The 53136-nt window shown below is 46.8% G+C and overlaps 2 protein-coding genes across 2 annotated transcripts, besides 67 other annotated features; both read right to left on the bottom strand.

The window, feature by feature from the left end:
* Positions 1-151: part of a mobile genetic element that runs on past the window's edge.
* A 120-nt stretch (positions 152-271) lies between these two features.
* Positions 272-438: a dispersed repeat.
* Positions 439-738: 300 nt separating this feature from the next.
* Positions 739-1155: a dispersed repeat.
* Positions 984-1013: a tandem repeat.
* A 45-nt stretch (positions 1156-1200) lies between the features above and the next one.
* Positions 1201-1284: a dispersed repeat.
* A 47-nt stretch (positions 1285-1331) lies between these two features.
* Positions 1332-2108: a dispersed repeat.
* Positions 1797-2122: a dispersed repeat.
* Positions 2123-2157: a tandem repeat.
* Positions 2158-2184: a dispersed repeat.
* A 13-nt stretch (positions 2185-2197) lies between these two features.
* Positions 2198-2227: a tandem repeat.
* Positions 2228-2282: 55 nt separating this feature from the next.
* Positions 2283-3160: a mobile genetic element.
* Positions 3148-3172: a tandem repeat.
* Positions 3152-3310: a mobile genetic element.
* Positions 3311-3345: 35 nt separating this feature from the next.
* Positions 3346-3437: a dispersed repeat.
* Positions 3394-3437: a tandem repeat.
* Positions 3438-3529: a tandem repeat.
* Positions 3530-3551: a tandem repeat.
* Positions 3530-4112: a dispersed repeat.
* A 4-nt stretch (positions 4113-4116) lies between these two features.
* Positions 4117-5100: a mobile genetic element.
* Positions 5101-5829: a dispersed repeat.
* Positions 5725-5937: a dispersed repeat.
* Positions 5932-6312: a mobile genetic element.
* Positions 6287-6312: a tandem repeat.
* Positions 6305-6604: a dispersed repeat.
* Positions 6577-7192: a mobile genetic element.
* Positions 7107-7138: a tandem repeat.
* Positions 7193-7194: 2 nt separating the features above from the next.
* Positions 7195-8536: a mobile genetic element.
* A 5-nt stretch (positions 8537-8541) lies between these two features.
* Positions 8542-11817: a mobile genetic element.
* Positions 9025-9063: a tandem repeat.
* Positions 11811-12209: a mobile genetic element.
* A 421-nt stretch (positions 12210-12630) lies between these two features.
* Positions 12631-14300: a mobile genetic element.
* Positions 13142-13176: a tandem repeat.
* Positions 13953-16632: a mobile genetic element.
* Positions 15860-15933: a tandem repeat.
* Positions 16633-16992: 360 nt separating the features above from the next.
* Positions 16993-17258: a mobile genetic element.
* A 476-nt stretch (positions 17259-17734) lies between these two features.
* Positions 17735-18388: a mobile genetic element.
* A 575-nt stretch (positions 18389-18963) lies between these two features.
* Positions 18964-18999: a tandem repeat.
* Positions 19000-19069: 70 nt separating this feature from the next.
* Positions 19070-19105: a tandem repeat.
* Positions 19106-19429: 324 nt separating this feature from the next.
* Positions 19430-19790: a dispersed repeat.
* Positions 19791-19794: 4 nt separating this feature from the next.
* Positions 19795-19890: a dispersed repeat.
* Positions 19815-20287: a mobile genetic element.
* Positions 20226-20303: a dispersed repeat.
* Positions 20304-20679: a mobile genetic element.
* Positions 20680-20824: a dispersed repeat.
* Positions 20825-21014: 190 nt separating this feature from the next.
* Positions 21015-21132: a mobile genetic element.
* Positions 21133-21191: 59 nt separating this feature from the next.
* Positions 21192-21706: a mobile genetic element.
* Positions 21707-24852: 3146 nt separating this feature from the next.
* Positions 24853-24948: a mobile genetic element.
* Positions 24949-25682: 734 nt separating this feature from the next.
* Positions 25683-25768: a tandem repeat.
* Positions 25769-26504: 736 nt separating this feature from the next.
* Positions 26505-26562: a tandem repeat.
* A 486-nt stretch (positions 26563-27048) lies between these two features.
* Positions 27049-27072: a tandem repeat.
* A 44-nt stretch (positions 27073-27116) lies between these two features.
* Positions 27117-28708: a mobile genetic element.
* Positions 28709-28743: a tandem repeat.
* Positions 28744-32424: a mobile genetic element.
* Positions 28746-28810: a tandem repeat.
* Positions 31617-31698: a tandem repeat.
* A 2889-nt stretch (positions 32425-35313) lies between the features above and the next one.
* Positions 35314-35453: a mobile genetic element.
* Positions 35454-36475: 1022 nt separating this feature from the next.
* Positions 36476-36742: a mobile genetic element.
* A 111-nt stretch (positions 36743-36853) lies between these two features.
* Positions 36854-36923: a tandem repeat.
* Positions 36924-37235: 312 nt separating this feature from the next.
* Positions 37236-37928: a mobile genetic element.
* A 1579-nt stretch (positions 37929-39507) lies between these two features.
* Positions 39508-39637: a mobile genetic element.
* A 589-nt stretch (positions 39638-40226) lies between these two features.
* Positions 40227-40410: a dispersed repeat.
* Positions 40411-40678: a mobile genetic element.
* Positions 40679-40682: 4 nt separating this feature from the next.
* Positions 40683-47859: a mobile genetic element.
* Positions 40997-41419, bottom strand: EKO05_0001782 (uncharacterized protein; the record flags this gene model as incomplete). The annotated part of the gene is made up of 1 exon (XM_038942231.2): positions 40997-41419. One exon carries the CDS (start codon positions 41417-41419, stop codon positions 40997-40999), a length of 423 nt encoding a protein of 140 aa, XP_038795242.2.
* Positions 41624-42721, bottom strand: EKO05_0001781 (uncharacterized protein; the record flags this gene model as incomplete). Its single annotated transcript, XM_059635753.1, has 2 exons — positions 41624-42662; positions 42714-42721. The coding sequence occupies 2 exons, from the start codon at positions 42719-42721 to the stop codon at positions 41624-41626; spliced, it is 1047 nt and encodes a 348-aa protein (XP_059491736.1).
* A 189-nt stretch (positions 47860-48048) lies between the features above and the next one.
* Positions 48049-53022: a dispersed repeat.
* Positions 51146-51192: a tandem repeat.
* Positions 52233-52409: a tandem repeat.
* Positions 53023-53024: 2 nt separating the features above from the next.
* Positions 53025-53136: a telomeric repeat.

Here is a 53136-nt window from a genome sequence, read left to right as displayed (position 1 = left end):
GGACTTACTCTTTAGCTAGCTACTATAGCTAATATAGCTAATTCTTTGCGTACTAAGTATAATATAGGCTATGTTAGTATAAATTAGCCTAATATGTTTATTAAGCGCTATTATAACCTTAACAAAAAGTTTAATTGTAAGTATAACTATAGCTAGCTAAGATTAAATATCTATTAGAAGATAGAGATTCTATATAAGTAACTTTTTAGCCGACACTTTAGGTTATTACTTACCACATCTCTTACACAAACACTTTTATATTAACTCTACTCTATACTTGCCTTTACTTTTACTTACAGAGAGCACAGACCTTACTACTATAAGTAGGCCTCTCTTTCCGCCCTCTTATAGCTCGCTGTCTGCTATTTAGTGCACTCCTCTTTTAAATCTATAAGATTACCAGATCGCTACATTTATACTTGTAACGTCTGCCTTATATTGTGCTTGTTTTTGCAATTAGCATGCGCTGTAACACACGCCTTAGCATAATAATATTACTTTTTTATTGTTTAATACATGTAAACGCTAAGATGTCTATAAATAAAACAAATTGCAGAGGGATACATTACTTGTTATTACAATTGTTTTTAGTATAGTAGACTAGATAAAAAAGCACAGAGTATCTAACTACTTTGTTAACATGTTTTTGTCTCTAATGCTATGCAGCTCGTTCCTAGCAACAGAAAACTCTTAAGAGGGTTTGTCTTAGTTTAACAATCTTCCTCTTCTATTTAATTTTACCTTAACTCTACTCTAATTGCTATAAGGTTGTTATAGGCAACTTCTAAATCTTCTTTTTCTTTGTTTTTCTTTTACTCTTACCTGTTAGTATTAGGCTATTATAGCTACCTGTACACGGACTTTAGCTTAAGGGACTTGGCTATTTATAAGGAGGGGCACGTGTTAGGACTTCTGCTAAGGTAAGATGGTAACCTACTAGTATGTGTTACAACTTACTAGTAGATTCTATCAACCTTAGTAGAACCTTCCTTTACTTGCCTTTACTTTTACTTACAGAGAGTAGAGGCCTTACTACTAAAAGTAGGTCTCTCTCTTCGCCCTCTTGTAGCTCGCGGTCTGCTATTTTGTTCACTCTTTTTTCGATTCTATCAGTTCACCAGATCGCTACTTTTATGCTTGTGAAGTCTTCCTTACTATTACAGCTACGCTGGCAAAAGGGTAGGGGGTACCCTAGGGTTAGGTAGGGGTTAGGTACGGTCCGCACGGACGTTAGGTAGGGGTAGGGTAGGGGTAGGGTCTACATAGGGTAGGGGTAGGGTAGGGTCTACACGGACGTTAGGTAGAGGTAGGGTAGGGGTACCTCTAGCTTAGGGTAGGGGTATGGTACAGTCTGCACGGACCAGGGGTAGGGGTAGGGTAGGGTAGGGTTTGGGGTAGGGTCTGTAGGGAAGAGGTAGGCCTAAGTAGGGCCCGTAGGTGTCAGCGTGTAACTCTTTAACTAAAGCAGTTATTGCAAAACTTTGTACTGTAGAAATATAAAACAAAACAAGCGCTTTTACATAGTCTATATACTGTAAGATTTAGATTAAACCTAGTAGAGTTACAGCAATTGTTGTGTAAATCCTAGGTTGTTACAATGTAGGCCTACGTAACAACTACTCTAGCTCTACCAGTTTCCTATAGAATCTTAAAGAATATAGACTGTTTAAAAGCGGTTTCCTTGTTCTATATTTTACTAGTACAAAATTTCTTAATAGCTGCATTACTGTAAGAGTTACAGGTAGGGGTGGAGGTAGGGAAGAGGTAGGCCTAAGTAGGGCCCGTAGGTGTCGGCGTGTACCTCTTTAACTAAAGCAGTTATTACAAAACCTTGTGCTGCAAAAATGTAGAGCAAAAGAAACGCTTTTGAACGGTCCATATACTGTGAGATTCCAAGCACAACTAGTAGAGCTAGAGCAGTTGTTACGTAGGCCTATATTGTAACAACCTAGGATTTACACAACAACTGCTGTAACTCTACTAGGTTTAATCTGAATCTTACTGTATATGGACTGTTTAAAAGCGCTTGTTTTGTTCTATATTTCTGCAGTATAAAGTTTTGCAATAACTGCTTTAGTTAAAGAGTTACACGCCGACACCTACCCTACCCAACCTCTACCTAACCCCTACCCCCTACCCTACCCCTACCCCTACCCCATGTGGACCCTACCCTACCCCTACCCTCTTGGCATAGAATTAGCGTGGGTAGGGGTAGGGTAGGGTAGGGGTACATCACGTGATGTACCCTACCCCTATTTAACCCCTACCCTTTTACCACTATATACAGAACTAACAAGTTCTTAACACATTTAGTAGTAGGCTTTTTTATTATCCTGTTTCTGGCGTTGTTAGGCTATACGTTCTTGCTTGCGGGTTACTTTTACACTAATTTAGCTAAATAATTGTCCTAATATGTCTAGTAGGTTATCTATCTTTTACTAATTATCTACTGTTTTCTTATAGGCGATAATGTTGTAATAGTAAAGGTATTCTTATTCCTTACCTGTCTAGGCGTTCTAGTAAGGTGTTGCTATACGAATTGGAGGTATAATACAGTTATTATTATCCTCTAGACTAGACTCTAGGTCTTCTAGCAGTTGTCTAATGTTATTGGTAAGAATTTCCTATTTACTAGCATCTTTGTTATTGTAATTACTAGTAAGTACATTTAACTAACAGTAAACCTTGTTTATCTAGCAGTCCCTAGCAAAGTAGCCTAGTTTACTAAAGTTATAGCAGTCCTTGCTGCCTTTGTGTTAGTTACCTCCTCTTAGCTTCCTGTTCTATCGCTTAGGTAGTCCCTTGTTAAGGTTTAAGAGGTCTATTGCTTTAGGTCTGTAGTATCTACTCTAAGTGTTGCTGTAGATGCAATAACTAGTATTTATCTAATTACAGCCTCCTTGTTGTCCTTAGTTTAGGTTGTTACGCTACTAGTTCCTAGGTAGCAGCGTGTTAGTAGCAATAACAGTAGTACGTGCTCTAGGATTGTTTTAAAGTTCTTACTAAAGTTTGTAGAGTTATATGTTAATGTTAATAGCAGTATTAATAAGCTTGTTAAGGGTTTGTGTGCTTGCGCTGGTGCGCATAAGTTCTTCCTTAACCTAAGGCTTTAATCTCTAATAGAACATAGTAATTAGAGCAGTGTTGTTGATTAATTAATTAATTAATTAATAAGTTTAACGTCCTGTGTGAGTCTAAGACTATATAAGACGAGAGCAGTTAAGCTGCTCTAGTAATTTAAGGAGTGTGTTTGTTTAAAGGGATAGTAAATGTGTGTTTGTAGTCTAATAGTAAGGACCTGTACCCTAGGTTGTTCAGAAGAGCTGTTGCCCTGTCGAATTAGGGTTGTGTAGAACTATCCTACAAGTAGGTAGTTCTAGCGTTTGTTGTTTGTTGTCTATTGCTAGCTATTGCTATTGCAGTAGACAGTCTTTATATTGTTGTTGTTATTGTTGTTGTTGTTGTTATTGTTGTTGTTGTTGTTATTGTTGTTGTTATTGTTGTTGTTGTTGTTGTTGTTGTTGTTGTTTGTTTGACTATTACTATTGCTAGTAGTAGACTGCTGGGGGTGTTTAAGCTGTTGCTTAGTCGATTTTGTAGGATATAGCTAGGGATATAGACCTACTACTTCACTAAGGCAGTAGGTATCTATAGGCCTAAGGAGAGAGCCGTTACTTTGTCGATATAGTGTTCGTATTAGGGGTAGGTTTAAGCTGTTGCTTAGTCGATTTTGTAGGGGTAGGTTAAGCCGTTGCTTAGTTAACTTTGTCTAGGTATAGGAGGTCGGTATAGCTAGTTATAATAGGGGGTATTTGTAATATAGTAATAGCTGTGTAGCAATTACTAGGCAGGTAATAGCTATAGCTAGGAGTTCTCTGTTTGTTGTGCCTTCGACCGGTTTAAATCTTTAAGCGCACAGGCCATTACAGAGATTTCATCTCAACTAAGACTAGATAACCACTCTGTTCAGCTTATAATAGCCAGCGCGCCTGTTCCAGCGCCTGCACTACAAAACAGACGCTAGAAATAGATGTTAGGAAGGTATGTTTGTAATATTGGGATAAAAAATCGATAGAAATCAACCTTTCTCTAACTATGAAAAGTTGGTGTTCGGTGTAGAGCAGTGTTGTCTTAGTTAGTGTTAGCAGCAGGCTGCTGAAACTCTACGGCGTAGTTAGCAGCTAACTTATCCTGCTTAATCTTCTAAATGTTATAGTAGATAATGTGTAGCTTGTTAGAGACGCTAAAGATTAGTTTAATCTTCTTTTTAAACAGATTAAACTCTCTTATCTATACATCTACGTTGTCTAGGGCTTTACTAGCTTAGTACTACTATATAAAGGGTTTAATCTAGGTATATACTTTACTACGCATGTAGCTAGCTATAAGGACTACTTGTTTAATCTTAGGAATTTTCTTACCTTAGAAGGTAAAGAAGAGGTTATACTATATAAGCTAGTTATTAAGCTTACTACAATCTCTATAGTAATAGTTAGGTTTATTAACATTTATGCCTATAGTGTAGACTAGTGTGTCCACGTTACCGTCTATGTTAGAGCTGCTAGGGGTAGCACAGGATCCTGTAGAGGTACTTATCTTAGAGGTGTTTAAAATGTTAAAGTTGTACTTTAGTTAAAGACTGTAAGCACTAATTCTATTAGTTCTTAGGGATAAGCACGGTTACTAGATTAGTAAGGATTATTAACTAAGTAAAGCTTGTAAAGATAGGGTGTAATAAGTAGTATAGAGTAGACTGTCTAGCTTAAGAGCAGGTTAAGAATCTAAAGACAAACTTAATTAATAAGGTTAAACACAAACTATAAGGGTTGTGTTCCTACGAACTATATACTAAGGAGATACAGGGCTTATTAATAAGTAACTAGAGTTAGTCTAATAGAATTAAAGAGGGTGCTAGTAGACGGGCATATCGTACCATGCTTGTTAATAAGCAGTTACGTGTGTTATGCTTGTTAACAAGCGGTTACATAACAACCCTTTCTGTTCTGTCTTTCTCTACTGTTCGTTCCTTTAGGGCGGAGTTAGGGGTCTTGGTTGGCTAGTACTTATGTTTGTGCCGTGCCCTAGCACAGGATCGTAACACTCCCCTATAGCTGCTGTGCTTAGATATATTATTCTAAAGGTATCCTTAAGTTAGTAAAAGTTGTTTGCTATTATGTTAGGAAGAGTAAAATTACCGAGTAAAAGGCGGTAGGTTGCTAGACAAAGTCAAACACATACCAATTAGCAGTCCTCTAGGCTTAAGAATTTTAGTTTCTTAAAAGTGGTCTAATAGGCTATTAGGTTGTCTTTCTCTAACAACATAGGCAAATAAACAAATTAGCTAGAGATTTACAGGATAAACAAACAGCAGGCACCTAGGCTTACCTTAGCTGCTAAAGCAAACAGATTTAGATCACACATAAGGTTTAGGATCTAGTTTCTTAGTCCTAGACTAATAGAGCTTTAGAGATTAGCTATAGTAGGCTTAGATGCCTAGGGCTAGATTAAACGCGGTTAGGTGAAGGCAGATCATTAAGCAACAGCCTAATAAGCGGCTAGGTAGCTCTAGGAGATTGCTTAAAGTAAAGAGGTTTGGGGGCAAACAATAGCAGGGGCTCCTGTTGGAACTGACGATGAAGCTGCGGAAAACAGAGGAATAGATAGAGGCCAGACGTGAGCTTAATAGGGCCAAGCTCTTAGGGTGGGGGAGATGTGTGGTAGAGCAAAGTATAAGGTTAAGTAACAAGGGCTTAGAGGGCTATTGGGGGTTAGGTGCACGTGATTATTAGGGGAGTTAAGTAGTAAGGGCTTAGAGAGCTATTAGGGATTAGAGACATGTGATTATCAGGAGGGTATATTAGATGATCTTAGCGAGCTATTAGGGCTCGGTATCTTATATAACCACGTTCTTGCATTAAGCAATACTCTTACCTACAATAAACATTACAACACCTTCTACTTACCTGTAAAGAATACAGAGAAGTAAGGAAAATAATATAAGACAGCCTACAAGGACAAATGCTAACAATAACCCTACTACTACACACAAACTAAGGAATTATAGCTACCCTAGCTTTTATTTTAGAAACTAAAGTAGGCACACGTAAGTAGTACCTACAATAAACAACAGACACCTAAATTTCTCTGTTTACTTCTAAGAGCATAGGCTCTTACTATAGGACTGTGAACACATATTTACTATCCCTTTACACAAACACACTCCCTAAATTACTAGAGTAGCTTAACTGCTCTCGTCTTATACAGTTTTAACTTACACAGAAAGCTAAACTAATTAATTAAATATTTAATTAAAGGCGGAAGCCTAAGTGAAAGCTAAATTTCTAGCTGTTAGGTCTGCTATTATATAAGGTAGACTTTATAAGCATAAAGGTAGCCATCTAGAAACTAATAGATTTAAAAGTAGAATGAACAAAACAGCAGACCGCGAGCTATAAGAGGGCGGAGAGGGAGACCTACATATAGTAGTAAGGCCTATGCTCTCTGTAAGTAAAAGTAAAGGTAAGTAAAGGAAGGTTCTACTAAGGTTGATGGGATCTGCTAGTAGGTTGTAGCACATACTAGTAGGTTACAATCTTACTGTTAGATTAGATGGTAATAGTAATGAGTTGATAATGATGTATTAATGTTCTGTTGTTGTTCTATATAAAGGTAATTTTCGTCTTATCTAGGTTCTAGTAGGGGCCCCTGTACAGTTTCTTAGTAGGTATATTACCTAACCTATTTCTCTAATACCTTTTATTTAACACACCCCCTTAGCTTAGATTCCTATTGCAAGCTGCGCAAACTAGTTAATTAACTCTTTAACGTAAGGTCTTCTAGTTACTCTTGCATCTTCTTAAGCAGGATATCCCTTAATGTACCCTTCTAGCCCTTAACAAGTCCTAACTAATTAAGAAAGCTAGCCTATTTGCTAATTAGTAATAACTTTGTAAATCTATCTGCAATTATGTTATTAGATAGGACATGTTCTACTTTAATTATTTTATAGTTAACTTCTTATTATAACTAGTAGTTGTGTATATTAATATGCTAAAGTTTAGTTTATATCTTAGTAATATCTATAGTACCTAGACGTATTGTCTGCATATTGTTACATTTAATTATTATTATTATATTACTTGGGGTTACCTAAAGCTCTTTTAATAGTTAAGAAGTAAATATTGCTTCCTTACAGTCGCGCGTTAAAAGTTAGTTCCGCGCTAGCGTCCCTCCAACGCATTAAGCCAGCTACCTATACTTTTTGACCACCTACAACTTCACCACTACCACTCCGTTTCCCTTACTTTCTTAACTATTAGATGCAGAAACGCCGTCGCTTGAATTCTGTAGAGCAGGATTAGGTAATTAGGTGGCTACACGCAGGTGCAGGTACCTATAAAGTTGCTAGTTACTTTAGCTGTTGCAAGCGTACTATCTAAAATCTTTACAAACGTTTTAACACTACAAGAACTACACGCAATAGACCTTGCTTAGGCAGACCTAAGATACTATCTAATACGCAGAAGAAGCTCCTACACCGCACAACGCAAAAGAATCCCTAGATTACCTACTCTAAGCTGGCTGAAGTCGCCCAGATTATCCTACCTAACAACACTACTACCTACAAGCTAAGTAAGTTAACTATCTATTGCGCACTTAAGTAATACTATATAACCTGTTAGAGGAGTTAAAAGAGGCCTAAACTTACTTATAGACATGCTCTCTAGCGTCTTTAGTTTGCTTAAAAGCATTAGACGTTTAATTAGCGTTAGCACACAGTTAAGTTTAGTAATAAGTGCTCTGTTTAGAAGGGCTCTGGCTATAAACAGCAGTAGGTGTTTTGCTACAACAATAAGAGATAGAAGCTAAGGATAATTACTAAGATCTCTACTAGTTGTCTACCTGCTTAGATGGTGTAGGGAGCTATATAGCTAGATGCACAGGGTAGACTACAGCGGAGTCTACTCATTATTATAGAGAGGGATCCTAATGCTCCACGTGGTAGCTATAGCAGCCAAAGTTACATTAAAACACTTAAGCAAGGTCTCTTACCTTACTATTATAAGTCTTAGTTTTTTATGCAGGATAACGCGCGTATACACACCTCCTACGCTGTATAGATATTTATAGCAGATTACAACATTACAACTCTCCTATAGCTAGCTTACTTACCTAATCTTAACCTAATTAAACACCTCTAGTGGCGCCTTAAACAGATAATGCATAAGCTCTACCTACAGTTTAACAACTATAGCAGGGCAGAAGAGCATTAGGATAAGTTTTGTAAGGCGTTAAAGGAGTGCTGGCGTTGTATCCTAAACTTACTTATTAAGAAACTTATTAGTAGTATGCCAGCACGCCTAAGTGCCTGTAGGAAGGTAAAAGGCTAGCAAATAAAATACTAGTATAGAACAGTACAACCTTAAAATTAAGAGCGTTTTGACTATGTGTAGCTATCTCAATTGCCTTACAAAGTGGGGTGGTAGGCGTGGTGATGATGCGGGGATTTGCTTAGTGGAACTAACTTTTAACGTAGTACTGTAGCTACTTAAGACAGTGCTAGGAGCTTAGCCTTAGTAGTTAACGTTGTAACAGTATCTTGTTTATTTGCTCTCTAGGCAATAAGTCCTCTAAATAGCTTAATATTGTATCCTTAGGAACTTTTTTAGTTTATAGTGTTGTTAGCAAGTATAAATAACTTACAACTTTAAGTCCTTTACCCTATCTAAAGTTAAGTAAAGGATTTCGTATCTTCTGTAGGTACAGGAGCACTTAGTTAGCAGCGTCTTAGTGTTTATTACTTAGGTTAACTAGAAAGCGTACAAGTTGCAACGTAGCAAACGCTATATTAGGTTAAGTAGTTACTGCTGCAAATAATAGGGATCTAATCTTTTACTAATATTAATTAACCTCTAGTAGTTTAGCTAGACTGTTTCTAGGCTTAAGTTTAATTCTAGATATTAGCGTATTATGCCTTACGTCCTATCTAGTTACTAATTAACTAATCTTATTAACGTATGCAGCTTATAATAATTAGATTATCTATTACTATCTATTATATTAGACTTCTATACTAAGGAACTATTAAAGGATATCTCCTCTAGTGTACAGGTATTGCTCCTGTATCTATTTAATAGCATTATCTGCCCCTTGTTTATGCTTAAGGTAGTACGCTATTATAATATTATCTATATAGAAGAAGATAATTATTCTATTCTTAATAATATAGTATAGCTCTTATAGTAATTATATAAATTAAATTCTAGCTAATATTGCTATAAATTCCTTCTACTACAGTAGAGGGGAGATGAAGAGTCTGTACAGGGCTTTCTGTACCTTAAGTAAGGTAGCTATCTTCTAGTATCCTCTTAGCATCCTTATATATATTTTAAATTTAATAGCTATATAGATAAACGCATTTATAACATTCTATTATTTTAGTTAAAGATTATATTTTGCAGTAATTACTATTAGTATTCTAAGTAATTAGCCTGTAAGTGTTACTGTATATATATCTTATAACATAATATTATATTCTTAGTCTTCTCTAACTATAAGCCTTACTTTACACTTATTAAGGTAGTAGTATTTATTAAACTTATATGTATAGACCTACATACAGTTAAGTATTTATTATCTAGACTTCTAAACTAAAGCTACTAGAACTTTAGTCTATAACTCTATTTATTTATAGCTTTATAGGTGTTTGTTTTCTGCTTATTTAAATATCTTATAGAGAGGGTGCTTTTCTAGCTTTAAGTATACTGTAGGTAATAGCAGAAGTTTGTTCTAATGCAGTTTAAATCCCTTTGCTATAATCCTCTTTAATTAAGCTTTGTTAGAAGGTTTTTCTTAATATTAACTAAGGTGTTCTGCCTTAGCGCCTACTATAAATATATCTGCCTACAGCATTATTACAGATGTTTCTTAGTCTTGTTTAAGTTAGTCTGTTGTCTTATTGTAGATTATCTATTTAGTTAGGAATACTGCTAGTAGAGGAGTTAGTAGACGCGTTGGGTATGCCTCTACAATCTTCCTGCCTTAGTAATATTAGGGTTGTTTAGCACGCAGAGTATCCTCCTGCGTTATCTTATTCTTATAGAATGTTTTAGTTTTAGGTATATAGCTCTATATAGCTAAGAGTTTAACTATACTAATCTAATTTATAATCTCCTTTAATATATTATGTGTAAGGTTATTTATAATATCCTCTATTTTACTGTTAAATATTGTTTCTTTATTAAACACTATATTACAGGTACTAATTACTTTAGCTATTAATAGGACCTAGATTTAGTATATGTTAGTAGACTGGTATCCTACTAAGTATCTAATCTATGCCTTTAGGTCTAGTCTTTATAGTCTTAATTTTCTTTAATAGGTGTTATTAGTTATAGTAAATACTTTACATCTATATACTCTTAGGTAAGCCTAGTTTAGTTTTTAAGGTCTAGTAGTAATGCTATTTATAGCAGCTATATGCGTAAAGAATAATTTGTATAGTAATCTCTACTTATTTAGATAATTTAGCGTCTAATTGTATAGGTATACTGCTGCTCTAGTAATTTCTAGCTAGAGTTTTTATAGCAGATTTACGTCTAGTTAAATTGTGTATACCTTCTCTTTTATTACACCTCCTAAGCGTTTAGCTCCTCTATTTTAAGCTTATATTTCTATAGCAGAAGTCTTAAGTCTTATTAAGAGGGACGTGTACTATCTCTTAACCTCTTATTTAACTATAACAATTTTATTATCTATCTTAATTACCTTACCTATAATGTTAAACTGTTTCTTTAAGAACTAGACAAAGATTATAAGTAGGCAGATAATAGATCTTACAGGCCTATTATCCTTAAAGTAGAAGTCCTACACATACTAAGAGTGTAAGCAGGTAATAAGCATTTAACTCTTTTTCTTATTAAAGCTTCCTGCTTTATATTTATAGAAGTCTACAGCTATTTATTCGCCTAGGCCTTTATTATTTAATTATAGGGTTCTTTATATTTAGTGCTTTAATTTTAATTATCTATATATGTTACATTACACTATTATAATGCCTTTAATCTTTACCCCCTTAGATTAATACATAAGGTACTTAATTACACATAGTTCTAGATATCTAAGCCTCTTATACCACATTATAGCTATTACTTTCTATAGTAATCTTCTATTATAATTTATAGGTATATAGAGTGCTACTATAGCTATATTTAGTTGTTTAATAACTTACTATTTAAAGCTTTCTGTTAGGATAGCTATAATGTTACTGTTTCTTTAACATAGCATTGTTAGATCTTCTTAGTTATTCTATTATTTTCCTTGTCTTTACAGTAGCCTAAATAATACTAGGTTGCAGAGGAAATCTAGGCACTACGCAATATTGTCTAAGCGTAGTACTTATTTGCCTTAAGATTCCTCTACTAATATATTAACAGTAATATGTTCTTATATCTAGACTGTAGAGTTCCTAGTCTAGATATAATCTCCTATTGCTAGCTGGCCTATGTCTCTAAGCCTTAAGAGGTTATTACAGAAATGCGTAGTTAAGCTAGAATCTAGAAGAAATGCCTCCTTTAATAGATATCCTTAATTACTTACGCTATATACTGCTTTTATACTACCTTTATTAACCTAAGCAATTTCTTAGCTATCTAGTTACTTAATAATCTTGTCTAGTGTTTAAGACGTCTTAATATGTAGAATAATTAATTAAGAGTTTATTATTGCTAGGCAGGGTTGCTTCAAAATAGCATTTAGTTTGTTTACTGTTCCTTTATAAGTCTAGCTTATATTAACGTTTATACTATACTAGCTTTAAATGGACCCCTAGCTACTAAAACATTGCAGGAAATAAGAAAGCAGACCTTCTAGCAAAAGAAGCAACAAAAAAGAGGCCTACCTCTAACGCCACAAGCATTGCTATAACTGGAATTCGAGTAAAGGCTATTACAACAGACAAATAGGATTACAAACTAGTTACCTACACAGCTAAAGCAATCCTAAGGAAAGTAGACACCTACGCAGTAAAATACTGGCTAGGACTAATAAACAGGATAAAACTACCTAAAAACACCAAACAAGAGGTAGCAAGTGCCTACTACTAACTAAAACTAGAATAGAGATATAATAAAGCATACCTCTATAACATATAGAAGGTAGATAGCAACAGATGTATCTGTAGCTACACACAAACAACACAACACCTTCTAACTTTAAGAGGGTGAACAGTAATGGTCTTGCGGATTTCCTAGAGGTCCAAGCGTTCTGAACAACAGGGGCATTACTGATTTTAAAACCTTAAAGAAATCAGTTAAGGTTACAGTAAGCGGCAACTTGACGCATAAAGCTGCCAGAGCCTAAACTGTGCCTGCAGATTTGATTAACATACTTAGATTTAGGGTGCTATGTTGCGTTTATATAGAAATACTATGCAACGTTGTTTATGTAGTTTTAGTAAGGCAGAGGTTTAACTGTTATTGCACTAAACTAACGTGAAACTGGAATACCTGTAACACGCAACACTACTATAAAAATATAATACCTACAGCAAGAATTTTTAATTACAAGAAGCCTACTAACACTACATGTCTACACAGTAGGTACCCTATGCTGGAGGAACATTATACTTCGTCTATAGGGTAGAACAACTCTAGCAGCGTTATCTAGCGCAGCGGCGCATCTGCAATAGAGCTCACTGGGCTTGCGTGTGCCTGCGACAGCTTAACAACGCTGTTGTTGTCCTCTTTGCTGTTAAGAATCTCCTTAATTGCACAGCTTGCTGTCAGCGCGTCTGCCTTAATGCCCAGCATCTCTTTTTCGCTAATAGGACATCCAGCAATGCCTTCTAGCCCTAGCCAGTTCTTAAGCGCCTTGCTCGCAGCGCAGACATCTAGGCGAATCTTCTTTACCAGCTCAATCTAGGCATCTAGGCCCCAGGCGCAGACTGTGGACTTAATCTAGGAGCTTGCAATCTTGTCGTGCGGCATAAGCATGAGCGTGCCCTAGCCTAATCCCTCAGCGACCCTGTACCAGCGCGTGGCTACTGTTAGGCGTTTGCAGAAGGCCTCCCTATCCTTAGGGGTAGGGTGTAGGTTAACAAGCGCCAGCAGGGCTGCGATGGCCTCAGTGCGGACCTGCCCTTTGCCGTTGCGGCTGCGCGATCTGCTGCTGCTGCTGGCTTGGTCGCCCTTCTGGATCTAAAGGATCTTGTCGGCGTACGCCTTGCCTAGCAGCGCCTCAGCCTACCTGTACTCAATGTTCACAGCAGCCAGCACGCCCACGTAGCGCCTGCACCTGTCCTAAGCCAGGCAGAACTCTCCGTCTGTGGTCCTGGGGTAGGCAGACTGCACTGGGGGCACATCGCGCCCTTGCTGCGAGTAGCAAAGCACGTTGTGCCGCACAGCGACTCCACCACTAAAGGGCGAACCGCGCTCCCGCCAGGTCTGCAGGAACTGGGCAGCGTGGTGGCGAGAAGATAGGTTGCCTAGCACGCGCGCCTTCTCTAGAAGCTCGCAAGCCTTGGTATAGGGCGCCTGGGCAGTGCTGTAGAAGTCAGCGTGCTCTGCGACAGGCTGTTTAATGATCTACGCGACAAGAGCCTTGTCTTGTCGCAAGATGGAAGCATACGCCGCGCGCTCTGCAGAGGACGCCTTGCTGCCCGGCTCTCTTAAGCTAAGACTAAGCCGGTTCTTGCAGCGTGTATTGTCTAGTTTCCTTATACGTGCTTGCTTAGCGCAGCAGTTGTTGTTAGTAATGCTGGTAGTGCGCTGTGCAAATTGTTCACCATGCTCTGACTGCTAAGGGCTGCTTAGAGGCGTCTCTGCGGGTTCCGTGCGTGCGCGCTTTGGCGACAACACGCACAAAGAAGGGGTTGGCCGCTTTCTGCGATCAGCAGAAGAGGCAGACGGCTTTTGCGCGGATGGCGGTGCTTCCCCCGTGCCTTCTGCAAGCGACTAGGCTGCGCAGACGAGGCGATTCCAGGCCTCGTCAGACAGAGCCCCCTCTGGCAGCGATTCGTGCAGCAACCAGATAGCGGAAAGGAGAGAGTAGGCAACAAAGACCGGCTTGCACACGCTGTTGGTGTCCTCAGTTAGGACTAGCCAGCCTGCGCTGTGAGGTCTGTGGTGGCTGCTGCGGCGCTTCAAGCTTGGAACTGTTGCCTGGCAGGAGAAGAGCTTCGCGTAGTCTTTATTTGGCGGATTGTACCTATATTTGTCTACAATGCTAAGCTCGCTCGCGAAAGGAAAGCTGCGCGCGCCCCTGTTAAACTGCTCAGCAGCCTCGCATAACGTAGTTAACCAACCTATAAGGTAGGTAATAATTTAGAAGGCAGGTAACTAATTTAGGAGGTAGGTAACTAACTAAGAAGGTAGATAACTAATATAAGAGGTAATTAATTAATATATAGGGTAGTAGCCGGTATAGTGGTAGAACAGTTAAGGGTAGTAGCTGCTGAACTTTCGTACAAAATGCCGCCGAAAGTCGGTCCGCGCCCAGCGCATCACCACACCACACCACACCAACCAGCCACCTAACTTTAAGAGGGTGAACAGTAATAATCTTTTTTAGGTAAGATTTTAGAAATTTAGATATAGTGTTTTAAGTTGTACTTGCACAGAAACACTGTGCAACGTTGTCCGCGTAGTTTTGGTGAGGCAGAACCGTGCAGAGGTTTGATCGTCATTGCGCAGACTACATAGCATCTACCTATCTAATTAAAGAACATAGGGATATCAGCTAAATATAGAACGGTGATACAACAGAGGGATATGAAATTAAAGAGGTTAGTAAGGAGAGGGGAAGACACAAGTTTAGATAGTAAATAGAGCCTAACTAGAAATCAGAAGATGCACTTGCAACCGCAAAGCACAATGGATCAATTCAACACCATATTCGTGCATATCCCCAGCTGCTACATCGTTGTTTGCAAAGAATGCGGCATAGGCGTTGTTAAGGCCTATGTAGCTACCTACTTGAACAGCAAGCATGCGTATGTAACCGTAAGCACACAAACAGACATTGCCTAGGCTGTGTGGGCAATAAACGACTTGGCAGAAAACAAGGACGAAGTTGTGTATCCAGAGCCAGGATCTAATCCTATTCCCCATTTAAGGATATGGCAAGACAGTTTCAAGTGCAAAGCAAAGGAGAACAATACAACAGTATGCGGCTACATCTGCCAGACTATGCAAGACATGCAGCTACATTGCCGTAACAAACACAGCTGGACGAACCTACAGAAGAGAGGGCGGACGTCCAAAGGGTTGCGCAGAGAGACTAACCATATGTGGGTAGAGGGCGTATATTGCCAAAAGTTTACACACATAGAACAGTTAGGGCGTTTGTTTGAAGTTAGACGCCAGGACAGAGAGGACACAGGAGGGGAAAGCGTGATCATCCAGCGGCAGTTGGAGGCAGTGTTCCAAGAGACCACTGCCGTGCTAGACAAGGTCAACAAGAACACCAACGCCCGGATCGACCTAGACCACAACCGGCATGTCACACACGCATGGCTGAACCAGACCAGTTAGGCCCGTCATTTAGGCAGCTTAGACTGCGAATGGTTGCTAGCGTTAACCTAAAAACCTAAGAGGAACAAGAAGGCGTTAAGCAAAGTTTGTTAGGCAGTAAAGATGGTGATTTGGAAGGCCTAGCAGGCGTTACGTCTGAGCATTGTTGGTTTCCCAGCAATGAACTATGTCAACTGCCGCGAGATAGGAAGCAAGACCAACAAGAAGCCGTTCAATGCACGCCAGACAGGCAAAACAATAACCAAGTATGCCAGTTGGTGGTTGTCCTTTATCTGTTACATTTGGCAGACCTATAAGTTAGAGACTGTTAAAGCACAGGAAACAGAGGCGGATGAGGAAGAGGATAGGGGTGAGGGAGAGAATAGGGGTAAGGGAGAGAACAGGGAGGGTAAATTGAAGGGAGTTTAGGGACAGAGGCCGCCGTATCAATTGACAGCGAGCCAGATCTTGTAGCTGTGGAAGATCAAGCAAGTCGTAGGTAAGGACGAGGAAGAAGCGGAAGCTGAAGCCGAAAGCGAGCGCCAACCAATTAAAGGCGGAGACAACAACTTAGAGAGTGAAGAGGAAATGGACAAAGAGGAGGAGGCATTGTTAGAGGGTTATGTGTTAGGGCTTTTGCTGTTGTTGTTAGACTATTATTTAAAGGACAACGAGTACAAGAGTGCGTTTGTTAGCGCTACAGCAGTCATAGGGATAGACAGCAATTGTGGGTGGAAGGACGCGTTAGCATACACGCCCATAATTTCTGCTGTTGTTACTATTGTAAGGATATTGGTGTTGTACATGGCGGTGAAGACGCGTCAAGACTATGTGGCCGAGCTGATGGAGAAGGAGGGATTCGCCCAGCAGGACGCCGAAGAGTTGGCTGTAAGCCATTTTGATTTGGTTTAGGAGAGCGCTAATTGTTTCATAACGCTGACTAGCTACGGCGGCACACCCAGCCTGATGGATTGGCTGTTGTGATTAAGGACGTATGGCATAAAGATTCGGTTTAACACCAACGTGGACGGCGTGATTAAGTAGGTTAGGGACACATTATTGTACGGCCACATTTGGTTTATAATGCCTAGTTTGTAGTTAATAATCTACAGGTTAGTAGAGACGACACAGTTTGAATTGTAAAAGCAGTTAATGTTGCTAGACATTAACGAGGATGGTCGGTTAGCAGAAGGGGCCACGCTGTTGCCAGCCATTGATTGGGACAGCATCGTTAACAACCCAGCCAAGATAAAGGTTGGGTGGAATTTTTTCCAGGACAAGCGTAACACGTTTAGAGGCGTTAACAGGAAGAATTAGTTGGCTTATTGCGTAATCTACAAGAAGAGGTTACAAGAAGCATTTGTAGACGTTTAAGCCACCAATCCGTCTGTACCTGAAGGACGCAGGGTAGTGTAGAGAGCGCAGGCAGTAAGAAAATACAAGAAGGCCATACAAGCGTTCTAAGAGTATTTGTTAGTCTTAGTGCACATGACCAGGGGGCAGCCAGCACGCGGAACAGAAGTGGTAACAGTCTAGCACATGAATAGTCCGAATGGCGAGAGCTGTAGTGTGTTTATTAAGGACGGGTTGATAGTATATGTGACTATGTACCACAAAGGCATCAGGGCCAGCGCAAAGGCCAAGATTATCTACTGTTATTTACCGCGTAAGGTAGGCAAATTGTTGTTTTATTATTTGTAGATGGTTATGCCGTTTTGGAGGAAGCTAGAGGGTGCTGTTGGGAGAGGGGTAGCTAAGGAAGCCAGCCCATTTATATGGGAGCCAAGGAAGGATAAGCCATAGGCACGGCCGCAACGTGGAAAAAGAGCACGGGAGAGCGACGAGGGTGAGGGTAGGAGGGATGGTTGGCGACAGGGCGCGGACGAAGACGACGAAGAAGAGGAGGGACTGTCGTTGCGTGGACCCGAGCAATAGGATACCAACCGGGTTTAGCGGGCGATCTAGCGCGTATTAATATAGTGGTTAGGCGTAAAATTAAACATTATGTTGTAGAGACACAGCACTAAGGCAATATATTAAAGATACATTAACAACAAAGTAGTAATTAAGGCGGTTGTGGAGGGTGATGAAGATAAGGACAAAGAGGACAAGGCGTTCGACATACAGACAGGGCACAGCTCTAAGATTGGCGGCACAGTTTACGGGAGACCCATCACCAAGTCGCCGTTCAGTACTAAGGCCTAGCAAGTGGCATTGCAGCAAGTAAGCATGGAATGGCATCAGTTTTTGTTATTTAAGTTGGCGTTAGAGAAGCAGCCTAAGAAAGGAACGCGAGCGGCGGAGGTCAGGAAAGAGGCAATTAAGGAAGAATTTTGGCGTTGGAGGAAGATGCGTACGGTAGACATCTAGTGTCAGTTGGAAGATTTGGTGCAGAAGGGGGCCAGGTTCAGGAGCGTGCAACGGCCGGCCATCGAAGCTATTATGCACCAGAAGAGTCCAATCGTTATAGTTATAGGCACAGGAGCAGGCAAGAGCATGGCGTTTATGTTGCTAGCGTCGTGTTCCACCAGCGTTACAGTTGTTGTTGTGCCACTGGTTTCGTTGCGCGGCAACTTAAAAGACAGGTGCGTTTAAGCCGGAATTGAGTGTGTAGAGTGGGACAGTCAGAAACCGCAGGAATAGGCGTCAGTAGTGTTGGTCACGCCCGAATCGGCGGTTAGCAAGAGTTTTAGGGGTTTTATTAACCAGCAACAAGCTATAGGGCAGTTAGACCAAATTGTTGTTAATAAATGTTACGTTGTGTTAGATTTAATAAGTGGATAGAGGACGTAGATGTTGGTGTTGCGGGACTTAGTAAAGGCAGAGACACAGCTGGTGTACTTAACAGCAACCATGCAGCTGAGAGACAAGGGCGAGTTTATTGCATTGATAGGGTTGCCAGCCAAGGAGCAATGCCAGTGGTTCTGCGGTCCAACGACCCAGAAGAACGTTAAGTACCAGATACAGCGGTACAATCAGAAGGAGGAAGACAAAGACGAGGTGTTGGTACAGTTAGTAGAGGAGAAGAAGCGGCAGTACCTGATGCCTAGCCAGATCATTGTGTACTGCGACACGGTGGCTAAGACGGTTCAATTGGCCAGGTTGCTGGGTTGTGTTTGTTACCACCGGCAGGTAGGGAGCAGAGGCGAGAAGGCAGAGTTGGTGCGCCAGTTGACAGAGGGACAACAGCAAGTTTTCACAGCAACCAATGCGTTAGGTTTAGGGGTAGATGCGCCCACCATCTGAGTAGTAATCTACATTAGGATTGTTAGAAAGTTGCGGGATTATGCGCAAGAAAGCGGGCGAGCAGGACAAGATAGGCAGAAGAGTAAAGCGATTATCGTAAGAGGGGAGAGGTACCGTTGAGATGGCAGCATGCAAGAAGGAAGTTAGGGTAGGGTAGATAAAGAGATGCAGGAGTTTATTACGACCAACAGATGTATAAGAGTTGTGTTAGATAGGGAGATAGATAGGAGAATAGACAGAGTAGGTTGCGAAGTTGACGAAGAGAAATGTAGCGGGTGTGTTGGGTGTAAGACTGGGAGAGAGGCAGAGCGTGCAAGAGAAGACGAAAACAGGAGAGAAGACGAAGACGACGGGCAAGAGGCAGGAGGGATTAGGGATGAGGAAGAAAGGCTAGCGTTCGATCAGGAGGGAAGAGCACGAAGGTTGGCGGCGCAAAGAGAGATGGAGTTACAGACTAAGGGTTTGGCAGAGATCTAAGGATTAGAAGAGGTGTTGGACGAGTGGAAGGAGGGATGCCAGCGATGCAGGGCGTGGGGAGAAGGGTGTGAAGGTTATAGGATGGCGGATTGCACAGCAACAGACGCAGAGGAGATTCGCAAAGGAGTAACAATTATTATAAGTTCTATTTAGTAGGAGAGGTTTTTATGTTATTTTAAGTGTAGTATTCTATAGGCGATATGCGAAAGGTATAAGAGCTAAGCAGATGGCGGATAGATAAGGAAAGTCGGCGGAAGTTGTCAGTACTATGGCGTGTTAATCGCGTCGATTGCGTCGATTTGGGCCAGGTAGTCAGATAGTTTCACGGAATGGGCGCAAGAGCAGATGGTGGAGGAGGGAGTACAATGGCAGGAGCAGGAAGAGCAGGGGGAGGCATTCAAGCGGATTGTTAAGTGGTTTAGGAAGAAGAAGCGGTAGGGCGGAATTGAAAGTAACAAGATGTGTTAGGTATTTTGGGTGTTTGCAGTGTATTGTTGCGAGATAGAAGAGTAGTGTAGGAGAGTTTAGGGAATCTAATCATATCATCCGATTGTGGTGGCCCCCCCCAAGCCTAAGCGGTATCCCAAGTGGTTCCCCAAGTGGTTCCCTAAGTGGTTCCCCAAGTGGTTCCCTAAGTGGTCCACAATTAGTGCGCTAAGCAATGCGCCACCCTAAGTAGTTCCCTAAGTAGTGCGCAAAGTAGTGTGCTACCCTAAGTGGTCCAAAAGTGGTATCCACCCCAGGTGGTCTGAAAGTAGACCACCAACCCAAGTGGTCCAAAAGTGGTCCCCCGCCCAACTAAGGAAGTCCACATTAGTAACCCCAAATTAGTAAGAGCCAATTATTTAAGAAAAGCCAACAGCCTAGAAAGAGCACGTAACCTAAGAAGAGCCTATAATCTAGGCAGAGCACCTAAAACCAAGTAAGTCCCTGACCTAAAGCACCCGTTTGTATTAAAAAGAAAGCGCAGGATCAAGATAACAAGAATTTAGGAAAAGAAAGATACAGAGAAGAGGAGGCATTTGAAAAGGTTATTAGGGGGTTTAGGCAGATTGATTAGGATAGGGACAACATATAAAAAGGTGTTTTAGGGCTTTAGAGAGTGTTGTCACAAGATAGAGCAGTAGTTAGGGGAAGTTTAGCAAAACCGATTGTGGTGCCGCAGCCAGAAAGGCATTCCTAAACCTGTAGATGTTGTAGTGCGTAAGAGAAAGGTGGGCGGTGGGCCCGTTAGGTGTCACAAAGCAGTCGAGCGGGGCAGTAGAGGGTGAAGAAGAAAGAGGGGAGGTGGGTGGGGCCGTGATAAGGTATTACGGGAGAGGGGAGTAGAGGGGTGGGCGGGGGGCCCGTGGATGTGCCCCCGGAGCGGAGCGATTGAGAGTGAAGGAGGAGCAGGGTAAAGAAGAGAAAGTGGGTGGGCGGTAGGCTTGTTAAGTGTCACACAAGAGTAAAGGGGCAGTTATAAAGATAGATAAGCGGTACAGAGAGCAGGTTAATAGCGAATTTTTTTTTAGCAACGTAATAGTAGTAGCAATTAGAGAAGTGTTGTTTATGCAGCAGTATAACAGCACGCAGGTAGCAGAGATAGAATTGGGTTAGCGTTAAGGCTGGATTAAGGTTGCGCATTTTCGGAGATGCTCGGCTGACTCGCATGCAAGAGCATCACGCAAAAATCAAGGAAGTTAAAATTAATAAACAGTAACACAAACAGTGCAAACGTGCGGAGGGGAAGACTAAACAGACGTTTAGCAGTAAGATAGCAGTAAGCAGGTTAACATTAAGGCAGAAATAAAATAAAATATTAGAGTTAGGTTCGGGCTGGTACGCAAGTCAGAGTAGGGTTAGGGTTGCTGGTGTTTGGGGCAAGCAGACAGAGGAACAGAGGCCTGTAGAAAGACACGCAACAGGTAGAGAACAGCTGCAACCCGTAAAGAGACCCGTAATATAAGCGTAAGAGAGAGAAGAGGGGTAGGCAGAGGGTCTGTGGGAATGCACAATAAGCGCAGCGGTTAAGAAAGGAGAAGAGGTAGGCGACACAGCCGTGATGAGGTATTATTGAGAGGTTAACATAGCAAAGCGGTAGAGAGGTAAGCCGTGATAATGTGTTACAAGGACGCTGAGCGCAGTGGTTGGCAATAGCAAAGAAGAAGAAGAGGCCCCTGTAACCTGTGCGTTAGTGATGCGTAACAGGGGTGTAGCAGATACCCGTCCGAGAGTGCAGCAAGCGTCAAGGGAAGCGTGGTTAAGACCGTTGGAGAAAGGCGAAAGGGTGGAGAGGGGGGGAAGGCGGGCAGTTAAGGAGCATGACCTGTGACCAGTAAGAGACAACAGCAAACAGCCCGTAAAAGGCCCCGTAACCCGCGAGAAGGTTAACAGAGCGAGCAGATTAGTTGTTAAAAGCAGAAGAGCACAGCATCAAACTGTGGAAATGATTGAGACAGCGTTTAGGGGAGAAGAACCGATGGGGGGCCTATCCAATATAAGGGCGCGTAGAGGACACCGAATCGCGGCAAGATAGGCTTAGCGTTAGGGTTTGCCCCTTTTTAAGCGAAACGGTTTGGTGGTCCCACGCGTTACCCCAACACCACCAAATCGCAACCATTTTGCGCTTAGATTAAGAAATGTTTCATACAAACTTGATTTTTACGTACTCTGCGCAGCAACGCTAAAAGTTTTGTTAGTAAGTTTGGCGAAACGTGGTGCTGTTAGGGTAAGTAGGGTTAGGGTTTCTACACAATGGAGCTAGTATAGGACAGCCAAGCAACAACACCCTATTAGGCAAACAACACAAGCAACAGCAAAAGCGACACTTCAAACCCCTGTAAGTGGCCCTAACAGCTTACGCTTAGCAACTGTAACAACATATTCTGCTTTCTTAAAGACTTTGGCGTTGTAGTTTGCAAGCAGCACTGTACAGCCGTTGTTAGTCTTAACACGCATCTTCGCAAATATTATGCGGCATCTGCTACACTACGGCGACAGATACTTAAGCGCTTTAGTCAATTTAAGACTATTGCTCTGAGCGCAATTGAGCCCCCAGACGAGCCCGCGCAGCCGATAGAAGAGCTAGGGAAGCCGCTTAATAGGGCGCAGTGCGAGACGTGCAGGTGGATCACTATCAGCAAAGATGAGATGCGCAGGCACTGCAAAAAAAATCACCAGCAAGTGTGGGTAGGAGAGAAAAGCTTTCTGTACAAGACTGTGAAAGTGCAGAGCTTCTTCTACACTAGGGGGCTGCAAAAATACTTTATTGTTGGTTTGGCAGATGCTGTGGATCCCGAAAACGCTAGTGTTGAGGCTGCGATTGAAGCACAGCTTGCCGAGTACAAAGTAACACAACAAGAAGTCAAGGAAGAGCTGCAAACGCTAGAAGACGCTGCAAAAACAGATAAGACCGGCTGGTTTAAGCGGACAGGCTGGTTAGAGTTTTTCAAGGATCGAAATCTCGTTCATCTGGCCCATTAAGCCCGGGCTCCCGATCAAGGCGAACGCAAGCTTAAGCTAGCTGCTCAGCTAACAGAGGGACTGATTAAGAGAAGCGTTAAGGGGTTAGCTACGCTTCCGCAAGAACTCAGGCGCTGGCTGCGGAGCGCAAAGCAGAGCAAGATTGACGTGTGGCCGTTAGGGCGACTGTAGAACCTAGAGAGTCAGGCTGTGTACGTAAGCTACATGGTCAGGTTTATCTGCTTCTATCTACAGGTGCTAGGAGACGAAGAGCAGCAAATCATGCGTTTCTAACAGCGGCAAGACACAGCAGCTCTATCAGAGAGCAGTGCGGCGTTAAGCAGCGAGGAAGGCAGCGAGGAGAACAGCGAAGACGACGAGAATGAAGGCAGTAGAGCTAACAACGACAGCCCGCGGCCCCAGCGCAGGACACGCAGTTAACAGGCGCCAGATCTAATAAAGGACGCGCGCGAGCTCTTTACGTGGACAGCTGAGCAGAAATTATGTGGGATTAGGTTGTGGGACGCGCTGGATGGCGACGACAGAGGCGCTCAGACAGAGGCGCTTCTGGCGTCTATCAGCTCGTTCATCTTCACAACGTACTACCCCGTAGCGCTGTCTACTAGTTTGATTCAGTTTCTTGCAGTGCTTGGGATTGATGTAGACATAGACTGCTTGCGGACCGCAAAGAACTACTTGTACATGCTGGCAGGGATGGTGTACTGCGTGCGGGTGCTTACTCTAGAGAAGCTGCTCCCGGGAGGGCAGCGCGACACGCAGACAGAACAGGACCGCAATCGTTTTCTAGCAGCGCGGCACAAGCATCTAGCAGACGGCACGTTCAGCCTAATAAGTGAGATAATTAGCATGCTAGCGTACGGCAAATACATTAGACTAACAGCTGGCAACTTAGGCAACGCATACTGGTCAGAGGACAAGCAGACGTTCTATCTGAACGGCCGACCAATCGTTATCAGCCGCTTCTGCAAGATAGCGCAGGACTTGTTGGCTGAAACAGAGCAGATGCTATGGGAGCTGTGCTGGGCGGACGGCGAGGAAGAGCGGGTTACCGTTGATTTGAAGCAAGTAGTCAACAACGTCACGTTCACAAAACGACGCACGTCGTTTGTCGACGCTCCAGGCAACAAACTACAAGGCGGGCTGGCTTAGATGCTTAGGAGAGCGATGACTACAGCGGGCGGGCTGCGATTAACGCGTGCGGACGGGCAGTAGAGCGTTAAGGCGGTGCGGCAGTACATGCGACAGATGGATCGCTTCTTAGAACTGCTGCTCTGCAGCGTGCACATCACGTCAGGACAGCCCGGGCGTGGGTCAGAGATCACGACGATTCGGCACCGCAACAGCGTGCTGCAGGACCGCAACATCTTCGTTGTAGACAGGCAGGTGATAACAGTAGTCCGCTATCACAAGTCGCAGTCGCAGTGGGACAAGCCGAAGATTGTGCCGCGCTTCTTGCTGCCGCAGCTGGGGCAGGTGATGGCGGTGTACTTGGTCTACGTACAGCCGTTCCGCGAGTATCTGACGCTGCAGGTGCTGGGCGGCAGCTACAGCGACTACGTGTGGCACAACGCGCAGGGCGCGTGGGACACCAGCCGGCTCACGAGGGTGCTGAAGCGCGAGACGGGGAAGAGGCTGGGCGTGGTGCTGCACACGCTGGAGTACCGGCACACGGCAGTAGGTATCGGGCGAGTCAAGGTGGGAGAGTCGTTCAGCAGGGGCTATCAGGACAACGTTGGCGAGACGGAAGAGGCGGAAGTGGACGATGATGGCGAAGAGGTTCTTGAGCTGCAGAACTCACGCACAACCGCGATGGGGGTAGGCAACTACAGCGTGCTGATAGATATTATGAAGTATCTCAGCGTGCGGTCTATTGATGCGTTCCGGCCGCTTAGCGCAGCATGGCACCGCTTCTTAGGGGTGGATGGGAGCGCAGCGAAGCCCGTAGAGCCGAGCAGGACGACGAAGCGACGGATGAGCAACAGCACGTCGTCGGCGCTTGTTGGGCTGCCGAAAGAGAAAGAAGTGCGGTTTGCAGACCTGCGGGCAGACGCGATACACAGGGGGCTGCAGCAGGTGCTAGGCAAGCAAGACGTTGGCTTTCGATTGGTGGAGCAGGAGCAGGCTTTGCACGCAGTGCTGGAGAAGCAGACGCCGCTCATTGTCGTGCTTCCAACGGGTGGAGGCAAGAGCTTGCTGTTCACGCTGCCGGCTTGCGTGGAGGAGCCGGGGGTAACGGTGGTCGTCGTGCTGTACCGAGCGCTGATTAAAGATCTAGTCGGGAGGATTCAGCAGTGCGGCGTGGAGTGCATGGAGTGGAAGCACAGCGAGAACAACCTGGCATCTGTGGTGGTAGTCAGCGCAGACGTAGCTGGCGACATAAAGAGCGCTGGCAACTTTCTAGGGTACGCGCGGATGCTGAAGGCAAAGGGGCTGCTGCACCGGATTGTGATTGACGAGTGTCATCTAGTGTTTACGGCGAGGCACTGGCAGAAGAATCTGCTGGCGATGAAGAACTTGCGGCTTCTCGGCAGCCCGATGGTGATGCTGACAGCAACGCTGCCGCCGCTGCGAGAGGGAGAGCTTGAAGCGAGCATGCTAGTGCGTTACGCAACGTACATAAGGGCAAGCACAGCGCAGCCAAACGCGCGGTACTTTGTGTTGTGGTGTCAGCGCAACAAGCTGGAGGAGACGGCGCTGTTTATGTGCAAGCGGTGGGCTAAGAAGTTGCAGCAGAGTTGACAGAAGGGAGTGGTGTACTGCAAGAGCAAGGTGCAGTGCAAGCGGCTTGCGACGGAGCTGGGCTGCAGACACTATCACGCAGGGGTGGTAGATCGCGCAGACCGGCTACAGGAGTGGGTAGAGAAGGGAGGTATGATGGTGGCGACGTCAGCGCTAGGAACAGGAGTAGACTTTGAGGGGATCGTGTACATCTTGCACGTAGGCACACTGTAGAGCATAAGCGACTTTGCTTAGGCAAGCGGTTGCGGAGGACGAGGAGGGGAGCAATTTGAGGTGGTGGTGCTGGTGGAACAGGGAGAGGTGGAGCAGGTGATGGAGAGGGAGAAGGAGGATATAGACGTGCTGGCGATAGGGCAGTTTCTGATCGGCAGCAGATGTTGACGAGAGCTGATGAGCTCGTATCTGGATCAACAGGGACAGAGCTGTAGGGAGATTGGGGCAGCAGGATGCGATCGTTGCGGAGAGGGGGAAGAGGTGTGGATAGAGGAGCAGGAGAAGTAGACTTAGGAATGGGCGGTAGTAGAGGAGGCGTTTACAGAGCTGCGAGAGGGATGTGCAATATGCTGGCTTGTTAGGCAGGAGTTTAAGACGGCTGAAGAGGAGCAGTAGAAAGGGCACCAGGCGATGCAGTGCACGGCATAGGCAAGGGGAACAGGGATGCAGGCAGATGAGTTCCGTGTGAAGATGCGGGATTAGACGGTGAAGAACAACTGTTAACAGTGCTGGGTGAGTCAGAAGTACTGCGCAACAGGGGAAGGGATAGACAAGCGGTGTCAGTGGCCGAACGTAGTAGTACCGCTAGCGTTCGCAGCGCAACTGACGAGGGATGGGATCCGGGCGATGGGAGAGCTGGGATTTGCGGAGACGGGAGACGAAGCGTATGCTGGGTGGCTTAGGAAGCGGCACAGGGAGGAGATATAGGGGCAGATGTTCAGCAACGCAATAGCGATGGCGATCAAGGTGGTGGTAGAGGGGTGGAGAGAGCGAGCAGATAGAAGATGGGATAGCAGGGTAGAAGAACAAAAAGAAAGAGGTGGGTGGTAGGCTTGTAATAAGGTATTATAAGAGAGAGTTTAGAAGAGAAGTTAAGATAAATTTCAAGAAGAGTTAGGGTTAGAGTTAAGAGCATTCTAAGTAAATAGATTAAATTTAAGAAGAAGAGAATAGTAACGTATATAGAGATTAATGTTTAAGATATAGAGATAAGGTAAGAGTTTAATAAAAAGGTAAGACAGAAGTATAGTTAGTTAAGAGATTAAGAGTAGTAGAGAAGAAAAAGAAGAGAATATAAGCTGTACAGAAAAGAGAATTTAAAAGAGAATTTAAGAGAGTTAAGTAGAAGCAAGGTAAAAGTAAGCAAAAGAGTTCAGTAGAAACAAGGTAAAAGCAGGGAAAAAAGTAAGATAACAATAAAGAGTAAGATAGTAAAAGAAAAGAAAAGAAAAGAATGTAAAGAAAATAAATTAGTAGTTATAAGATAGAATAGCTAAAGGTAGAGAAAAGGGGTGAGGGGTGGGCCCGTAAGGAAGGAAAGGAGGGTGCTCGCAAGGGCAACTGTTAAGGGTTAAAGTGGCCTTCTAACGAGTATGCATTTGTCCTATACTACAGAAGCAGAAAGATAAGAAAGAAAGACAGATTGCCTCTTCTCGTACAAGATATAGCAAGATGCCAAGCTGTGCTCTATCCCAGGGCTGCAACTGGAGGCAGTACTTCCTCCAGTTTTCAACGTACTAGGATATTCATTTTCCCTGCGTAGACTACATCACGTATGGCTGACTCCAGAAAACTTAAAGCAATTAGTCCAGTTAGGTTTCTACTAGTCAATTAACCCTAAATTTAAGTATGTTAATTAGCGCATTTAGTTATATACTCTAGCGAAATTATATCCCTACAGCATGCGTGGTTACGTGCGTTAGGGTTTCGTGTTAGAGGTTGGGGTAAGGTTCGTGAGGTTGGGAGAACCCAAGCGACCAGGTTCGGAGACGTTCCGAGATAACAACCAGCAATCACAAACGTTAACCACGCGCGTAGTTGTATCACACATATAAGAGGTAGAACGCGTCTACAACATAATATATAACATATAGACTGTAGTTAAGTATAGTAAAATGCAAACAATTACTAGTAACCTACAGTGTGCCAGCACAACCCTGTGTCGCCAATTGTCATCATTTATCCACAGTTCAACGTTCAGCAGCAATTATGACAGAGGATAGCGTTACAGGCGAGTATTTTGAGCATTTAGTTAAGTACGCGTTGGCAGTTTGCAAAGAGTGTAGACACGGCGTTTTGCCCAGCCAGGTCAGGAGTCATTTGCAGCGTCATCGTGTCAGCCAGAAGCAAGCCGAGTTAGTAGCAGAAGACGTAAGCAGTTAGGCTGGATTAATTTAATATGCAGGAGAGTTAGAAGTGCCAAGCTAGGCCATTTAGCCTATACATCAGTTACTGGTTTATGCAGACAGGTTAATGTGTCAGGTAGACGCAGACCATTGCTGTCAGATATTCTAAAGCGCAGAGGCAATAAGGAAGCATTGGCAGAAGACCCACAGTTGGTCAGTAGCAGGAAAAGGAGGTTGTCTGAGCTAGGTAGAGAAGGCAGAGATATAAGAGCGCATCAGCAAAGGTTGTAAGAGAATCTATTGCCAGCAGTTGTTAGTCCAGGGCCTGGGGTTGCAGTATTTTGAGGTTGAGCAGCCTGACGACAATGGCCCAGACGTTGTGCCAGATGGCAACGCGGCATAGGCGCAGGTGGGCGAGCAGATGGCCAAGGCGTGGGCCAACGTCGAGATGCGGACGCAAAACACCATCCAGGAGGGAGAGAAAGACGAGGTAAACCTGTGGTTGGAGCGGACGCAGTGGTTGCTGTATTTAGTGGGCATGGAGCGACCCGAGCTGATGGCGTGCATCAAGGAACCCGTGGCAGAGCCTGATCCTAGGCAGGAGCAGCAGGCCGAGCCCGTAGAGGCAGCAATGTGGGCGGCAATAGAGGGATTGGTGCGGTTCAGTCAAGCGTCCGTCATCCACCGCATCGGCGTGTTCGTGCGGCTAGAGGCGATCCAGACAGAGAAGCACCAGACGCAATTCCAGCCGTTGCAGCTGTACATAGACAAGAAGTCGATTAGCAACTACACGCGGCCGTGGCAGCAGATATTAATATTTTTCGCACAAACGCAACAGGAGCACGTGTAGAAGAGTCCAGCGTATCGTTTCACCCGCCAGCAGCGAGAGGCATGGGAGGCGTTGGTCGAGGCGGCGGAGAGAAGCGTTGAAGGAGAGGAAGAAGAAGAGGAAGAAGAAGAGGAAGAGGTGGAGGACGAAGACGAAGAAGACGAGACCATGGCAGACGTCAACGAAGCCATTGACGAGATGGAGACAGACACAGCTAAGCCCACCACCAACGCCATCAGTAAGCCAGAGAGGTTGTCGAGCATCTAGAAGGCGTGTTTGGAGTTTTGCATTGCGTTGTTAAGCCAGTTAATTACGCGCAAGGAGTACGACAGCCTATAGTGTGCGCATTAGCCGTGTTAGGCGTGAAGGAGAATAGATAGAAAGGTGCCGAGCAGTATCTGCCTGTTTTGTCGGCTGTTATTAAGGTGGCGCGGTTTATGGTTGTGCAGCAGGCGTTGGAGTTGTTAGGCCTGTTAGATAATAAAGACGAGTTTGACAGTGACAGCGCGTACGAGAGCGACAACAGCAGCAACCTGCCCTAACGCTAGCGCAAAGGATGTTTACAGTTCGTGCAGGAGATAATAGACCAGTTTATGGTGCGCAGCAGCTACAGCCTAATGCAGTAGATGTTAGATTTGCAGACGTACAGGTTGAAGATCCATTACAACACCACGTTACGCAGCCACGTTAAGTAGGTTAGCTAGGACGAGTTGTTGTATAAGAGTTTGCAGTTTAGCATAGCATAGTTCTGCGGCATAGTGCATAGATTGGCGACAGAGAGTTGACGGTTGTTGATAGACGAGTTGTTGTTTGGCAACAGCAAGGTCGCCGAGCCCATCCCCAGTGTGCTGTGGGACGGTTTGCGCGACAACCCAACTGACGAGCGGCCTAGGTGGAATTTTTTAAAGGACCACCGCACGCGCATGCCTGTTAATAGAGAGAGGTGGTTGTTCCAGCGGGTAGGGCAGGACGCCGCCATCAGGGACCGATTCATGCAGCAGGGCACCTGTTCAGGCATTAACACGCAGGAGGTGGAGCGGTACATAGATTAAGTAGTTGCGTTCTAGGAGAAGTTGATTGTGTTAATGCACATGGCGGGCGGACAGCCAGCGAGAGCCCTAGAGATCATGAGCATCCGGCACAGCAACACAGTCAAGGGCGGGCACCGCAACATATTTATTAAGGACAGCATAGTTGTGTTTGTGACGCGGTACCACAAGGGATACAGCGTAAGCGGCGACGTTAAGATTATCTACCAGTATTTGCCGCGCAAGGTAGGCGAGCTGTTGGTGTATTACATGTGGTTGGTGTTGCTGTTCCAGCAGCAGTTAGAGGTGATGGTGTGGGAGAAGGAGGTGATATCGTCGCACATGTGGCCGGCAGACCCAAGCGGCCGCAAGTGGACGAGCGACCGGTTCCGAGAGACGTTGAAGCGCGAGAGCAGGATCAGATTAGGATTAGAACTGACGATTCCAGCGTATCGCGAGATTGCCATTGGCATTAGCCAGCGGTTTTTACGCGGGTCCACCGCGTTTCAAGCAGACGAGGGAGACGAGAACGAGGAGTGGAACGAGGAGAACACGTGGTCAGCTATTGCGGACATGCAGGCAGGGCACACAGTGCACATCGCGGGGATGATATACGCACAAGGCATCATGGAACAGGCAGGGGCAGTAGCAGACAAGAGGCAGCAGTTCCGTATGTCGAGCACAGATTAGCACCAGTTTTTGGGGTTCCAAGCAGGCGTAGACGACGACAACGGGTGCAAGAAGCGCAAGCGGGCCCCGTTTGAGAGCGAGGCAGACGAGGCGAGGATCGATCGCTGGGGCCGGTTAAGGAAGATGGACACAGCCGCGCAGATGCAGCAGATAATAGGCAAGGCGGCCGAGTTTCGCGGCGTGCAGAAAGAGGCCATTAACGCCATTGTTGCCAGCAAGAGTCACGTCGTGGCAGTAATGCTAACTAGGGCAGGCAAAAGCATGTTGTTTATGTTACTAGCATAGGCCAAGCAGGGCGGTACAACAGTGGTTGTGGTGCTGTTGATTGCGTTGCGGGGAGACATGATGCGGCGATGCAGGAAGTTAGGCATATCGTGCGCCGAGTGGGACAGCCGCCGCCTGCCAGACGCAGCCGCAGTTGTATTAGTAACGCCCAAGTCAGCAGTTAGGGAAGAGTTCGCGACGTTTTTGAACCGGTTGCAGGCAACGCGACAGCTAGACTGGATTGTGATTAACAAGTGTTATATTGTATTAAACCGCCAGTACAATTTCTGCAAGGAGATGCAGAAGTTAGGCAAGTTGGCATCCGCTGAGACGCAGATAGTGATGTTGACAGCAACATTGCCGCCAAGCAAGGAAGATAAGTTGTTCCGGCGGATGTACGTCGAGCGAGATCAGGTCAATTTGTTCTGAGCCGAAACTGCAAGGACGAACGTAGCGTACCGCGTGATCAGGGTAGGTAAGGCAGCAAAGAAGAAGGAGGTGGAGGAAATGGTGTTAGGCATGGTGCAGCAGAAGTTGCGTAAGTACAAGACAGGGAAAGTTGTGGTGTACAGCAATTTGGTGCTAAAGGTTAAGGAGTTAGCGAAGAACTTAGGTTGTCACGTATACCATCACAAGGCTGTAGGCAAAGTAAGCATGTTAGAAGAATTTGCTGCAGGCAAAAAGCGTATAATTGTAGCAACAAGCGCGTTAGGGATAGGCGTTGACATACCTGACATCTGGTGCATTATACACATTAATTAGCTGTTTACCATGTTAGATTACGCACAGGAAAGCGGGCGTGCAGGACGCGACGGGTTGCGCAGCGAGGCGATCATGATCGTGCAGGAAGGCGAGCAGCGGGCAGCCGAGGACAAGCAGGCGGAGGTGGAACAGCAGTTGGTGCGAGCGTACGTGGAAGGCATAGACGAGACAGCAACATGCAGGCGGGTGGTGTTGGACGGGTATTTAGACAGGCGAGAGAAAGAGCGGGTGGTGTGCGAAGAGGGAGAGGAGAAGTGCGACGTGTGCAGAGGAGCAGACGGTGAGGAAGAAGACGAGGAGAAGACGGAGGAGGAGATGGAGGAGGAAGAGAGCGAGGAGGACGAGGGAGGCAGCAGTAACGTAGAGGATACCGACACAGTTGAGGCGGAGCGAGAGGAGGCACGGCGGGTGTTTAAGCAGCAGCAGCAAGCACGATGCGGCCTGCGACAGACGTTGATACAGCAGCGGCAGCAAGAGTTTACTAACGTGGAGTGGTTGCGCAGGCAGTTAGTGTGGTGGACGAAGCGGTGTGGGATATGCGAGGTGGCGGGCGACAGACAGAGCGAGCACGACGTACGGCGGTGTTAGAGGCCAGAGAGCCGGCAGGCGAAGGAGATAATCAAGGCAGTAGAGGAGAAGATGCGGTTCGAGGAGTATTTGGGTTGTTTTTGGTGTGGAGTACTGCAGGAGGTGTGCAACTGATAGGAAGACAACGGACGCGGACAGTATCAGAGAGCAGACGGAAGGGATTGTTAATACTGAGGGGTGTTAGTAGGAGGGTTGTTAGGGTTGGTGTACGGGGGCGGGGAGGGCGTGACAGAGCGGTGGATTGGCCGGTTAGTAGAGCAGGGCGTCGATGCGAGTTTGATAGAGGGATTGGTTAGGCATTTAGGGCGCAAACAGGCGTTAGAGTGTGTTAAAAGCAACAGGTTAGTAGGGGAGTTTTGTTGGATTACGCAGTTAATAGCAGAGTAGAGGAGGTAGCAGGTGTAGTGGTAGCCAATAAAAGAGTTTTTCGTTCACAATTTGTAGAAGCAGTGCAGCCGAGTTGGGTTCAGGCCAGGACGCAGGTTAAGAGCTGTAACCTGACAATTATTACCAATCACATAGACCCTTATTTGAATTAATTGATCCGTGCACCACTCCTATCTGATTATCGGCCTGCTATCTGTTACGAGAATTAGAATAGACCCTCACAGACCCTCACTTTAATTTCTACATCTGTGCGCGTGTTGCAACAATAGGTCCGAACCCCTTTTTGATTTATTTATCACTGCACTAACAACAACAGCAAGTTAATTCTCTAAATTATGTAGCTCTTATTTATGTACTCTTCTTTAGCCTTATCTTACTTGCTTTACTGCACGTTTAACAGTGCTTCTTAAGTCTGTGCTAAAGCTATATAATTCTGACTCTAGGTGCAAAGTCACAATAACACTTGTTTGCTTACACTTCTATGAGTTGCTTGTACAGATAGCGCTATGCCTGCCTCCGCTACTACACCGGTACCCTCTACTCAGTATGACAGAGTTGGCTGCTTCCAGGACCTAGTCGTCTACGTCAAGCATCAATCACACCCATTTCTTGCGTGCAAGACTTGTCTCGTTGCAGTACCGCTTACTGCAGTCACTGTCCACTTCAGTACCCTGAAGTGTCACAACTACCAGGCGCGCGATGTGAAGCAGCTTCTCAACGCCTGGATTGAACTTTGCCTACCTACCCAGCCAGTTTTCCTTGTCGCTGCCGACGATCTAAAGACATGGCCTTATCCAACCTGCCCTCCTTACCCGCCTCCTCTCCCGGTCCTGCCAGTCTACTACGCCCGGCACTGTAACTTCTGCGATCCAGAAACAGGTACCTGGTGTGCTGCCTTGCAGCAGAGTTACACTGTTATAGCTAAGCACTGCCGCTATAAACATAGATGGGTCAATCCTGTCAAGCGAGGCTGTCCTCCCATCAACGTAGGAACGCACGACCGGCCCTAGGAAGCTAACGTACCCTGTCAGCGTCTGAGAATGACCAGAGTCAGAGCGGAGCTTTTCTAAGTAACTGCTAACGAGGGCCAGCCCTATGTTGCTACCGAAGCTACAGCGAAGCTGGCACAGGACAAGAGCTGGGCGCAATTAGAAGCAGAGCTCGATACGCTACACGCCAACAGCACACATCAGACGCTAGTAGCCTTAGGCACAAACGCCCAGTACCCTGTTCACACGAGCAGATGGCTCGAAAAGACAGGCTGGCTGGCGTATTTAGAGGGAAAGGACTTGCGTGCCGTCGGCCGTCTACTTGCTCGGCCGACCATCTCTAAGCCTGGTCTGAGAGCCTTGCTGCAAGCATTCGATGAGTTAATCGACCAAGCACGGCAGTTAATCCTGGATGAAGAGGTTAACATCTTTGCCCTCTACCGAGTGAACAGTTTTATACTGACGCGACCATACAGGAAACCTCTACAGACTAAACTTCTAGAATCTACGTACAAACGCTACAAGAGCTACTAGCATAAACTGCTTATCTATGTTTACCGCCTCACTATCCTGCAGCAAGGCCCAGACCTACACTATATACTGACTACTGCCTAACAGCAGGCTCTACACCAGATCTCTACTACAAATGCGCCTTCTTCCCAGGATCAGCCAGCCAGTCTACTACTGTGCCACCCACAAACCCCATCTGATAGTGCCGCGCTACTACATAGCTCATCGCCGCCACTACCGCTCCCAATTTCAGCCGGCCTTAATAAAAATCGTGCAGTCGGCCCTGCTTCCCATCCCACTCCATTATCCCCAACATTATTACCGCTCCTACTTTCTCCGCAACAACTGCGGCGCAAGCGCAGCCGGACACGCTGTTATCAACATCCAGTAGCACAGGATGGAGCAGGAGGACCTGATAGCCTGGATAGCCAGTCTGATTCCAAATTCCGATCTTTGCGCTCGCTGTCTTCTGTACTGTCAACCGTCAGCAGCTCCTGTGCTGAACAACAGAAGCTACGTAACGGATCTTCAGCCGCATTAGATGAATCTTTCGGGAACCGATCTCCTCCTCCTGCTGCTACCATCCCTGTCCACACAGCGCCAGCTACAGCACCTGCAAGCGCCGAGTGGCAAAGAGCGTGCCTCCAGCTCTGTATCTCCCTGCTTGATCACAAGATAAAAGGCAAGGTCACAGACAGCATCGTTATTAGGTTCTTGGCCGCGAACGGAATCAACAGGGATTGAACTGGATTTGAAGAAGCGGCCACAGCTACATTGCCTCTGTCTGGGTTGGTAAAATTAGCTCAGCTGCTTGTTGTGCAGCACGCACTCTGCGAGTGTAAAGCAGGCAGGGCTTCCTACCCCACGGACTACATTGCAGAGCTGCAAGATCGGTTTATAACTTATGGCAGCGATTCCCCCATCAATCTTATCCTTAACTTGCGAGCCTATGGCGCCGTAGTGCGAAACAACACTACTGCTGCTGGCTTTATTAAGTGGACAGATAATAGACAGAACATCAGCTACAAAGGAGTGCAGCTCAACATGAACCACTTAAAATGGTTCCTCCAGGATCAGACCAGAATTGCCTATGAGCAGCTGGCAGAGCTGCTGCTCCTTCCAGATTGCGAGGACGACACTTGGGCTAGGTTTATCCCTAAGCCTGTGCTCTCCAGCCTTCAGGATAACCTAAATAGGAATGGGCCTAGTAAATCCTTTTTGGACGACCCTACTAACGAGGATCACCCCGTCTAGAAATACCCTAAGTTTCTGCTGCGTAGGATCAAGGACAGCCCTCGTCTCCAGAGGCGCTTTTTCACTGATACTGAGCGGCTGATCTGGAATCTAAAGGCTGTGCAGGCGTATTTACAGCTTACCGTCAGCTTTCTACAACGCTTGCTCCTGCTGATCCACATGACTGGTGGACAGCCAGCCAGGGCCACTAAGCTTCTTCTCCTGCGTTGGCGAAACTCTGCTTATAGAGATATTCGAAACATATTCATTAAGAATGGGCAAGTAGTCTTTGTCACTTCCTACCACAAGAACTACGCTCAGTCAAGCACAGCTAGCATTATTCAGCAGTACCTACCGCGCGAGCTTAGAGAGGTGCTGGTCTAGTACTTGTAGATGGTTGTTCCTTTTGTGCATGCATTGCATCTGCTAGCTAAGCAGCAGGGTGACTTTATCGCTCCATACCTGGGCTCTTACCTGTGGTCAGCGAGTTTGCTAGAAGCAATCCAGACGAAAGGGACAAAGAAAACACTAGCAGCAAACCCTGAGCCGGGCAGCAGCAAGAACCAGCCCTCTGAACAGCATTGGAACGCTGCGTAACTAGGCCTTACTATAAGAGATATACTAGCTAAGGAATTAAGCCTAGGGTTCTAGGTGCTCATCTGGCGCCACATAGCTATTTCCATCTCGCGAAGGCACCTTCTGGAGGGATTCCAGTTCAAACGTGACTATAGTCTACATGAGGGAAACGCTGCTATAGACCTACAGGCCTTACACTCGTCGAATCGAGCTGCTATCAGTTACGCGCGTGATAGAAGAGCTGGACTAGGGTTTAGCAGTATGCTTATAAACAAGTTTCGAGCTATAAGTAGGAGTTGGCATACATTCCTAAGGTTCGGCGGTGTTGCGCTCCCGCCACGCAATGGGCCTGGCACTGGGTATGGTGAGGCAGCCATCTCGAGTCGGTCTATCCAGAAGCGAGCACGGGAGGTTGAAGTAACAGAGCTGAATACACTCCTGAGGGGTGAGAGTATGCTTCGCCAGAAACGAAGTTGTCAGCAGCAGTCTAACGATGATTTAATGTTGTAGGTAATCTAGATACAAGGCTCTGATTAGAGATACTGTACTAAGTGTTATAGTAGACTTAGACCCTAGCGCCACGTTACCTCCTTATGCAATGCAGCACCAATGTGCAGCACAGCTCTGTGCATATTTTGCACCTCTTAGTATAGCTGGAAGACTACTGTGTTAATAGAAAATGAGTGGCGTTGCGGTTAAGGTGAGATTGGTGATTCGAGCTACCACCTAGAAGAAGCTGCGAGAGGCGTTTGTTGACGTGAAAGCTTTCGTGCCTGGTGGGAGCGGCGTGACGTGGGTGGAGAAGCGGGTGCAGAGATACGAAAAGGCGCTGCAGCTGTTCTGCGAGCACTTGCTGGTGCTCGTTTACATGACAGGTGGTGCGCCTGCCCGTGGTACAGAGCTGGTGACGGTCACGTACACCAACATGCCTAACACAGAGAGCCACAGGCTGTTTGTTAAGGACGGGCTGATGGTGTACGTAACCATGTACCACAAAGGCATCAGGCAGACCAGCAATGCCAAGGTCATTCACTGCTACCTGCCGCGCGAAGTCGGCGAGCTGCTGTTCTACTACCTGTAGATGGTCCTCCCGTTCTGGCAAAAGCTGGAGCGCGCATCGAGCAGGCGCCACGTCCTAGAGCCCAGCGCCTTCCTATGGGAGCCGATTAGAGAGGAGGCGTGGGCTGGCCCGCAGCGAAGGAAGAAGCAGCGGCTCGTTAACGAAGATGAGGAGGAGGAGGAGGAGGGCAGAGAGGGAGTTGGAGAGGAAGAAGAAGAAGAAGAGGGAGAAGGGAGCAACAAAGACGAGCGCAGCACCCAGACAGGATCAGGCAGGAAACGCAAGCGAGCAGCTGTGAAGAAGCCGCAGCGGTGGGGTACAGACCAAGTGCGGCGAGCCATCAAGCGCGTTACGCTGCACTGGCTCCAGACTAAGCTTAACATTCAGATCTGGAGGCACAACACCAAGGCCACCTTCCGCCAGTACCTTTAAGACAAGGACATCCTGAAGGCGCTTAACTGGGCCGACAACGAGGGAGAAGAAGACGTGGAAGACGACCCGATCGATCTGGGATCCGGGCACAGGTCTAAGATGCTGGTCAGATCTACGGCAGGCCCATAGATGAGTCGCCTTTTAGCATTATGGCGCAGCAACAGGCACTCTGGCGGGTCAGCATCGCCTGGCACTGCTTTCTACAGTTCAGCTCAACATTAAAGACGCCGCCCGCGAAGGGGACCTGGGCTGCTGAAGCTAGAAAGGAGGCGGTAGAGGAACAGTTCCGGCGCTGGAAGCAGATGCGGAGGGTGGACGTTCAGGCGGCGCTCGAGCGGCTGCAGGGGAAGGGCAGCACGTTCAGAAGCGTGCAGCAGCCCGCCATAGAGGCCATTATAAAGCAGAAGAGCCCTGTAGTAGTAATTATAGGCACAGGCAGAGGCAAAAGCGCAACATTTATGCTGCCGGCGTTGTGCTCTACTGGCGTCACAATCGTGGTCGTCCCCGTAGTTGCGCTCAAGCAGAACATGATGGATCGCTGCAAAGCCGCTGGGATCGACTGCGTCCTGTGGGACAGCCAGCAGCCGCACGAGTGGGCTTCGATCGTGCTGGTGGTGCCTGAGTCCGTGGCCACGCTAGCATTTGAGCAGTTCATTAACCAGCAGCGATCTATGGGCTGGCTGGACCGCGTTGTTATTAACGAGTGCCACACCATACTGGACTCAGTCAAGGGCTGGCAGACTAAGGTGCTGAAGCTGCGCGAGCTGGTTAAGGCGGAAACGCAGCTCGTGTGCTTGACGGCGACGCTGAAACCTACAGAGGAGAGCGAGTTTATCTGGCTAATGGCGCTGCCGCTAAAGGAGCAGTGCGAGTGGTTTTGTGTACTAACGAGCCGGCCCAACCTTGCGTACAAGGTGCACTGGTACAACTATTAAGAAAAGAGCGAAGCTGACGTGCTGGCGGAGCTGGTGGAGGAGAAGAAGCAACAGTACCTGCTGCCCGGCCAGATTGTGGTGTACACTAACTCTAGAAAGAAGGCGCAGAGGTACGCTGCAATGTTGGGAGCTGTCTGCTACCACCGCGAGGTGGGCACGCCGGAGGAGAAGCTGGAGATCTTGCGCCAGCTCACAGAAGGGACAGAGCACGTGTTTGTGGCGACGAACGCGCTGGGGCTAGGGATCGACAGAGAGACCGTCAGGGCAGTCTTGTTCGCTGGGTCGAGGAACACGCAGAAAATGCGCGACGTGGTGCAGATGGGAGGACGTGCAGGCCGCGGCGGGCTTCCTAGCAAGGTTATTTTTATTAGAGGCGCCACGTACAGCCCGCAAGGCAAGCAATACGCTGGCGGCTGGGCTAAAGACACAGAGGAGGGTGTGCGCAAGCTTGTTGAGGGTGACGGCTGCATGAGAGTCATTATAGACCGCGAGATGGACAGAAACCACACCAGAGAGGGCTGCGAGCCAGGAGAAGAGCTGTGCGGCTGGTGCCAGTTGCGGGTGCATAGCGCTGGAGCAGAGGTAGAAGCAGCCGTGGGCGACGAGGACGAGACAGAGAGGGCCGAGTTCAACGCCTAGCTGCAGGCGCGCAGGAACTTAAGCCAGCAGGAGAGGGAGCTGGCGTCGCGCGAGCAGCAGGAGGTGCAGAGGCTGGAGGAGATGCTTAAGTCTTAGAAGGCGTGCTGCCAGTGGTGCCGGGCGAAGGAACATGCGGATGCAGGCCAGCACCAGCTTGCCTACTGCAATCGACTGCAGGCAGATAAGGTGCGCGATAGAGTGAAGGACGTTACGAAGATAGTCTGGGAGCAAGCAATCTGGGAGAATTTTAGCTGCTGCTTCCAGTGCGGTGTTCCCCAGTCGATTTGCGACAGCTTCGAGCCCCATCCAGATGGTGGCTGGCAGAAAAACTTGGCAATTAGCTGCCAGTTTAAGGCTGTGCTGCTTACGTTGATGATGTGCGTGTGGACGGCGTGGGGAAGCACGTTTAACGACTGGGTGCGGGCACAGATGCGGAGAGAGGGGATTAGGCGGAACGAGGAGGTGGAATTCAACAAGGTGCTTATGTAGATGGGCAGCACAGTATGGTGGGGCGGCATACAGAGCAGCAAGATGTGCTAGGTGTTTGTCTTGTTTGTGTTGTACGTTAAAGGGACGGGCAGCTTGCTGCAGGAGGAAAGCGCAGCTAGTGGTGACTGAGGCTTGCGTGAGAAACACGCAAAAGTCAGAACCAACGCAACTACCACAACGCAAGGCACAAACAAAGAGACAACCAAATAATTGTTGTAGGTTATTGTGTTTACGTTGATTTATTATTTATAGTTGTTTAACGCTGCAGATTTATTGTTACGTGTCTTAAAGATACAGAGGCAGACTGAGTAGCGCGTTGGTATCATGCAGAAGTCAGAAAGTGCCAAACAGCCAAACAGCAACACAGACACTTCAGAGACGTAGAAAGAAACGCGCAGAGAAGAGCCACTGACTAAAGTAGTCCCTACAACCCAAGTAGAGCCCCCAACCCATGCAGAGCCCCCAACCCATGCAGAGCCCCCAACCCATGCGGATCCCCTAACCTAAGTAAAGCCCCCGACCCAAGTAGAGCCCCTAACCCAAGTAAAGTCCCCCAACCCAAGTAAAGTCCCCCAACCCAAGTAGAGCCCCCTAACCTAAGTAGAGCCCCCAACCTAAGTAAAGCCCCCAACCCAAGTAAAGTCCCCCAACCTAAGTAGTCCCCACAACCTGAGTAGAGCCCCCAACCCATGCAGAGCCCCCAACCCATGCGGATCCCCCAACCCAAGTAAAGTCCCCTAACCCAAGTAAAGTCCCCTAACCTGAGTAGAGCCCCCCAACCTAAGTAGAGCCCCTAACCTAAGTAAAGCCCCCGACCTAAGTAAAGGCCCCTAACCTAAGTAGAGCCCCCAACCCATGCAGAGCCCCTAACCCATGCAGAGCCCCTAACCTATGCAGATCCCCCAACCTAAGTAAAGCCCCCAACCTAAGTAGAGCCCCCGACCCAAGTAGAGCCCCCGACCCAAGTAAAGTCCCCTAACCTAAGTAAAGTCCCCCAACCTAAGTAAAGTCCCCCAACCTGAGTAGAGCCCCCCAACCCATGCGGATCCCCCAACCCACGTAGTTAGCACCAACCCGCATAGTCAGCATTAACCTGCGTAGTAAGCATCAACCTGCGCAGTAAGCATCAACCCAAGTAGTATCCCAATGTGGTTCCTAAAGTGGTCCGCCAACCCAAGTGGTTTCCCAGTGGTCCCCTAGCCTGAGTGGGTCCACAAGTGGTTCCCTAAGTGGTTCTACAAGTAGTGCGTTAACCTAAGTGGTTGCCCCACCCAAGTGGCACGTCCAACCTAAGTGGTTTCCTAGTAGTTCTGCCAGTAACCACCCTAGTAGTCCCCTAACCCAAGTGGTTTGCACGTAGTTCCCTAAGTAGCGCGCCAAGTAGTGCGCCACCCTAAGTAGTCCAAAAGTAGTATCCACCCCAGGTGGTCCGAAAGTAGACCCCCAACCCAAGTGGCCCAAAAGTGGTCCCCCGCCTAAACCCAGGGAGTCCTCCCAGTGATTATACGAACAAAGACAGTGTATTTGTTCGCTTTGCCTATGTAAATTTTAGCGTGAGCACAGACACTCGACTGTATTTGTTCGCTTTTTTAGCGTGAATTTGTTCGCTGTTCCTGAAGTCAAATATTGCTGTAACGATTGCGGAACGTGTACAAAGTGCGTCCCAATTATATGTTGAATTTCTAGAAGAATCAAGCATACGGTACGTGAGTGGAATATAGTAGATGTTTTAATATTAATGTTCGCAATGTTGTAGGGCAGTATCGATAAGGTATGTAGCACAATGTTCAGAGTTGAGCGCAGGTAACATCTACTCTACAGGATGGAACAATTTAAGCAAAGTTAGCTGACGCAACCGCGGAGCTGGCGTAGGACTCTTCGGCGAAGCATAACTTTGCTCTCTGGTGCTGTCGTTAACGCTGTTGTCAGTTTCGTTGTCTTTGCTGTCTTGAATCTCTTCCACCTCGTAGATGGTTGCTGGCGCCTCCGCCTCAATGCTCAGCGTTTTCTTCTCGTTGATGGGCCCGCCAGCAATTCCCTCTGGCCCTAACCAGTTCTCAAGTGCCTTGCTAGCTGCACAAATGTCTAGACACTCCTTCTTAAGTAGCTTAATCCAGACATGCAGCTGGCCTACACGGAGGGTGCGTTCTATCCAGCGATTCGCAATCTCGTCGTGTGGTATCAGGGTCAGAATGCCCCAGCCTAGCTCCTGACTAATGGAGTACCAGCGCATGGCTTGGCCTAACCGTCGTCTAAACACCTGCTTGTCCTTCTTAGTAGCGTTGGGACTAACTAACTCTACTAGCGCTGCAACTGCCTCTGTGCGGATCTGTCCCTTTCCGTATCGATTTCGCGTCCTGTCGTTGCTAGATACAAAGTTGTTATGCCGGATCTGCGCTATCTTGTTGGAGTATGCTTGACCTAGGAGAGCTGACGCCTATCGAGACTTGATATAGACAGCTGCTAGCTCTGCTTTATAACGTGTGCACATGTTCCAGGCAAAGCAGAAATCCCTGTCAGCATCGTTGCGCACACTCAGCAGCTGCAAGCGCTTAGCTCCCGCACCGGTCCTGCTCTGGCTGCCAGCGAGCTCGCCGCCACCTCTGAAGGGTGAGCCACGTTCTCGCCAAGCCTGCAGGAACTGGGCAGCGTGGTACCAAGAGGACTGGTTTCCAAGCACGCGCGCTTTCTCTAGAAGGGTGCAGGCCGTGAGGTAGGGAGTTTGGGTGGAGCTGTAGAAGTCCGTGTCATCGGAGACCGGCTGCTTGATGATCCAGGCGACGACAGACTTGTCCTTTTGCACAATAGAGGTGTAGGCAGCCTGCTCTGGAAGAGGAGCCTTGTCGCCAGGTGCTACCAGACCAAGGGCAAGCCGCTTCTTCGCACGCGAAGTGGCGAGTGTCCTGCTGCGTTTTTGCTCCGCACGGCGGTTGTTGTTGGAGATGGTAGTGATGTGCAGAGGGGAGTCTTTCAGCTGCTCATCTGGTTCGCTAGGCTGTGACAGCTGAGGGCTGGCTGGATGTGTCTTATTGGTGGTTGTTCGAGCGCGCTTTGGTGTAGGGGCCGGCGCAGATAGGTGTGGCCGCTTCTTTTGTTGCGGGGGTGGAGCAGAGGCCTGTTGTGAAGGGGAAGCAAAGGGCTTCTGCGCAGACGGCGGCTCTTCCATCCCGTCCTCCGCAAGCGACTCGGCCGCGCAGACCAGACGATCCCAGATATTGTCAGGCAGGACGTCGTCGGCGAGCGTCTCGCGCAGAAGCCAGATCGCTGACAAGACGGAGTGGGCAATGAAGACGGGCTTGCAGACGCTGGCATCGTCACAGGTGGGGATCAGCCATCCTGCGCTGTGCGGACGAGCACCTGGATCACGCTGCGAGCGTGAGATGGTCGCTTGGCAGAAGAAGAGCTTCTCGTAGTCCTCATTCGGCGGCTCGTACGCGTAGTTGCGAACGAAGTCAGCTTCGCTGGCCAGAGGAAAGCTCCGACGACCGCCATCAAACCGCTCTGCGGCGCTGTCTAATGCTGCCAACTAGTGCATTATCGACTTGTGTACTGCGAATGAGGTTGCGAGCGGAAGTTCGGACGAAGGTTGTGCGGAAAGGGGGTTGGGTGTTGTTGAGGTTCTGACGCGGTCACACCGCGGCACCGAAAGTCAGGCCGCGCACGGATGTACCACAACACCCTCACCAACCAGCGTTAGCGGAGCTGGGAGCGCAATTAAACCAAAAGCAAGATCGATACACAGTCTGTCGATCAATATGCCAGGGGATAGCAAACACTAGGCTAACGGACGTGTTGCATAGCGCCCACTTGTGTCCCTTCTGCTCCTTACACCATGGAACTATTTGCGCAGCTGTTTGAACACCGGCCTGAACTTCGAGTCGTAGTTTGTAAACCATGTGCCACTGCTATTCCACCAGCGCAGATCGTTACGCACCTCAAAGAGCGCCATCCCAAGGTCACAGTCGCTACGCGCAAGAGCCTGGCGGCAGCTGTACGCGCGCTACCAAACCTTGCGTAGAGTCCAGGAGACGTGCGTGTACCAAGGCCGGCTAAGGAGCCCGTCTTTGGTCTGAAAAGCCGAGAAGACGGGCTGGTATGCTTGTCGGAGCGTTGTTGGTATACCTGCATCTCGCTGCAGGGCATGCAGAAACATTGCAAGGATGAGCATGGCTGGGTGAACGAACAAAAGCGAGGGGGAGATATGAGGCAAAAGAGCAAGCACTCGCGCAACCGAGTATGGCGAGACAGCCAATCCTGCCAGCGCTTGTTTAGAGCTGTTGGCTGGCCGGCGTATGTTGCAGTCGAGACGAGCGTTGGAGCTGCGACTCTAGCAGACATCTCCCAGAGAGTGAAGGCAGATCGCCAGCATCAGCAAGAAGAGCGTGAGGCAGCAGCAGCGCAGGATAAGATTAAAGAGGGCATCTGTTCGCAGGCTGATCCGTGGCTAGAGCTCACAGAATGGGTCCCGCACCTACAAGGTATCCCAAGGGCGGCACTTCTGCGCGCTAAACAGCTAGCTGGTGGGGAGGTAGACGCGCGTGGGAAGGAAGAAGTGGCGTTTGACGACACGGGCTTACGCGATGTTTGCAAAGCTATGGAGCGGCTGATACGAAAAGCGTTCGATAGCAGCCGAGCTGAGGTTGTTGGCAGACTCGCACTGGAGATTATCGAGCGACGTGAGGCGGGCGCAGAATCGAACGAGCGGCCCTTCTACGCTAGGCATTGAGTCGGTACGATCAAGAAGTACAGCCAGAAGCTGGTGAGCATCCTCTGCTACCTGTGGCGCACATATGACCAGGTCGAGCGGCCGCCATACAAACTTACCAGCACGCAAGACGCCCTCTTAGTGTCACTCCAGCAAATAGCCCGCTCAGACGACGCTGCGAAGAAAGAGAAACTGGAAGAGCGATGCCTGCGCTTTTGGATCGCCTTGCTCAACCACAGCCTGACTGGCGACGAGCACGAGAGCGCACTGCTGAGCGGAGTGGCTGTCCTCGCCCTCAAGCCTGATCACCATGGCGGTGGGTGGGTTCCGGCGCACGAGTTCTCGCCAACGCTGTCTGCTTTGATCACTACCTCGAAAGCGCTCGTAGTGCATCATGCCCGCTGCCAGCGAGATAAAGCGCTTCAGAAAGACCCTTGTACAGCACCTACTGCGTATGAGCTAGTTAAAGACATGTCTGAACGGTTTATGACGCTGTCCGACTTCAAAGGCACACCCAGTCCTATGAATCGAATGCTCCGCTTGCGTACGCTAGCTAGAACACAGGCAAAGCGACGTAATACTCCCGGTATCGTGTCGTGGGATGGAGATCGGCTTCTCATTGACAAGCAGAGCTTTTCGCTAGCCGATCTCCGGTTGATGGTGAAGGGACTCTGCGAGACGGTGCGGTTGCAGCTATTTAAGGACGTCCTACTCTTGGATCTAGACGAAAGGGGTTGCGTGCAACCTGGGACCACCCCGCTTCCAGAGGTGTCTGTGGACAAACTCGTCGATCAGCCAGCCGAGCTGGCTACGGGCTGGAGCTTTCTGAAGCACCCCAACAACCAGCTAGATAGATGGCAAGACTGGCTTCTAGACTGGGTGTTGGACGAGGCTCCGCTAAGGGAGAGATTCATTCGTGGGATAGATAGCACACAACGGCCGGAACGGACGCTATGGCGCGATGACGCTGTAGCTAGGTACATGAAAGGAGTGCGTCGGTTTAAAGAAGGCCTCTTCACGCTTGTTCACATGTCTGGCGGCGGGCCTGGTCGCGGGACAGAGATTACCTCGATACAGTGCGAGAACAGTGCAGACGGGGTAGGGTATCGGGGGGTGTTTGTAGAGGGTGGCCTAGTATCCTTCACTACCACGTACCACAAGGGGTATAGCTTCAGCAAGCGTGTCAAGACGATCCACCGCTATGTTCCCTGGGAGGTGGGTGAGCTGGTGGTGTACTTCCTCGGGCTCGGTCAACCGTTCATAGATGATCTCCAGATGCTGCACAATGGCGTTGCCCGCCCTACCGCTTTCATCTGGGAGCCAGAGCCGGAGGAGCAGTGGGGCGACGAGAGCGATAGCGAAGAGAGCGACGACGGAGACGAGTACGGCGAAGCCGACCGTGAGAAGGCACGATCCGCTAACCCAGACGGGTACTGGGGCACCGATCGCATACGCCGTGTCCTGCGCAAGCAGACCTTTCAGTACATGAACACCGCTCTCGGCACCCGCGCCTGGCGGCATGCCTACCCAGCCATCCACTGAGAGCTGGCAAGAGATGGACAAGCACGCGACTGGTTGGAAGTGCTCTACTGGAACAAAGCGCCGGCGAAGAGCAACGCGCAAGCGTTGCAGTCCGGCCACAGCCTTAAAACAGAGGAGGGCAACTACGGCCGCTCCATGATGGAGTCTCCCTTTCAGACCATGGCCGAGCGGGAGGAGTTCTGGCGGGTGAGCATGGACTGGCATCGCGTGCTGGAGTTTGCATCTGCCTGGGAGGACGGCCGCATGCACCCCGGTGTTCGCGCGGAGATGGTAGCGCAGCAAGAGAAGCAGGCGCTCCAGCGCTGGTCGTCGCTCGCGATGGTGGACCTTAAGGCAGAGTTCAGGCGACTCGCTGGACGGCCGGACGCCGAGTATCGTGGCAAGCAAGAAGAAAGCCTCAAGGCTGTGATGCAGCGACGGCTGCGCGTGCTAGTTGTTATGGCTACTGGCACCGGCAAGAGTATGCTGTTCATGCTGCCCACGTCCGTCTCGCCAGGCGGCGTCTCTGTGGTCGTGGCTCCGTTGAATGCCTTGCGAGACGATCTGCAAGATCGCTGCGACCAGCTCGGCATCCCCTGCGCGAAGTGGGATGGAAGAAGACCGCCGTACTGGGCTCGTATTGTGCTAGTGACGCCTGAGAGCGCAGTCACGAAGGCGTTTGGCAGGTTTATTGACGAAAAGCGCATGCTCCATTAGCTAGATCGTATCGTGATAGACGAGTGCCACGTGCTGCTGGAGTCGACACAGGACTGGCGGCCAGACCTCCTCAAGATGGTGGAGATGACGGAGAAGGGCACACAGGTTGTCTACCTGACTGCAACCTTGCCGCCCACGCTGCAGCCCGCCTTCTTGCACACCGCAGGGCTCGATGCCCAGACCGTAACCATATGCCGCGATGAACGCACCACGCAAACGAACATTGCGTACCAGGTGCTAGAGTACACATGTGGCACGCTAGAAAAAGTACTTATTGAGCTCGTGGCTGCGAAGAGGAGTAGGTACGGACCTAAGGCGCAGATCATCGTCTATTGTCCAACTGTGGACGAGACGAAACGGCTTGCGAAGCTTCTGCAGTGCTCTGCATACTACCGTCAGATGGGCTTAGACGAGGAAAAGGCACGCATGGTGCGAAGCTTCACCCTGGGCATAGAGAAGCTTTGTACAGCCACAAACATGCTAGGTCTTAGGCTCGACGCTGCAGGCGTCTGGGTGGTGATCCACGTTGCCATGTGTCCCCTGCTGCTCCAATATGTGCAAGAGAGCGGCCGGGCGGGACGAACGGGGCTCGACAGCGAGTCCATTGTTATGAGAGCGTGCTATGTAACAAAAGAGGGGAGGGTAGAGAAGGCGCTCGGCTACAAGCTGGAGCGACCTACAAAGGAGTTTATGACAGTTGAATCCTGTCGGCGAATCGCGATAGACAAGCACATGGACGGCAGACAGAACAGGCAGCAATGCGAGATGGGAGAGTCGAAGTGTGATCTATGCGAGCGACACCCCGGTGGTACTAAGCGACAAGCCGTCGAAGAAGAGCAGGAAGAGCCAGAGGAGACGCAGGCCGACACCGCAGCGGTGGCAGCAGAGGAGTAGCGCAGATGTATAGAGCGAGCTATAGTCGTTAAAGAGCAGAGGGTTAAGATCTGGCAACAGCAAAGGACGGAACAAAAAGTATATGACCTGGAGCGGCTAGAGCAGCACTTCCAGCGCTGGGCAATGCGTGCGCCATCTGCATGGCCACTCAGGCTGACCTGGCGCGCCACGACTGGAAGGACTGTTCAAAGGCCAGCGGAGCGCAGATGACATTAATGGAGTCTAAGGTGAAATCTATGCACTAAGTGAAGTAGGAGAAGTATGCGCAGTGTTTTTACTGCTGGGCGCCCCAAGCCATCTGCAACAAGTGGGAGGAAACAAGCATACAGGGTGCGTTTAAGACACAAGAGATGCATGTGCCTTGCCAGTACGATGGAGTGCTCCAGAGAGCAGTAGCTGCGCTGCTTGCCTGCCAGCCACTGATGTGCACGCCATGGCTGGAGCAGCAGATGTAAGACGCCGCGATTGTGCACGGTAGCGATGAGCTCCGGCTTTACAAGTGGCTCGGATTAAAGATCAAGATGGGCCAGAGAGACGTAAGCCAGATGTGTCGTTTCCTATATGCTTGGGAGGAGGGGCATGTGCAGTCGTATTTAGCAGACTAGAAAGAATGTGTTTGATATAACCGTAACCCGAAACCTTAGGTCAGGAGAAGTCAGGAGAAACGTGCTGTAGGCTGACTTGCGACTGCACGGTGATCACAAGTCAGAAAGTGCAAAACAGCCAAATAGCAACACAGACACTTCAGAGACGTAGAAAGAAACGCCCAGAGAAGGGCCACCAACCAAAGTAGTCCCCACAACCCAAGTGATACCCGCCAACCTGAGTGATACCCGCCAACCCAAGTAGAGCCCCCCAACCTAAGTAGAGCCCCCAACCCATGCGGATCCCCCAACTCAAGTAGAACCCCCAACCCAAGTAGAGCCCCTAACCCATGCGGATCCCCTAACCCAAGTAGAGCCCCCGACCCAAGTAGAGCCCCCAACCCAAGTAGAGCCCCCGACCCAAGTAGAGCCCCCAACCCATGCGGATCCCCCAATCCACGTAGTCAGCACCAACCCGCATAGTCAGCATTAACCCGCGTAGTAAGCATTAACCCGCGCAGTAAGCATCAATCCACATAGTCACATGGTCAGCATTAAGCCGCGTAGTCAGCACAAACCCGCGTGGTTCCCTGAGTAGTTCCACAAGTAGTGCGTCAACCCAAGTGGTTGCCCCACCTGAGTGGCACGTCCAACCCGAGTAGGTCCCCCAATCCAAGTGGTTCCCAAGTAGTTCCCCACGTGGTTCCCCAAGTAGCGCGCCAAGTAGTGCGCCACCCTAAGTGGTCCAAAAGTAGTCCCCTAAAGTGGCCCGAAAGTGGTCCCTGTAAGCCAAGGGAGTCCACATCAGTGCCCCCAAGTAGTAAGAGCCGATCATTTAAGAAGAGCCCCCGATCCAGGAAGAGCCCACAATCCGGAGAGAGCAGACCAAACCAAGTGAGTCCCTATCCGAAAGCAGCCGTGCGTATTAAAGAAAGTAAGAGTCAGGACAAAGTAAATTTGGATAGATAGTAGAGTAGTTAAGAAAGACATGCGCAATAGGTAGAAGAGCCAGCAGGATGGTGGATAGGAGAGGTACAAGAAGTTGTTCGTGCAAGAGGGCGTCAATCGCGTTAATCGCGCGAATTTGGATTGGGTAGGGTTGGTTGCTTTATAAATCGGGTATAAGAATAAATGGTAGAGGGAAAGGGCATTTAAACAGGGTATCAGGTAGATTAGAAAGATGGAACGGGATAAAAATGACGTGGAGCAAGGTGTTTTGGGCGTTTACATAGTATTGTCACAAGATAGAACAGTAGTTAGGGGAAGTTTAGCAAATCCGATTGTGGTGCCGCAGCCTAGAAAGGCATTCCCGAACCCGTAGATGCCGTAGTGCGTGAGAGAGGGGCGGGCGGAGGGCCCGTCAGGTGTCACAAAGCAGTTGGGCAGGGCGGTAGAGGGTAAAGGAGAAAGAGGGGAGGTGGGTGGGGCCGTGATAAGGCATCACGAGCAAAGGATGAAGGAGAGAAGAGAGTAGAATAAGGGTGGGCGGTGGGCCCGTGATAAGGTATCACGGGAGAGGGGGTAGAGGGTTGGGCGGGAGGGGCCCGTGGATGTGCCCCCGGAGCGATGCGGTTAAGAGTGAAGGAGGGGAGGTGTTTAAGACCGTGAAGCGGGATAGAGAAGAGTAGCAGGTAAGCAGGGTGAAGAAGAGAAAGTGGGTGGGCGGTAGGCCCGTCAAGTGTTACACAAGAGTGAAGAGGCAGTTGTAGAGATAGATAAGCGGTACAGAGAGCAGTTTTAAGGCGAATTTTTTTCAGCAACGCAATGGTAGTAGCAATTAGAGTAGCGTTGTTCATGCAGCAGTATAACAGCGCGCAAGTAGCAGAGATAGGGTTAAGAGATGTATAAAAGAAGAAAAGGAAAGAAAAGAGAAATGAAAGAATTGTTAAGAGAAGAGAATAGTAGAGAGGATAAAGTAAGAAGAGAAGTAGAAAAAGGTAAAAAATTGTTAAAAGAGTGTTAGTAGGATAGAAAAGATAGTTAAATGTAGTATTTAATAAAGAGAGAGTGTAAAAGTATTAGAAAAGATATTTAAAGTGATTAAGATGTAAAGATAGTAAATGAAGAAAAAAGAGTAGAAAATAGAGAAAGATGAAAAGAAAGAATTAAAAAGAAGAGAAGAAAGTAGAAGAAGAAGTTAGTTTATTAAAAGATGTATGAAATAAAAGAGTAGTTAAATAGAAGGTGAAAAGAAAAGAAAGATTAGAAAGAGTAAAAGTTGAGAAAAGAAAGAAGGTTGAAGAGAAAAAGTGTAGAAAGAGGAAGGAAAGGAAAAAGTAAAGTAAAAAGGAAAGTTGTAGTTTGTTAGAAATTTAAAAAGGTTGAGGAAGAAGTAAATAAGGAGAAAAGAAGAGAAAAGGTATAAAAAGAAGTAAAAAGTAGAGAGTATATGTTTAAAGAGTTTATAAAGAGTTTAGGGAAAGAGATAAGAGATAGAAAGAAGAGAGAGATTGAGAAGAAAATTTAGAAAAGTAGAAAGAATAAGAATAGAGTAAAGAAAGTAAGAGGTAAGGATAGAAGAAAGAAGTAGAAGAAAAGGAAAAGAAGTTAAAAGAGGTTAGTTAAGAAGAAAATAATGTTTAAGAAAGAAAGATAAGAGAGTAAAGTAGGTTAAGAAGAGAGTAAGAATAATAGGTAGGTGTTAGTATAGAAAGAGAGTATAAGTTTAGAAAAGAAAAGTTAGTAGGGTAAGAAGTAAAAGTAGTGTAAATAAAAGAAAAGAAGAGAGAAGAAGGTTAAAAAGAGAGATAAAAGTAGAAGGTTTTAAAAAATAAAGAAAGTAAGTTGTAAGAAAGAGAGTAAGAATAAAAGAGAAGAGTAGGGGTTAAGTGTAGGAGAAGAAGTAAGAGTAAGAGAAAGAAGGTGTAAGGATAAAGGTGGGAATATTAGTATAGGAAGAAAGTGTAATTTTAGAGAGAAAAGTAAAAAAAAATTAAGTTAGTAGAGTAAAAGATAGAGTAAAGAGTAAATATAGGTGTAAAGAGAGAAGGAAGAAAGTTAAGGTGTTAGAAAAGAGAGTAGTAGAGAAAAGTAAGTGGAAAAGATGAGTAGAAAAGATAAGAAGAAGAGAGTAAGTATTAGGAGTAAAAAATTAGAGAGAGAAGAGAAAGGTAGAAAGAGAATAAGTAAGATAGAGAGAGGGTAAGTGAGAAAGTAAGTGTATGTGTTAGGAAGAAGGTAAGGAATAGAGTGAGAGAAAGTAGAGAAGAAAGTAATAGTAATAGTTAGGTTTTAGTGTGAGAAGAGAGATAGGGTTTGGAGAAAAGTTAGAAGAGTAAAATTTAAAGTTTTAAAAAAGAGAGAAGAAGGAGAATAGGAAAAGAAAGAGTAGTAGTTTAAAGAAAGATTATTAAAAAGTAGAGAAGATTAGGAGTAGTAGAGTAAGGAAAGGAAAGGATAAGGGAAGTAGAAAGGATAAGAAAAGTAGAAAGGATAGAGAAAAGTAGTAAGGATTAGAGAATAGGTATTGTGAGTAGAAGAGTAGAGGGAAGAAAAAGATAAGAGAAGAAGAAGTAGGAGAGAGTAGAATAAAGAGAAGAGTAAAGTAAGGAAGAGAGTAGAGTAAGGAAGAAGGAGAGAATAAGTGTAAGGGTTAGGGTTTTAGAGTAAAAAGAGGTTAGGGTTTTAGTGTAAGAAGAGAGGTTAGGGTTAAAGTAGGAGAGAGTGTGGAAAGAGAAGAGGTAGAGGTAAGAGTGTAAGTAAAAGTAAGGAGTAAGGTTTAAGTGTAAGAGAAGAGTAGAGGTAGGAAAGAGAGAGTAGAGAAGAGGGTGAAAGTAGAAATAAGTAGAAGTAAAGGTAAGGGTGAGGGAGAGAAAGTAGGAGGAAAGAAGAATTTAAGAGTAAGAGAGGGTAGAGTGTAAGAGGAAGAGTTAAGGAGAGAAGTAGAGAGTAAAGATTAGAAGAAGGAAGAAAGTAGGGATAAGGAAGAGAAAGTGTAAAGGTTTTAATGTAAGAATAAAGAAGAGTGTAAGAGTAAGTATAAGGGTTTTAGTGTAGGAAGAGGGTTGGGGTTTTAAGTAAAAGTAGAAGAAAAGAGAAAGATGTAGTAAGTGGTAGAAAAGAGTAGAAGAAAGAGAAGGAAGAAGTAGAATAAGTTAAAGAAAAAGTAGTGTTTAAGAGTTAAGAAAGTAGGAAAAAGGAGAAGAAAGTAGAGGTAATAAGTAAAGAGAAAAGAAGTAGTAGAAGTAGTAGAAGAGGTAGTAGTAGAGAAGGAGTTTAGATTGTAAAAGGGTTAGGGTTTTAGTGTAGGAAAAGTGTTAGGGTTTTGGTGTAGGAAGAGTAGGTAAAGGTTGAGGAAAAGAAAGGTGAGAAAAGGAAAAAAGAAGAAAGAGAGTTTTGTAGTAAAGTTTTAGAAAAAGAAGGAGAAGGTGAGTGTAGGTTAAAGAAGAAAGTAAGAGGTGAAAAAAAGTAAGTAGAAGGAAGTAAGTGTTAGGAGTAAAAAAGTAGAAAGAGAAGGAGAGTTAAGAAGAAGAATTAAGAAGAAGAGAGTAGAAGTGAAGGTGAAAAAGAGGGAGAAAATGTAGGGGTGAGGGAGAAAGAGAGTAAGAGAGTTAAAGAAGAAGAGTGTAAGGGTAAGGGGTAGGGTTAAGTTAGAAAGAAGAGTTAGAGGAGTTTAAGGGTTGGGGAAAAAAAGGGTAGAAGAGAAGGAGGTGAAAATAGAAGAGAGGGAAGAAAAGTAAAGTAGAGTGTGAAGAAAGTAAGAAAAAGAAAGTAAGAGTAAAAGTAGTAGTAGAAAGAGAAGTAAGGATAGAAGGAAAAGTAGAAGAAAGAATAGAAAAGAGTAGAGGAAAAGAAAAGAAAAGGGAAAAAGGGAGTAGAGGTAGAAGTAGTAGTAGTAGAGAAAAGGGTTAGGGTTTTAGAGTAAGAAGAGTGTTAGGGTTTTAGTGTTAGAAAAGAGGTTAGTAGAGAGAAGTAAGTGGAAAGAGTAGGAAAAGAAAAAAAGAAGGAAGGAGGTTTTAGAGTTGTAAAGAAGGAAAAAGAAGGTAAGTGTAAGGTGAAGAAGAGAGTAAGGAGTTAAAAAGAGGTAGGTAGGAGAAGGTAAGTGTTAAGAGTAAAAAAGAAAGAGATAAGAAAAAGATAGAGAAAAAGAGTTAAGAAGAAGGAGTTAAGAAAGAGTAAGAAAAAAAGAGGTTAAGGTGAAAGTAGAAGAGAGTGTAAGTAAGAGTAAGGTTTAGGGTTTTAGTGTATGGAAAGAGGGTAGGGTAAGAGAAAAGAAGAGAAAGAAGAGAAGAGTAGAGGTAAAAGAGAAAGAGTAGAGATGAGTGTAAAAGGAGTAGTAAGTGTAAGTAAAGGTAAGGAAGAGGGAGGGTTTAGAAGTAGGAGAGGGTGTAAGAGTAAGGGTTAGAAGAAGGAAGAAAGAAAGTAGGAGTAAAGAAGAGAAAGTGTAAGAGTAAGTGTTAGGGTTTTAGTGTAGGAAGAGGGTTAGGGTTAGGGTTAGGGTTAGGGTTAGGGTTAGGGTTAGGGTTAGGGGTTAGGGTTAGGGTTAGGGTTAGGGTTAGGGTTAGGGTTAGGGTTAGGGTTAGGGTTAGG

Source organism: Ascochyta rabiei, chromosome 3, assembly GCF_004011695.2.
Source record: "Ascochyta rabiei chromosome 3, complete sequence".
Lineage (NCBI taxonomy): Eukaryota > Fungi > Ascomycota > Dothideomycetes > Pleosporales > Didymellaceae > Ascochyta > Ascochyta rabiei.
Note: the sequence above shows the minus strand (reverse complement) of the source record. Positions and strands in the feature narration are given on the sequence as shown.